Source organism: Diuraphis noxia, unplaced genomic scaffold (assembly GCF_037042655.1).
Source record: "Diuraphis noxia isolate RWA-SAM2 unplaced genomic scaffold, SU_Dnox_SAM2 contig0003, whole genome shotgun sequence".
In the NCBI taxonomy this organism is placed as follows: Eukaryota; Metazoa; Arthropoda; class Insecta; order Hemiptera; family Aphididae; genus Diuraphis; species Diuraphis noxia.
In genome coordinates, this window is record NW_028301713.1 from 53,693,393 (window position 1) to 53,765,481 (window position 72,089).

The 72,089-nt window shown below is 27.6% G+C and overlaps 4 protein-coding genes, 1 long non-coding RNA gene and 1 pseudogene across 5 annotated transcripts; 5 read left to right on the forward strand and 1 right to left on the reverse strand.

Moving 5' to 3' along the window:
* The first annotated feature begins 7,488 nt into the window (after positions 1-7,488).
* Positions 7,489-11,859, forward strand: LOC107173727 (uncharacterized). Its single transcript, XM_015524383.2, has 3 exons — positions 7,489-7,646; positions 8,213-8,406; positions 10,450-11,859. The coding sequence occupies exons 1-3, from the start codon at positions 7,608-7,610 to the stop codon at positions 11,546-11,548; spliced, it is 1,332 nt and encodes a 443-aa protein (XP_015379869.2). The 5' UTR covers positions 7,489-7,607; the 3' UTR covers positions 11,549-11,859.
* Positions 11,860-23,188: 11,329 nt separating this feature from the next.
* Positions 23,189-27,192, forward strand: LOC107173627 (uncharacterized). Its single transcript, XM_015524233.2, has 3 exons — positions 23,189-23,345; positions 25,097-26,271; positions 26,333-27,192. The coding sequence occupies exons 1-3, from the start codon at positions 23,337-23,339 to the stop codon at positions 27,090-27,092; spliced, it is 1,944 nt and encodes a 647-aa protein (XP_015379719.2). The 5' UTR covers positions 23,189-23,336; the 3' UTR covers positions 27,093-27,192.
* A 6,097-nt stretch (positions 27,193-33,289) lies between these two features.
* On the forward strand, positions 33,290-35,542 carry LOC107173237 (endocuticle structural glycoprotein SgAbd-4-like). The gene is made up of 3 exons (XM_015523694.2): positions 33,290-33,428; positions 33,526-33,656; positions 34,998-35,542. The coding sequence occupies exons 1-3, from the start codon at positions 33,423-33,425 to the stop codon at positions 35,260-35,262; spliced, it is 402 nt and encodes a 133-aa protein (XP_015379180.1). The 5' UTR covers positions 33,290-33,422; the 3' UTR covers positions 35,263-35,542.
* A 19,437-nt stretch (positions 35,543-54,979) lies between these two features.
* On the forward strand, positions 54,980-57,012 carry LOC107173103 (uncharacterized). Its single transcript, XM_089224040.1, has 4 exons — positions 54,980-55,135; positions 55,802-56,081; positions 56,168-56,351; positions 56,506-57,012. Exons 1-4 carry the CDS (start codon positions 55,124-55,126, stop codon positions 56,765-56,767), a joined length of 738 nt encoding a protein of 245 aa, XP_089080166.1. The 5' UTR covers positions 54,980-55,123; the 3' UTR covers positions 56,768-57,012.
* A 4,759-nt stretch (positions 57,013-61,771) lies between these two features.
* Positions 61,772-63,807, reverse strand: LOC149057533 (uncharacterized; annotated as a pseudogene).
* Positions 63,808-66,273: 2,466 nt separating this feature from the next.
* Positions 66,274-67,986, forward strand: LOC149057534 (uncharacterized). The gene is made up of 3 exons (XR_016191004.1): positions 66,274-66,316; positions 67,481-67,696; positions 67,763-67,986. It is a non-coding gene; the product is annotated as an uncharacterized LOC149057534 (long non-coding RNA).
* The last annotated feature ends 4,103 nt before the right edge of the window (positions 67,987-72,089 follow it).

Genomic DNA, 72,089 nt, shown 5'->3' on the forward strand with positions numbered 1-72,089 from the left:
ACAGTATGTACCTATATAGGTAGTAGGTAATAAAATTGTTCAGTTTTATAATTTTACTATTAATAGATAGGTCATTTACATACACAATTTACTATAAAATATTTGTTATACACGCATTAAACATTATTTTATATTTTAGACAGAATACAGGGTGATGGTTTTTTAGGGAAGTTCACTTTATACATGTTTTCAAATTATGATTTTTGGACTTTTTAAATACACTTGAACACCATATTTTTTTAATATTGAGATTTTTTATCACATATAGGTTCCTACCTAATAATAATTCTGTGAAAATACAAATTTCTGTTTTTCAAATAGCAACTCCCCTGTTTAATTTTTCATTATTTAAGCAGGTATTTTTTTTAATTTTTTTTTTTTGAGAATTTAAATACCTAAATCAAGACTGTTGTGAACAGATTTTTAGTTATATAACTTTGTGTACTATGGATAATAATGTGTCAATGGTAATAGTTTAAGTAGACCATGGGTGCTTAAATGATTTGATAAGTATTAGTAATTACAAATCAATATTGATTTATCAATGTAAATAATTTGGGAAAATGATTCAAATATAATAAATACTACAACTGACATTATATATAGTTTTTATTTTTATCAAACCATTTTTAACTTTGGGTAGTTTAAACATTTTAATAACTCAGAAACTACTCATAAAATTATTTGATTTAGAAAATCATCAGTTAAATAATTTTCCCTAAAAAAGGGGGGTTCTTATTTAAAAAAAAGTGGGTAAGTGGATGTCACTCTGCTGTACAGTGATATATACTATCATTGTATACGAAAAACGATTCTAAATGGAGACTGTCAGCCATGGATAAATTATACTATATTAAATATATTGTTATTATTAAAAAAAAAAAAAAAAAAAAAAAAATGTAAGTACCTACCTGTAAAATAAATTCCAAATTAATCAATTCATTATTTATCTGACTCACTCTAGTCATTCATAGAAGGTAAATACAATTTATAATAAATTATTAATATAAGTAACTAACGACATTTACAATTAATATTAGAATACAAATTATGCTCTAGAAATTTAAGTACCCACGAATAATATTTTTAAATTGCAACAATATAATTGAAGTTGTTATTCTTGATTATTTAATATGTAATTTCATTCAAATTTTGATAAAAAAATGACTATAATAAAAAAGTTTTTTAGATTTTTTTAACAGAATTAACTATTTACGTGGAACCTTGTTTAAGTCTTCAATCCTTAACTAAAAAATGTACAGTTTTATAAATTTTTAACAACTAAAGGATTTATAATTTTCAATTAAATACATTTATTTTTAAATTTGAACTTTAAATGCTTATAAAAAAAAACGTGCCTATGTATTTTTAATATTTTCCAACTGCTATTATATCAACTTGTAGGGAACCTTGTATTACATTTTCAAGTTTTTTGAAAGAATGAATAACATTTTATCGACATTTATAGAATCAAAAACTAAAAAAAAATTAAAAATTAAAAATGTCTACAAATAACTAAAAAAATTGTTAAAATATTTTGAAATTTTTATCAAGTATAGGAATTAATAAAATAAAAATATGGTGTAAATTTCAAGTTTCTACAATTATTCGTTTTTGAATAACAATAAAATAAGAATATCGGTACAAGTTCTCTGATTTAGCGAATATCCAATGTTGAAATCCAAATGCTCATAAAAATTTAATTTAACTTCCCGGTAGACATTTTTTATTTGATAAAAGTAGACAAACTTATGAAGAATCTCGTATTGAATTTTCAAATCTTAGATTTAAAAGATAAATTTTTATAAATTTCTAACTTAAAATAAATTGTAAATTTTCGGGATTTCTACGTATTTTGTCAAAATTCGAACTTTCAATATTTATTAAAAAAAATTGTGACAATGTATTTTTAATACTTTTTAACTACTATTGTGAAAATATATTAGGAGATTTGTATTAAATTTTGAAGCTTTTTCACCCAAGGAATAAAATTTATTGTAATTTATAATAAACAAAAACAAAATCTAAAAACATTGAAAATTTCAAATATCTGTAAATAACTTAAAAAGATTTGAAATATTTTGAAAATTTTATAAAATATAGAAAATGCTAGTATAAACATTCTGTGAAAATGTCATGCATCTACCGTGATTTGTTTTAGAGTTACATCGATTTCTAAAACCAGAAAAGCTACTGAAGTTGAACATCGAGGAATTATTTCTACAACTTATCGTGTACATATAGACACAATAAATAAATAAATAAATATAAAAACTCACATCATTGTAAAATCAATACATTCATCGCTCCACTCAGAATCTAAAATAGGGGTTAGTATTACAACGTGATATTCCTTAAATAGTCCCAAAAATATCAGAAATTTGAAAGTATGGTCTTTAGGTATACTTAAAAATTCTAAAGTAAGAGTTTGAATATATTTACTATTTGAATAGGAAATGCGGGAGGTGAGAATGCTTCAAAAATCACCCTATTTATGATAAATCTAACTTTTAATATGAATATTACCTATGATTTGACTTAAACTTTTTGCTCTGTACCTCTTATATTTATTGTTATAATTTTGTTTATAATTTCGAAACTTCTGATGATTGGTTTATGGGCGTGTTACGTATCGTTCTTATTATAATTTAAAGTGCATCCTTGTATCGTTATTAAAATTCGTATTTAGAACATCACGACCAGGATGGTTTAGATTTAATTATGTAGGTAGGTATAGTAAATCAAATATACTTTTTAACAAGTAGTTATATAGACATTAGAGTTAAGTGCGAAATGAAAAATTCGATACAGGTAATAAAATATAGTATATCGTGTGGTTAATATAGCTATATAGGTTGGTATTGGTACTGTTATACAGATTTTGACATCATCAAAAATAGTTATGATTCGAATACATGTTTGAACTCCCGCAAAATTAATTAAAGAAGCCACTCAAAATGCGTTTATTATATAACTTGTTATACTGTCAAAACAATAATGGATTCGAATAGGTACGAATAATATTATAATATACTATGTACGGTACCTAATGATATTATTGTCGATCTCGGCGAAAGATTAAATCTAGTTTTTTAATAGAATAATAGTATGGTATATAACATTTTATTTATGCAGTTTGCACAATATTTTCAATCTCACGAGAAACTCGCGGATGATGGATGTTTGGTGCGCCAGAATTTAACAGCTCGGCGGTCTGATTGTTCATTTGTACATCGGATGCATATTAATATTGCACTGTAGGATTGCAATTGCTGTAAAACCGACGACTACTGGACATGTTTCGACTAGTTTCAAGACTTCGAACACGTATATATAAAGTTTTATAGTGTCTATAGTTACCTATAAACAGTAATGATAATGCTGTAATAACCACGTAGGCAATACACCATGTATACAATATATGAGGTACTAGTTTATAGTGTATATAGGTAGGTAGGTACGTCATGTATTACGTGAAAAAAAAATAGAAGGTAATTAGTCGTACTTATTCAAAGTCTAAATTAATAATATTCGACGTGGTAAAATGCGTAAACATTCAAACAGTCGTGCACCCGTGTAACCCAAGTTGTTCTCCCCCGTCGACGCATTTACGTCATAAGGACAAGTGTGATGGCGGTGTATTCAGTGTTCGTCGATAATAATAATATAATAATAATGTTATGAACGCGCGTAGGCTGTCCAAACACTACTTGAAAGTACCTACATGAATAAAAGACACGGTCGTTGTTTGTGTATTATATATATTTATATATTACAGTTTTTCTCCATCCGATTATGTGATTTGATTATTATTATTATTATTTTACAGAAGATCTCAAGGACAACGGCAACGTTGATTTTAATTTTTAACTATAAATATATATTATATACGGACATATAGGTGCATAACGTCATAAAATTACCATTATACCATTATTAAAAATACGTGGATATGCATGGTCCTAAATTAGGGGGTTTATCGAATTTACACGTCAAGGGGGCAAACAATTGTTGTGCATACGTAATTTAGTGTTTTTAATATTCTTATTATATAACTCGCATTTGGCTCGAAACTATTTTCCTTAAAAAATATTATCTATGATGGCAATCGTTAGGTGTGGTATATAGTCCTGAGTATAAGTTTAATCTTTCGATCTCTCGAGTATAGCGTACAAAATATGTTTGTTTATAATATTTCTCATTACTTTTTAAGATGTTATTTCGGAGAAAAAAGTAAATTTCGTTTATAATTTGAATGTTATAGCTAAAGAATAGTAATATATACAATAGTAAATATATGTATATATTTTATATCAATATAAAATAGAATTTATTGCAAAAACATTTCGGCGGTAGCTGGTCAGAAAAATTGATACTTATAAATATGTTATGATTGGAAATTATATATCTAACATATTATTATATAATAGCTAGTCTAATACAATAAGCATTGATGGTGAGATAAAATGATTTGTAATAATTTAACAGTCGCAAATTAAATCTAAACATTCAAAACTTAATCAATATTTGATTTAAAACATTTTTTAATTATAGTCTCATGGTTCATATAATATAGATTTTTTAGAACATACATTATGTTTTATTACAATACTATTTTTTTAAAAAGGTTATTGTTTTATAAGAATCACACGATTTAGTTTATTTTTTGTTACTTACGAGTTACGATAAATACTACAGGCTGCAGGACAACTGTGTAAATAACTGTGATCCTACTGATTCTAGTTCCAACCTATAAAATATAAGTATATATTATTATAAACTTAAACAGACAAATAGTTATATCATGTTATATAATATATAGGTATAAATGTATAGATACTCCATGTTTGTTCAGTTATTAACACTGACTTAAGTATTACTCATGTCCCTATTGTCATGCACCTATATTGTTAAACTTCTCAGTTCTCAATATCAATAGTCAGACATTATGTATAGACATATAGTAATATAAAATAAGTACATTATGTAGTGGATTTGAAGAGGGCCGGCCACTCTCAATTGTACTACGAAACCATGTTTCATAATAATTATTATATTGTAACGAAAAGAAAAAATTAATTTTATAGATACCCAATATATGACGTCTAAAAAATCGTTTTGATTTATAGGTATAATAGGTATATATTCTATAGTTTAATATTTATTAGAAAATATGGATATTGGATTAGTTTAAATCGAACTTAGTGATATACCTAGTTAAAGATGTTGGTAAATTTCAATAATAATTTGTTATAACATTTAACAAATACCCAAAACAATCTATTTCAGTATAGGCAGCCCACAAAGGTTTGACCTGAGACCTGACTATACTATTATTTTTTTTTTTTATAAAAATAACAAGGTTGCGTAAAATATATGCTTACGTCTAGGAAACGGGTCCCTAAGTTCCTACACGACACATGCAAAACTCCTCCGTAAGTTATTATCAGAAAAAATATATCCTACGTGTAAGTTGTTACACACGTTATGTTACTTCTTAGGTCTAAAAATATATCCTTACACAGAAATGACAATATTTTGAAACTATAACTACAAATGTCTTTCCCACTTTATTCAGACTAAAAAATTAGGACTAAAAACTTAAATGTAATCGGCGAGGTTAAAATTTGTTTGTTTTTGTGTTGCATCAACAACATCTCAACAATTCAATTTTCGACAGTCAACGAGTACCTACTAGTACTCAACAAAATTGATTGTCCAGGCGATATTTTCGTATTGGTAAGCAATAAAAATGAGTCAAGATAGTTCAGATTGAATAATATGTTAGTTATATTGTTTTATGCATAACATGTTGTTATATTATACATACAATATGTACAATAGGTATTGCAGAAAATAATGCAAATTAAATTTTATCTACACATTGGAACTTGTGTATGGGTGTACGACGTACGTACCTAATGGGTTTTTTTTTATAGGACCTTACATATAATATTTTTAACTGCTATGTTTCATGTGGGAACTTACCAAACCCCATACGTCTGCCCTACCCAAAATACGCCTCTGTGCGGTATTTTGTTTTAAAGTAAAACGTGATTATTTTTACAATTCAGCACAATATTATACATACCTATGCGTATTTTAATTCACTTTTTTTAGTGTTTTATTGTGTTATGAATCTGAAAAGTTGGTCTATCATGATTTAGATTTTATGACGTTTGTTAAGTAACATCAATACATCATATAACATTTTATACATTTCAGAATAGATGGCATTTAAGAATTACAGTAGAAACAATGATTAATGAGTATTCTACATTTCTACGAAGATAACTAAACATTGTAGATTGATACTACGAGATAATTTCTATAGTAAATTAGTATCGTGGTAATTATTTATCATCAATAAGTAATAACTAATAAGTATGTTTAGCTAAATATAAAGGTAGTTGAAAAATCGTTATCCTCCAAATGGCTTCTGAGTATCAGAATGTCTTACGAAAAATTGTTTTTGAAAGTGCAAATTAAAAATAATAATAAATATATAATTGTATAATATACCATATTATAATGTGAGTATGTAACTATAAGAACGTTTTGAGACGTTTTCAATGTTAACGTATCAAATATAATATTAATAAAATATATGTGTAATAAATCTATTCGTTCTGCGTCGTCAATATATTAAGCAAATCAGGTCGTCACGTTATTTTAAATGTGCGGTACTTCTTCTAAGAACATAAACGAAGATGATTATGATAGGAGCAAGTTTCAACGCAACGTATGTGTTCGTGGTAATAAAAAAGAAAAAAAATGTTTTAATAAGTGGATATTACGATACGATTTCTATAATTGTAGATCGACGCTTGAGGCTATTAATCCTAAACGTTAAATTTTGTAAACAAACGATTTTATAATATTACACAAGATTAGGTAAAATGCACCTATATATATATATATATACATATTATTACCTCAGATTTCTAGAAGATTGTAGAAGAGTATAATATTATTGTTATCAGATGGTATAGGTATCGAAAATTGAGAACCATGTGCACTATTTACGAAACGTACAAAGTAAAAGTAATTGAATTCAATACTACTACAAAACATTGTGGATATATTTTAAATATTAATTAAAAAACTAAAACGCTTCGTGTACTGCAATAATAATTTATTGCAATGTAACTGTCTATACCCTATCTACCACGGTATATCATATATATCAAATAAAACACTAAAAATGGACGTGGAACATATACTGCGGATCATCGACGATTACCAGTTACTTCTTATAATAATCGCCGCAGGATTAAGATATACCTATGATTTCAGCGTGTTGTGGGCAACAATAATAATTGAGTGTCGTTAACCTCTGAGTTGGACGCGGCTGATGCATATACCTAGTTATTGCATAATACCCACACGTTTCTGTATTAATTTCCTACTTCTTTCGGCCAAAGAAATGCATCGCGACCATAGGCCTGAATATTCATTAAAGGAAGTGGTTCTACCCTACCCATTTTAGATAGGTACTCGGATGTAACATGAACTTGTAACCTGACCTTGGCCGTGAGTTTACATACATATAAATAGGCTCGACAAGAAGAAAGTAAGAGCAATACTCTCTCTCTAACAGTTCCAAAATGGTTCTAAAACATAATACGAAAACTATGGAGCTCCTGGTGAGTAATATTTTTAGCATTGATAATTTTATATTTATCAAAATTATATTTATGAGTAAAATGCGTTTTTTGATTTTCGTTTGGACATTTTACTAATCTTTACGTTAGAGTTAAATTACAAATAATTATTTTGTGTATTAAACAATAATTAAATGTATTGTTGTTTTTAATTAATGTTTTCGTCATTTAATATTACAATATTCTTGATTTTCATCACATACATTTTGATATCGATAAAGACGCATTAAGTAAAATATTATTATTATTATTTTTATTCATGTGTAATTTTCTTTAATTATATTTATGTTTAAAAATTATAATTTATATCATATCATAATTAATACTTCTATACATTTTACTGGATTTATTTTAAACTTAATGAAGTTTTAACGTTCATTATAATAATCATACTATTTTTAACAAGGTAATCATCGAATATCCGATACATTAACGTTTAAAACCATGTCATATGGGGGTGTAACTAATAAATAATAATAGTTGGTTCAAAGTCGCGCTGTATGACGTATATTGGATAACACTCATTTTAGAGTTTAATTTACTTTCAGAAATATACCTTGATGGGTTTGATCGTGACGTGTTTGACAGTGGCTGCTGATCCATTAAAACAAAAACCACAGACATTGAATTCTTCACCTGCAAAAAACTCCCAACAGAAAGTAGCTAATGAGTTAAAGCCAGATTTTGTACCCATCCATCTGTATGCTAGAGAAAATTCATTGGACGGTGATTATAACTTCAAGTGAGATTTCAAAATTAATTATATGATTTTATTTAATTACCTGCACATGGTTAATAAATTTAAAAGATACAATTTTCTTGGCCCTGTACCAGTTTAATTCTGTCTGTTTGGTTAACTGCTTGTTGCACATTATAAAAAAAAGTATTTATATGAATAGTGCACATGACTTATATGTGGTGCTATTATTTAAATGTTAACATTGTTTATTAATTAATTCATTATAAGAATAATGTGTTATTTAATATTTTAATATCATATAAGTACAGCAGTATGTGCATAGATCTTGAACTTTTTATATCATTTTTATATCAATAGAAAATTACGATGGTGTGGGAAGTTGGACATAATAACGTGTTGTACAATTTAGAGGTTACGGTTTGCTAGATGAAATAAGTATTAAAATATGAGTATTGAGGAATCACATTGCAAGATATGAATGAGGAATTATTTTTCCATCGTGGGATTTTATGTTTACGATTTTGGATAAATCAAATTAGCTAATATTAATTATTTACGAATTACCAAGGTATAATATAATTTTCATAATATTATGATAAAAGGAAAAATAATAGGTAACTGTATAGTAATTGTAAAACATATTTTTCAGAATAACAGTTTAATAACCTTGAAAACCCGTTATCATTATATTATATACCTATATTGTATTATACATTGTCATTTGTTGCAGAAAATATATTTTTAGCACAGTTTTGGTGTAGGAACATTTGTGTGAATTAAATTATTTCAAGTTTGAATTGAGTCATATTTTTCAAGTACCAATAAGTAATATAAATTATTTTCCATGTAATAGAGATATTTAACAATTATTTGTGCTGATAATATGGACATTTTGATGAAGTATGGATGTTAAACTTAATATAACTTCTCAGTTAAGTCCTATATTGGCTATATTATTCATAGGATACATATTATACAAATACATAAGAGCGAATATACTGAGGAGCGTGTTAGAAAAGTTTTAACCATTCCTAATTTGGCTTATTTGATTGATGTGAGTTATACCCGTCAATCGTTGCATCAAATTACAAAACATATCTAAGGTTAGCGCGTTAAAAGTAGGCAATGCAAAAAAGGTGGCGAATACATAATCTGATGATAAATTATTATTGATTGTCTATAAGTTATAACTTATAACTTATGACATACCAATTCCAAATATAACATATTTTTGCCCCTTCATAGTAATATACAAACGAGAAGTAGAATAATACCGGTTTCATTATTATATATATATATATATTTGTAATCTTTTTATAATAATTATTATAATTGCCCTCAAAATGTACGTACAAATAATATATTATTTAATTTGCATACCAAAAAATCATATAGAATTTATTATATTTTTGTGGGTCAATTAGTTTTATTTTTAATTTAATCCAATGTTTTATTCATATCCCTCATCTAAACTTATATTTTGGACCGCCATGTGTCCGTATTTTCGTAGGTATGTACTTATAATAATATATTAGCTATTCGGTCTAAATTTAATTTTACGTTCGGTTAAATTAATGTTAGTAAGTTAAATTTAAACGTTTAAAAGATATCGATTGTGTGGAGCGTATGATATAATACATAATATATACTCACTATCCTGACACTTTCTCAGTCATAGCTTATAAGTTTGATTGTTTACAATAAAATAAAACGTTTAGAAAAGTGATGAGACTTAATTATTAGAAACGATTTTTTATTGAGTGTTTATAAAGGCTGTATTTAATTTAAATTGTACCTATAATATAGTAGCAGGAATCAGAAGTTATCCACATTCATCTAAAAATAATAATTTTTTTCTGCGAGTCTGTGATTATCAATTTTATCACATACAATATACATGAACATACTTGTTGATTATTTTATTCTTACGTGCATGTCGTTGTAAGACATTCTAGTCGCATATTATTTGTGCAGTGTTTAATCCGGTTCATTTCATTCGTGTTGGTTAATTATTATACACACTTACATAATATATATATATACCTATTACCTATATATGATATGAATATTTTATATGCTGTGCAGATATGAAACCGGAAATGGCATTTTCGCGGAAGAACGTGGTGTCATGCTAAACAAGGGAACGGAAAACGAAGCAAACTCGGTGGTCGGCTCGTACAAGTACGTCTCGCCGGAAGGTGTACCGATAGAGGTGACGTACACCGCTGGTGTAGACGGGTTCCGAGCATACGGCGCTCATCTGCCCGTCGGCCCACCGGCGGCGTCCAATTTGCCCAAAAGTTTGGCGTACAAGAACGTCGCCCAGACAACCGCCTTCGCTCGGCCGCAGTTCAGGTCGGCCAACTCCGATTTGCCGGACGACGGCGGACAAGCGCGGTCTGAGCAGCAGCTTCAAACGGTTTCGGAACTGCCGCCACAAGTACGGTCATCGGAGCAGCCACAAGTTCGGTCATCAGACCAGCCACAAGTGCCGTCGGCGGCTGAACAAGTCGGCGGTGGTCAAGTGGCCAACGATGTTGCGGAACAGTCGCAAAATGTGTTATTTGTGGGCCAAGGGCCTACTGAAAAACCACTGGAAATGATCGTGCATGCATCGGTCGCGGCAGCCGACCAATCGCAGGGCCCGTCGGACGGTAATACCCAAAACTATTACCAACAATTGCGCGGTCAACCCATTCCAGAACAGCCGCGACCTATACTGCAGCAGCAACAGCAACAACAACAGCAACAACAACAGCAGCAGCAGCAGCAACAACAGCAGCAGCAGTTCGTTATGCAGAGGTTCGAACCTCCTAGATCAGGTGCACCATCCGTCGTGCCCGTTCTGCAGATGATACCCCAGGCAGTCCAAACCCAGCCAAAGGTCGTGCCAGTATTGCAAAGGCTGGTGCCAGGTGGATATCAACAGCAACAGCAACAGCAGCAGAAGCAGCTACAACTACAGCCTCAGTTCAACGCGAGGCCGGTACAGCAACCGCCATTCAACCAGCAGCAACCACCTTTCAACCAGCAACGACCGACTTTCAACCAGCAGCAACGTCCCGGAACAGTGCGTCAGTTCAGCATTGAGCCTCAGCAGATGTGGTACATGCCGAACAACCCGCAAGGTCGGTACTTCCAGTTGCCTCCTATGCAGCGTACATTTGGATCGCCAAAGTATTAGACTTCGTCGTCATCGGAAAGTTCATCACCATGTGGTCGAACTTACGTTTTATTCTATAACATCTTTTATTTCTGATTTTTCAATATAATATATTATACTTTAATAAGTACTTACCTACAATATATACACGGTATTTTATAATAGAAATAATATTATAAAAATTATCGTAAATATATTATTGATAAGTTATGTGTAGTATATATTGTGTATGCCTACGACTGTCGTATCATGTATTCGTGTGAAAATTGAAAATATTTAACATAAATCAATAAATTCGATCACTTCAAACGTGATCAACGGGTACTTGAATATTTGCACATAGTTCTTTTTTATATAATATTATATATGCTTACCTGCTACGCAACAATGTTGATGACGAGCACATAATAAATGCAGAAATCCGAGTGCGAAAAAAAATGTTCACACTTAATGGAGTGGGCATGATGCCTTTCTAGGATGATGTAGGTACCCTACTTTAGGCGTGCCCGCTAATTGTATAATAATAATATTTTATTATTGTATCCGTTTTGTTAATTATTTAACAGCATTAGTTTTGTAATATTATACAGTGGGTGAACTGTGCCAATATCGGGGCAGTATACGATACAAATAGGACCCCGGTTAACATGAAAATTAAGGTTTTTGAAAACAACTTTTTATTGCATATGACTTGAAATTATTACAAGAATAATTTTTAAAATAAGTATACATAATATATGTACTGTTATCATTAATTATTTAGTTAGGAAGAAATCATTTTTTCATCAAGGGTAGGTACCTCCAAAAAGTTGGTCTACCATTTCGTTCATCTTAACTTTAAATACGTCTTGTATAAGTCATGACAAGTTAATCACGCTTTCAAAATTTGATTTTTATTCAACGAATTCATCAAGTACGCTCATCCCCATATTTGCCATATAATAATGAATTTATTCAAATTCTGATTTTTGAAATTTTCATGTAGGTTTATCTTAGTATTCATTTCACAGTATAAGTTATGAAAGTATTTGTATTTATATCAAAAATTGAAAATTAAATATTTTAACACAAATAATCACAACAATGTATGCACTATATATTACAGTATTTAAGTACGGGCAATAAATAAATATCTTAATCGTAACTATGTATTGGTAACTAATGGACGGACTCAAATGGGATATAAATTGGTTTAAACTTATACTTCAACATTGAAAAAACTAAATTATCCATCATGGAACGGCTGATAGATGTGAATCGTCGAAATGGTTGGCTGATGGTTACTGAAAAAATGTATAATTTATCAAAGAAATCCAATGGATAAATTAATATGGAGTAAAATAAATAAAAACAGAGAATTTAAATACCTATATTTTTCTTACTATTATTTTTATTTCAATCTAAATAAATGCTCAGAAAAATATTCTACTTAGTTAAAGAAGTAAAAATTGTATGAATAATGTACCTAACTTGTAACGACTTTAAAGCATATTATAAAAAAAAATTTCAATAACGATAATAATTTTCGTGATATTGAGAATTTAAATTAAATAGAATCATCCAGTATATACATACATGTATATATGTGTGTATGTAATGAAATGACGCACAAGGTCAGAAGGGCCAGGGAAATAGCGAAATTTCTGACGTTTATGAACGGTGGTTCAAAAAAAACTTTTTTAACGACCATATCGAATCGCACCATCTGAACATAAATGCGTACTGCATAGTACACTATAGTACTCGTATGATTAAGGTCCGTGCCTTGAGATAGTTTGAATTTTGCACAATGTTAAACACTAATACAGTACCTACTTTACATCCAATCTTACTACATTACATAATATTATAGTATATAATATATAAATTTTATGTTTGTTTATTCGTCCTCTACAGACTCAAAAATTATTCGTCTAACTAGATTGTTTTCAATTAAAGTTATATCAATAGATTTTTGAAAACTCTGTTTAACTTCGTTTTTTATAAATCTAAATAAGCCATTATAGAGTGTGAGCTAACACGTGCGTTTTGTTTCGGCTCACCTTACAAAAATCGAATATTGTTTTGTATAAACATTATACTACAGGGTTGTCATTGGTTACAGACAATAAAAAAAAATTATTATTGTTTAAAATTTTCAGTATTTATTGTATTATGTGTTGGCATTTAGGCTTAAATGAATTTAAAATTAAGTTAGGTACAACTATTATACCATTTGTATTAGAGGTGAAGTGCGGGTACGTTGAGGTCTATGCACCAAAAACATTTTGCCAAAAGACAACATTGAGAATATTTAAACTGAAGCCAAATGAAATGAACATGCATGGTCGCCGGTCGGCTAATATATTATATTACATTATTAGTAAATAGTTGAATAGTTATTTAACTAACTAAATGACGCATATGTAAACTCTTATTTTTTTTATCAAAAGGCACCACATTGTCTACACATATTACTGAGGATTTTTAAACAGGCCGTATAAGAGTATTAGGGTAGAATTCACGGGGAGTAAAAGCTATACATCTATCACATATAAAAGGCAAAGTGTATACTGTATATTGCTAAGGCTTATAGAACAAAAAAGTGTTGCACTGGTTATAACGATTCAAGTGAAATTTGGACAATAAATCGAATCAGTTATCTTAAGGGCGGTTTACCCGCTGTTAACAATATTAAAATCATAACCACATATTCGTTTATTTATGCTTGTAATTGGTTCACGTAAGAAAAAAAAGTTACTTATAACACTATTCACCACTGGTGAATTGCACGACTCGAGGATTCATTTATCCCCTCGGGCAACTACGCTTACAGTTCGTATTATATAAAATATAAATAAATAAACCACAAGTGCATCGTCTACAACGACGTTAACTTTTACTATAAGAAATCGTAAATTATAACTAAATAACTTTTGATTTACCTACACTGGCCACTAGTCATTATATTATACACTATATGTTGTACATTATATTCTGTTGGGCCGATATTATTATATGAAGTACCTACTCAGTACATAAATCCCGTGCCGTACTGTCCGCACGACTTTAAATATTATTTTTTTTCAATTGGCGTTTATTATGCTTAGTATTATAAATTACGAAGTAGTCGAAGTACCATCATATACTATACGTATACAGGTATATATATGACTATAACGAAACCCAATTTAATATGCGCTCGGTATCAAGATGACTTATTTATAATATGATTACGTCATGCGCGTACGGGGCTCGTGCATTCGACACCTTCAAAATAATAATAATAATAATAGTATTAGTAAAAAGAAACCAGTTCTCTTGATATATTTATTATTACTACAATTATTATTGCTATTATTTTGCACCAAGTGTGATCACGTCTAGTATCTACCGAACGGAGTTTTGATTTTATTTTTCATAATATAGGTAGGTAGATATTAAAAGCAAGAGCATCGTACAAGAGCACGGTGGCATATCGATGTCACGCAACGTACCTACTGTGTTGCGCGCGCGTGCTTGTTCTGGATATCGAGTGGTGGTTGTTCGGCGTAGGTAGATTCGCTAATTTTATCTGGGCCGATTCGCGGAGCGCGTGATGATCGACAAGGTGTTTCACAAGACGAAGAGCACAATATTTATTATTAAAATGTACTCTGCTGAAGCATATATGTATGTCCGTTATACTCCTCCGCCGCGTACGCCATAATAATATAATACACAGAGCAATAATAATAATAATAATTGCATCGTAATGGTACGAGATTTATTTCTTTCTATTATCCGCCCCCTGCAGTCTCAATGACCGCGACGACGATGCGAACTGAAGCGAGACGACCGTGCATGTATCATTATCATGACGTTCCAAATATAAACGATGGTGATTGGTTGATTATGTGTTTTTTTGTATCGGTTAATATATAGGTATCATATTAGAATAAGCGCAAACAGGGAATCAAACCAAAATGAGCTCGAGCTTTCTCATTTTGTAAGGACTGATGTAATTGGTACGGTTCAAATTTGTTTGTTTTTGTGTTGCATAAAAAAAAGTCTAATCACATTTTGAATTGAATCCAATCAATTTAATAATATTCATTGTGACTTTAAGTGGTGCAGTGTCTGGCTACACTTACAAAACGTGATCTGAGCGCCAACACCGGTCGGTGCCACTATACTTTCCCCATGAGTTCTTGATGGTGAAAAATCCTTGTCACACATACTTTTGTTTCAAATTAACCATACCATCCCCCCCATTAAATTATTAATTTGGGAGGGAACTTATATAATATTACGTAAGTTACTTAATCATATTATTATTTTGTGCTTACTTGTAATGTTTTGTATGTCGACTTGCTAAGCTCCGGACCTTTGCCTCTCCACACATCGTCCACAGTAATTATGCTATATTCTAGAGTAACTAATATTTTCAAACAGTTAGTCTTATAACGAATTTTCTAGAAAACAGTACTTCGGTACATATTATAAATTTTATTATAATGGCTAATAATCGCAAATCACAAAATATGAAACTGATTCTCTTGTTAGATATCACGAGTCACGACAGTCGTTTGAAATAGTGCGATTATCGATTTATAATTACCCGCATCAGTATTGTTGATTCTTTTTTAATATTAAATATTTAAATATTCTTTCACTTGTACCTATTATTAAAACTTTATTTTTGTTAACAGCGCGTGTACAGCCGCAGGACCGTCGAGTAATTAATTAGATAATAATGCATCGATAGATTAGGGGGTGGATTGATAAAGTTCCCTCTTAGCATGGGTCAATTTGCATTAGTGAACAGATATACTTGATGTTATAATGGAATGCTATTGTCTATACACAGTATAGCAGACCGACGACGGTTGGCGATTATCCTGCCTTGGCGGTAGTCGTCTATTATAACAGTGACTATACTATCATCACGCTGCGGGGGATATAAGAGAGACGTCAAAGTCTTTAATGTTACCTATATCATGCTATAGTGTTTAGAATGGCGTAGGTAATGATACATATCGCGTGCTCGTACGTGACGATCACTGCGCACCGCAGGAAGCTCGTTCGGTATATCCAACGGCCGACTCCTGAGTGAAATAAATAATTTCAATAGCAATTAATAAATGGACTTCTGATGTCGTTATTATTATTTAGACACCTCTGACCGCTATGTTATTATAGATAGTACTTCTTATACACGTGTTTTTTGTATATACTTACGCGTATTATTCATCGAGTCGAAACGACTTATTATTTTCTAAGACGGCACATTATGCTCACAGTTTCTTTGATTTTAATATTGATGTACTTTCGGTGTACCAGATACCAGCTGAGTTATTCGCATAAAAACATTAAAAACAAATTCACAAGCGCACATTTAAATAAAACTCACACATAATATCGATTTTGAAAGTGGTCGTTGATCGCAATCGAGAGATGGTTCGTTAAACGTTAAATAAATAAGACGTTACGTCGTTGTGCCAATAAAATGAAAACTGTCGATTTAATGAACTGAATGTTGGTTAATGTTTAATTAAATATCGTATAATATATACAAATATTTTCTAATATATTACTTTATATTCCATATGGTTATATGACTTATGAACCATTTGTGAATATTATGATAATTTCTCACGGAACACAATATAAATACGTTTAACGATTAAATAAAATTATTCATTCATACGATACATAGATATATATCATTAAGTTTCTATCAAAAATACCTATTTATAAGCAATAAGTATATAGAATTGTACATTGTATAAAATAATTAATATATGTATTATGTATATACAATTAATATTTTTTGTAATCGTATATGTATACTTCATAAAGGTACCTAAATACAGTTGATTTGTATAGTTATACATAGTTTTGAATTTGAGAATTTCAATTATAAAATACTTATGGTATTGGTGAACTCGAAATTACAATGATAAAATTCTTATAATTTTCATTTCCAACAGGAGATTATAATTTATATTATAATTAATAAAGAAGTATAATATAAGTATTAAATTTGAACATTTTATGATCAGTATGGACTTAAGTTTAATTTAATTTTATACTAAAAATGTTAGTATTATTGAATTAATTCGTGAAAAAAGTAAAGAAATTGTATTAAGTAATAATCTATTTGAAAATTGTTTTCAAGGATTATTCATTTAACGTGCTTCATTAGTTGTTTGTTGATTTGAATGATTATATTTTAAATTATAATGCTAAAATGTGTTAACTCCAACTACAATGAATGGATTATTATTTTAACGTGTTATCGTAAAAAAATAAATTATTTGATAACTCATACTTAATATTTTATTGTTATCATATTATATTATTCTACTGAGAAAAAAGTACTTGATGACTATGAACTATCATAAAAATGTGTTTAGTTAAAATTGGCAGTGCAAATCAACTGGAGCAGCTGTTGATGAATATTCATAAAAATTAAAAACCATTTCATTCAACCAGCTAATACTTTGTATGAAGTAATTTTATAGTGTATACATATTTAAAGTTGTATTGTCGTTTACCTGGCTTTTCCAATGATACCAAAGTTTTTTATTCATTTAAAATTTTAAATGCATTGTGAAACACTATTTTAAACAATAGCTGGTTTAGTATGCCTGCAATAGTAATAGTTACATCATAATCATACGCAAATATAGCGATTGTGAATGAGTAATATACAAATAGTACGCATAATATTATATTGTATTGAAGTCGTAGTAAGTTGATGACGGGAAATGATTATCATTTCTCTGTTCTAAAAATGTAACTCAGTAAACTTATGTCACGTGTTTCGCATAATATGTAAGTATTATTAAGTATCTTAGAATTAACTAATGTCTGTAGGACGTAGGTAATAGGTAACTTGTTAATCAAGTTCTATATTTGAAATAATAAAATCAGTTCAATGATGTTCTTAATTTTTTAGTTTTGTTTTTTTATTTAACATAATATATTTATTATAATATCTCGTAATTAAATGACTCAACGCCATTAATAATTATAAGTTTATTTATGTTTCGAAATTAATGTGAAAGATTAACATTTAAATCATAAGAGATTATAAGTGGTAAATTATACATATATTCAAAAGTTTATTATTTAGGTATAACGTAAACACTAACCAAACAAATGTTTGAAAGGAATTAGAACTTAAAAAAACGTATTTAAATATTTATTTTAAATGTAGCTTAATAGACTTAAGTTTATAATTACAACAATTAAAAGCTGTAATATAAATGTAATCGAATTGATATAATTAAACAGAATTGTATTATAATTTAGTTGCCTTGTACATATTATATACTTTTTTATTATACATTTATTTTTCTTTAGTAATTAATAATTACTTTACTTAGCTTTTATGTTTGGAAGATTTAATGTGAAAACATGATCTTACTAAATAGATAACAATTCTCAATTTGGTAACATTATTCAAGGCCGATGTAAGTTTTAGGTAAATAATACTTAATAGCATAGTAAAAATTGTGTTATAGTATAACCTCTTGAACTTTCGACGTTTATGTAGAATAAATTATAGAGTGGATTGTTATGAATTTATCATCAATGTATTGTTTTATAATCATGAACCTATTAATACTGCTATACAAAAAAAAATACATCATTTTAAAATTTGCATGCATTAATTTTTTAAACTTTCGTAAAAACTCCACATCATAAAAATGCACTAAAGCAATTAGAAAAACGAGATAATACCAATTTCTTGAATTAATTAAATAAGAATTAAGTTCATTGACAGAATATAATATGACAAAAGATTTGTTAACATCCCTAAACATTCCGGATCATCTATATGGAGCACTTGGACCCAGTCTTGAAAGCTACAGCAACATAATAACATTTCTACAAAGAACTAAACTTTACAACCATATATAATGTATCAATATATCTTTATTAACGTTGATGCTAGCCAATAACCTTAATTGTTGAGGCTTAAATAAAAAAAAAGAAAAAAAGAAAAGATTTGTTATAATATAACATTGTGGTTAAGCTTATATATGTATATGTACCTATATACGAGTATATAATATGTATAATACATATGAATGTAAAGTGTATCGTTTGAATAATACGAAATGGTTGTATTTGATTTGTTGTGCGAAGTGTGTTTTAAGTTTTAACTATATCTGCTGTTATGATGTGTTTAGTTTTTAAAAGCATAACATGTTAAAAATTAAAACCTTCGATCTACAGAGAATGGTCGAGAAGGATATATCAAAAATAATTCTATAAGTGTTTATTAATGATTAATTTTTTTATGTCACGACTTTTCACGGTAAAATATCCATATCGAGTTGAGTAAATGATATTAAAAAAAAAAAAAAAAACACACATCATTGTAAAATCAATACATTCATCACTTCGTTCAGAATCTAAAAATTTGCACTGAAACTTTTAACCTTAAACCTATTATTGTATAATATTGTAGTAAATAATATATCCAAGATTGATACATTATTGATTAATTTACCACGTTATTTTGAAGGTAACTTTTGAACTGATTTATGTTTAATTTTTCTATGCTTTAATTATAAATTAGTAAAGAACATCTTTTTATATTGAAACATTTTAGATCTGTCACCATCTCGGTGTGTTTCCAACATCTGAATTTAATTTAATTTTAAACAGTAATTAAAACTATCTATAAATATATCTTATAAGTAATATTACGTCATCATCAATAATCAATACAATTTGAATACATTCCATTCCTGTAATATTTGTTCAATGCTATCCTTAAGCTTTTTATGTCAGTGATGATAACCATCGATGTAATTGCCATTGATCAATATTATTGTGCCGGAAGAATGAGTAATATTCTTGATTGATAATGATACATAGGAAACTACAATATGCGTATATCTATGTGAAGTTGTCGGTTATAGACGATTAAAAACAAATTGTATTAGTAAGTAATTTGTCTAAAATCTTCTAAGTAATTTTATATCTTACAATAAAAACACATTAAGCCATTTTTTTTTTTTTATATATCTGTATAAGATTGAAATTATTAAATTTGTAAATACGAGTATTTGTATATTAAGGTATATTAATAGTCTGTTCTCACTATACAACAATTATTTTAGATTTTAATGAAATAATTGTAATGTGGTTTTAAAATTGTGTTCCGAATCTTATCCCTTTAAAGTTATCAGTTTTCTTGCTTAGCGGAGCCCAAGAGTTAAATATTATATAATATATATATTATGTTATTTATATATATATATATTAAAGTAATGTAGGTATGCGTAATCTTACAATAATGTTTATTTTCGTTACACTTTTCAGTGATAATTTTTAGGTCAGAGGAGTGTTTCAAAAGTTGCATTAGAGTTTACAAATAAAAACCCTAATTAAGAAGTGATATTTTGAAAGTGTGATTTTCTCAATCTAGTATCTCTAAGCGTACCTAATAAAATCTGCAAATATCTATTTAAACTCCACTGAGGGTCGTTTTTCGAGTGCGATTCATTTTTATTTCAAATTCTATAGATAGCTATTACTTACCTATAAGTACAGATCAATACTACAATCCTTCGCCGATATAATATGAGCTAAGCGAGAAGAGGGATCAAATACATTTATTGAAGACCACGGCTATATTATATTCAAACTGATTTGAAAGAATATAATATCCATGATTTATCATTATATCGTCAATGTAAAAATATATGTTTTTTGGTAATTTGAAAAAAGACCGTATTATTTAGGTATTATTTCGATGTGAAACATGAATTATTGTTCGTGTTGTTCGGCTCAACGATTACAGTGTCTGTTAAAATAATTTGTTTTTGCCCGGTCGACAATAATAATAAAATTAGCCTATGACTTATGTAGTCTTCTTTTATTTACGATCTTAATATCTTAATTGAAAGACGTTAGTACTATTGTTGGTACTTCTATAGTTTTATACGCATGTGGTAGCAATCATTAGGATAATCACCAACTGCTAATATGGCATGTCTACAGCTATTACATATAAGCTGCTTCGAAGAAGTTATTATCAGTCATTATGTGTGTGATCAGTGCTCATGTTTATAATATCAATAATATTATTTTCTTACATAGTATGATATAATATAATATTATGTACCTTTAAATTAATTTATATTTTCCCAAAAATTTAAAGCTTAAATTTCATATATTTTAGTATTTCCACGAAAAAGTGTTTTTTATCTGTTTAATGGGTGGAAACTAATCTTTTTGATGTACACAAAACTCAAACAGATTCGTTTTTATGCTTTATAGTATGCACACGGGATTGATCAGCTTAAGAATTTCTATCAGGACAATGACTATTTAACCGGAAACTACCGATTTCATGCAATATTATAATATTATGGTATTAAATCATCGTTTTTATATATTACCGATTATCATACATTGACATATCTGATTTAATATTTTATTAATGTAACCGGTTTCTTAAACGCATTTATACGAAATCAGATTCATTCTAATGGAAATAAGTTTTAGAAAAGCCACCGGTGTGCAACAATATTGCATTTTTATTTTTCATTTCAATCATCCTTATTGTGCAACATTTTACCATTGATTATAAATACTACCTAGTAATAATAATCAATGATTTTACTTATATATCTTATATTGCATTTGTATTATGCCCTACTCCAAAAAAGAAAAATGGTTACAAAATCTTTTATAAATATCAAAACGTCAACATTTTAATTTCTCGTCAAATCAATAAATTATATTAAATTAAAATATTATTATTATACAATGTTGCCACTCGTTAAAAATTAAAAAACAGAAAATGATAAAATAATAAATAAATTAGCAATAGAGTAAATGTTATGATTTGTTTACCTCACGAAAAGTCGATAAATGGTCTGCAATTGGTACTTGAAATTAACTTTTTTTAATCGTTATAAATGATTTGGCTGGTTTTAATGTACGAATTAAAATAAAAATACAAACAAATATAATTTTTGCGTGTTCCGGTCGACAGGAGCCGTGGGCGAAATAATAATATTATGTGGGCCGCCAGATCATTATTAAGGCTGTTATTTTTGGTAACATATTTTGGCGATTCTGACTATCTGAGCCACGTTCTGAAACACCAAGCCATGACTGATATACGACTGAATACTTTATCGATCACCTCGGCGTTACCGGAATGCGTCGACGATCATATCATTATGATTATCCACGGCCGAGGCAATCCTTTAACACGCGTGCGGTGTATATAGTACCTACCTACTATATTATGGTGTACGTGTAAATCATAAAAAAATCGTCCAGGTGTCATCATCGTGAGCAGCATCGAACTGGGTCATATATGAGCTGTCGTCGTCAGGCATCATATACCCATTGATCAATCGGATGATCAAGGCAGAATATTATGCAGTATTGATACGCACATATATAATATTATTATATTATCGTCCTACACCTGTCACACACTCACACACACACGGCGGCCGTTCTAATTAGTCTTTGGCCGAAGTCGTCGTGTCGGCGGCACGTCATAAAATATAATCATAATAATAATCGTAATAAAAAAATTACATTACTCTCTTCGCATGTCAAAATCGGATTGGCCACAGGGCGTCACCGGGGTAGGGGCAGCGCCACTGCCGCCGCCGAACATCACCTCCTTCGCGCGCGTTAACCGTATACCTTAGCTGCTATTCGGCAATCGCCCCGACGCATCGTCATATATATAGACGTCGGTTACCGATCCATCGTCAGTTCAGTTATCGTCGTCTATTGGATTTCAAAGACTTGCGACTCCTAGTACAACACACCACACAGACTATTTCGCGCCGTCAACATGAAGATGGTAAGTTGTGTTTAATTTATTACAATAAGACGCGTATAGTAGGTAGGTAGAACCGCCAACACTGCACCTACGCGGAAGTTATTCCTCAGCATACGGCCACGTTACATATTTTCAAACACAATTTAATATTATAATCTTGACTGCAATATTGTGCTCGGTTTTCGTATCGCAACAGGAAATAAAAAAACGCAAAATATTTTTCGTCCTTCGTTTGTATATTCGTACGTCTCGCGAAACATTATTGCACCTACTTGGATCTTGGAGTGCCTATATACTTATATACTCGTGAGGATTCACGTTATGTTATAGTTTTCTGTTGAAATAGTATAGTTGAATTGAACGAATTGATTTTGCGTGATGATTTTAAACTTTTAAAGTCTTAAAGTTTAACTATTGTATAACATTGTTTTGTAACACGTGTATATAATTCGTTCAAAAGTAATCATTAAATGCATTTTATGAAGTTTAAGTTGCGTATCCAACAGCCATATACATTATACATATTTTAAAATATTTTTTTTAAAGTTAATCCACCTATTTTCATTAATGTATTTACAAATTTATTTAAATCGAAGATACATTTGGTTACGAGTTATTATGGCCAATAATAGAACAAAAATTAAATACATAATTTAATATTTTCAAAATATGTATTCCCCGTGATGAAAATAACATAGTACTATTTTTTCTATGTTGAAATTTGAAATCGACCTGTAGAGTAGGATTATAAAATATAATGGATTTTAAATTCATCGAATTTTTATATTTTGCATATTGTCTATTTCTATAATATATCTATTGAATTAAGTATTAAAATTTGGTATTCAAATTGCATATAAAAATAATTTATTCAAAACATAAACACGTTAAAATTTTTATAATACCTAAAACCCACTATTTAATAAAAATAATAAAAATAATAAATATTTTAATTCTATAAATAAACTTAATATATTGGCATTAGAAAAAAGAGTTTTTTTTATATATTTTTTTTATATGTGCATTTTTTTACCTATAACATTATTTAATTGGTACCTATAGATATTTCACGTCTATATTTATTTTTATTGTTAAATATTGGTATAATACTATAGTATATAGTATATATACTATAAACTATATTATATGAAATTATAATTATTTATGTTAGTAGATAAATTTTTAAGGTAAAAAGTGTTAAAATTTTTGTATGAATAAACATTTTAAGTGTATAATGGTTTTATTATACAGTTTTAATACTCATTCATTATTTATTAATACCACATTGTAAATATTTTAGAAAAATTAAGTTAAGAAATTAAGCTATTTAAACAAAGAAATAATCAGTAATATTATAATATTATTTATAAATTCTCCTTAAATTAAAAAAAAAAATTAATCTGTAAATAGCTTAACCATTACAATAATATTGAATGCATAAGAAAATTATAATATTTCAAAATACCAACTTACTTTATTCTTAACTTTTTGATTATCAAAAATAAATTTAAAAATTTAATATATCAATATTTTGGACTTGAATAATTTTTACTGAAAATGAAGTTAGATTTATTTATGTTTTTAACGAATGCAATTTTATTTTCTCATAGCTTATGATAAGTATTCATTTTGATTAGAGTATCAGGCAGTAAGATTTTTAAAACCAACTATAAATAAAACATACATGATATGTTTAGTTTTGTTATTGTAGGTACTAGATAAATTGTACTAAAATATATTTATATACGTATCAATAATTTATTGTTTTGCAGTTTTTATTTATTGCATTAGTCGCTTTTGCGGCGGCTCATCCACAAGGCTATGAATCTGAAGCATCTTCTGGTTATGGATCTCCGACTACACCATCTTCTCCTTCATCTTATCAAGGAAATTTTGGAAGTTACCAAAAATCCCCTGAAGTTTTAGCATACTCTTCTGGATCTCCGACTGGCTATCAAGGTTATCAAGGTAGTGGAGCTGCTGGATATCAATCTACTTCTGGATCGTATCAACAATCAACCTCAGCCCCCGCATACAAAACTAATGCATTCTCTGGTTACCAATCTGGCGCGGGATCCGGTGCACAGTCTGGTTATCAGTCTGGTGTCTCTTCTTATCAGTCTACTCCAGCAACTTTACAATACTCAAAAGTTGGACAGTCTGGTTACCAGTCTGGTGCTGGATCTTACCAGTCGGTCCCAGCTGTACCATCATATTCGCAAAATGCACAGTCTGGTTACCAATCTGGAGCTGGTTCCTACCAGTCGGCTCCAGCATCACCAGCGTTCTCTCAAGCCGCACAATCTATTTACCCATCTGGTTCTGGGTCTTACCAATCATCTGCTCTTAACTCACAGTTATACTCTCAAGCTGGACAATCTAACTATCAATCTGGTGTTGCATCTTACCAGTCTAGCGCTGCTGCTTCTTCTTATCAATCTACACCAGCTGCCCAATCATATTCCCAAAGTGCAAAATCAAGTTATCAACCTTCCCCTGCATCGTATGGTTCAAAATCGACTGCTGTACCGTCATACCAATCATCGGGATTGTCATCACAATATCAATCATCTGGACCGTCATCACAATACCAATCACAAGCCTCTCAATCGTCATACGGCCAACGTTCCCGCCCAAAGCCTGTTTCGTCGACATTATACCAAAAAGCTGGATCTGAATACGAAAGTGCTAAAGGACCAAGTGCATCGGTTGATTCTTACAAGCCAGGTAATAATGGATACAACGCTTTTGCACCGGGCAATATCGCTGGACCATCTGAAGTTAAAGGAACAAGTGCACCTGTTAATGCACAATTTGATGCTTACAAGCCAGGTAACAATGGGTTCAACGCTTTTGCACCAGGCAATATCGCTGGACCAGCTGAAGTTATCCCTATTCTATCTCAGTCTAACCAACCAAATCTTGGAGATGGCTCTTACTCATATAGGTAATAAATAAAAGATAATAATCAATAATAAATATTTGATAGCATAAATATTTTTTTTTAGTTACGAAACTGGCAATGGCATTTCAGTATCTGAGTATGGCCAACTTAAGCCAGGTGGCCCAGAAGGGATTCAATCTGTCTATGGATCTTTCAGCTATCCTGGAGAAGATGGACAACTCATTACAGTGACTTACACAGCTGATGAAAACGGATTTGTTCCTAAAGGCTCTCATTTACCTACACCACCACCAATACCAGCTGAAATTCTTCAATCATTGGAACAAAATGCCGCTGAGGAAGCTGCACAACAAGCATACCAACAACAGTCGAATCATGGACAAAATGGCGCTTCGTCTTCATATGGAAAAGAATCAGGAGCCTATGGCCAGACATCTGCACCTGGATCTTATGGACAAACATCTGCTCCTGGATCGTATGGACAAACATCCGTTTCTGGATCTTACGGACAAACTCCTGCTCCTGGATCTTACGGACAAACTCCTGCTCCTGGATCTTACGGACAGACATCTGCTCCTGGATCTTATGGACAAAAATCTGCTCCTGGATCGTATGGACAAACATCTGCTCCTGGATCTTACGGTCAGACTTCTGCCCCTAGCTCTTACGGACAATCACCAACTTCTGCACCAAAACAACCGAGCTATCAGAAACCACAGGGTTCATCTGGATATGGCACAGAAGCTAGTGAACAATCTTATGGACAATCTTCTTCCGCAAGTCAATTGTATAAGTCACCACAAGGTTACCAAAGCCCAAGTGCATCAGCTTACAAAAAGTCTCCCAGTGCATCGGCTTATTAAATTCAGTTATGATTCCAATAATTTAAATTCAAATAATTTATAGTATTTTCATACAATATTTATTTCTTTATTGAATAAAAATTTATTTTTGTATAAATAACGCCTTGTACATATGACACACAATATACACATCCCCCTTTCTTTTACATACATCATGTGAATCTTCACATCAACTAAACAGTAATCAGTATTGTTTGCTCATACTGATCTAGTAGTTGTAGCTTGACTTATGTAATCTTGTATAAATTAACTGAGTGTCAAATCGTCCATGGTCGTGGGCACACCTGTTGGATGAAAAAAAAGTGTCATCCGTGACAAGCCCAAGACATGATAATAATTGTTACCATTTCAGTCACACGTTTATATCGCCCAATTTAATATTATACTTTCGTAACACATATTATAATTATATGTAAATACATTACGATACTTATGAAGGTTTTGTTATGACTGTAAAAATGAAACTTGTACTTGTATGTGTTGTATTTATGTATGATATAATATGACAAAAATATATTATAGTTTAGGTATACATTAGAATTACATTTTATCTAGTTTCTAGTTGTACTGAATACACATTGACATATTATATTATATAGAATGGTAGATATCTATATTGTTTACTTGAATAAGCTATTTAATAAAATATGTTTTATCATTTGAATAAAAGTATGAATAATTAGTAATTATTAGTGAAAATAATAAATGCTTACTGATGAAAATAAAACATAGATAATATAAAAATAATATTTAATTTTTATTGCTTTTATAGTCATCGCAGTTTTGTCAGGAGTTAGGTGTGAACTATAACTTACAAAGTATGAGTAGACAATAAAATAAATACAAATTAATTTGAACATACAATATAGAATCATGGAATATAATATGTAATTGTTAATTGTTATGGATGAATAACTAGGGTATATATGAAGGAGTTTTTTTAAATTTGATTATATACTTTTAAAATATTTTAGTTATCATGTAAATATAAATTTACATTTAAATATGCAGTTATATTTAGTTATAGGAACAATTAGGATTCATAGGTATAAGGTATTATTATTTATCTATTAAACTGTAGAATTACAGTTTGATAAAAAAAACAAACAGTATAGTATCAATTTTAAAGTACATTAATTTATATTCAGTGCCATTTGGTATTCAAAATTAAAATGTTTCTCTGAATTATGACCTTTATATGTAATGCAACTGGGCGATTCTTTTGACACTAAATAGTCACTCATCAAATCAAATTTAAAAAGTTTCTTATTAAGTTATTTTTTAGATTCTGAGCGGAGCGATGAATGTATTGATTTTACCATGATGTGTTTTTTTTTTTTTTTTTGGTGTCTGTCATCACGTTTTGGGGCAGTAAAAATGCTTCGATTTTTGACTTCAGTACCTCGTTCGATCAGAAAGTGAATCTAGTTGGTACTTTGGGGGATCAAAAGTAAAATATTCTTAATACTTTTCTAAATAATTGAGAAAAACAAACTAAAAATTAAGGGAAAAACGAGAAATTTTACGCACACTCATTTTTCGACAAAATCGATTTTGGTTTTTGATGTAACTTTAAAACAAATGACCATAGATACATGAAATTTTCACCTAATGTTTATATAAGTATATTCTATCCACCATGCAATTTTCAAAAAATTTCGACTTAAGTTGAACTATTCATAGGCTTTTCAAATTTTCGATCATTATTAGTTTTTTTAAAATTAATATCGATAATAATTTATTTGTTTGGTTAGAAAAGCTTGAAAATTTAATACACGGCACCTAAACATATTGTTACAATAGTAGTTGAAAAATAAAATAAATTCATAGTCACAATTTTTTTTTATAAGCATTCAAAGTTTGAATTTTGACAAAATACGTAAAAATCACGAAAATTCACAAATTATTTTAAGCTAGAAATTCATAAAAAATTTTCTTTTTAAATCTAAGATTTAAAAATTTAATACAAAATTCCTTACAAGTTTTTCAATCTTTATCACAAATAAAAATTCCACCGGAAATTAAAATTAAATTTTTATGAGCATTTGAAATTTAAATTTTTACAACATTGGATTTTCACTTTTAGCGATTTCCTTATTTTGGTGTAACTCTAAAACAAATTACCGCAGATACTTGAAATTTTGACTGAATGTTTATATAGGCGTTTTATATATTTGATAAAATTTTCAAAATATTTAGATTTGTTTTGAGCTGTTTACTGACATTTTAATTTTTCAACTTTTTTAATTTTTTTTTCTATAAATATCGATAAAAATTTATTTGTTCGGTAGAAAAGCTTGAAAATTTAATACAAGGCTTCTAACACATTGTAACAATAGGAAGTTAAAAAATATTAAAAATTCGTAGGCACGATTTTTTTTTTATAAGCATTTAAAGTTCAAATTTTGACTAAATACGTAAAAATTACGGCAATATTCAAATTATCTTAGATAGAAATTCATAAAAGTTTTTCTTTTAAATTCTAAGATTTGAAAATTTAATACAAGGCTCCTAACATATTTTTACAATAGAATTTGAAAAATAAAATAAATATATAGTCACAATTTTTTTTTATAAGCATTTAAAGTTCAAATTTTGACTAAATACGTAAAAATTACGGCAATGTTCAAATTATCTTAGATAGAAATTCATAAAAGTTTTCCTTTTTAATTCTAAGATTTGAAAATTGAATACAAGGCTCATAATATATTTTTACAATGAAAATTGAAAAATAAAAGAAATGCGTAGTCACAATTTTTTTTTTACAAGCATTCAAAGTTTGAATTTTGACAACATATGTAAAAATCACGAAAATTCGCAAATTATTTCAAACTAGAAATTCATAAAAAATTTTCTTTTTAAATCTAAGATTTGAAAATTTTAAATAATCTATAATATATCCTAGACAGATAAACCGTCTTCGCTCAGAATCGTTTTTTGTATACAATGATATAATATCATTGGATTCAAATTTAATTCCATCCATTACAGTAACCCACTTGTAACCTACTGTACAGCAGAGCGACATACACGACTTACCCGCTTTTTTTTTTTTAAATTTATTTCAGAACAATATACAAAAAATCATATTATATTTAACACTTTTTATCAATATAAAGTTTTTACCTTTTTAATTGACGACATTTTTAATTTCATATCCAAAACAATAATATTGTTCTTAGAATTTAAAAATCAGAATAATCAAATGTCTCTTTTGGATGTCAAATTGAAAATGTTTGTACTGTAATTCAAAACAATACGAAAAATAATTTGAATGTCATTTACTCATTTGTAATGAATTAAAATTAAGTAGAAGAAAAAAATATTAACACAAACAGTAATATTATACAAAACAATGAGTGTCAATATTTAATACATTCACCTAACGTACTCAATTAAACAAATAAAATAAAATAATAAATATAATACTTTTATTACTATGTTGATGTCTATCATTTAATATAGGCTATATTAATTTATATCATATTTAATTTTCTGTAATTTTTACCTGATTTATGATGAAATTGGTTTTGAAATAGTTACCAATGGTGATTCGGGAAAAGTCTTGGTAGGAATATAATTTCTAAGGATGTAAGTTGTCTTACTATTTTAAAAATGATTTATAATTTAAAGCTTTTTATGAAACTATTAATTATTACATGAGATATATTTTTTTAATGACAGTGTATTTGACATGTCTATTATAATCAGAAAAATATTGCGTTAAAAATTATATAGGTATTTCATTGTTCTATAATCAATTAATATTGAATAGGTAATTCAATATTCTAATATAATACTGTGTATTATAGCAACTTGTAGTTATTAGTTAAATTATTAATTATTATGTACCTATTAGTCCTATTACATACATATAGTATCATAGTTTAAGTTTATAAGTTTATAATATGCCTTTGTATACATTCATAAACGTGTTAATTTAAAAACTAAGCTAATAGTAAAGTATACTCGATTTCGTCATGTCGATTGGAATTCAATAAGTTTTAATAAAACTAAAACGAGTTGAAGTGTCTGCTCTACATTAAAATAATGATTTTATTGAATGGTGGCCAATTCACCATAAATATCTTGTTTAATTTAGTTTCCTTTTTACGGTATTTATAAACTTTTAACTTTTAATAATGTTTGTTTTTAAATAATTTATTTTGGTTATGAATATATGTATACATATATATTTATTTGTAATTCAAGTTTAAAAAAATATCTAAAAACAATGTAGGGTCAAATGGGGTAATTGTAAGTAAATTTTGTTACTTTTTAATATTTTTTTTATTTTCTAAATTATAATTAACAATACATTTTCTTTCTCATCAAAACCATTCATAAACATATCCTTGGCTTACAAAATTTCCTACACAAGACCAGAATATTAAATCACTTAAGAAAAAAAAAAAATTTACATATGCCCCATTCATTTACATTTGCCCCATTTATTTGGGGTAAATGTAAACAATGATTTCACGTTATAAGAATGAAATAGAATCTGGATCTGGGGCATATGTAAACAACCTGTATTACCTTTTATTTAACGTATTATCACATAACCTCAAAATGTTATAAGTTTCATTGATTCACTACATCAATATACGTTCATACCTTCATGTTATTAATACGAAATACATTAAAAATGATTGGTTAATTTCTTATGATTATTATTTACAAATGCCCCGATTTATAATTACCCCATTTGACCCTATTATTATTCCTTTCTACTTGCTTACTGTATCCAACGTAATTATATTGTCAAATTCATAAATTGAGTATAATTTGCTTAAATTTAAATATATTGTATTAAACAATGAAACTTCCATGCTACAAAGTTTCACGAAAGCACAACATTTCGTTTTATAGAGAGATTCGTTAAATATAAGATTTAAAATAATTTGGTTCTCAAAAATATTTTGTGAAACAGAAAATGTTATTAGATGGAAAATTCATTATATATTTTAATGTCGTTATCATTATCATCGTTATATAAATTAGATATTTCATGAAATACAAAATTTGTCAAGTGGCATTATTATAATGATAAATAATAATTATAACAATATATTTAATCATCATATAATAAAAAAAACAATACAATAAAAATACAAATTAATTTTACATATGATTAAAGACCTTACAAAATGCGATTAGTAAATGAGTTCAAAACGATGAACAACAAAAGTAGTGTTAATGGTATACAATACAAATTACTATTAATACAATTATTATAGGTTATAAATTATAATAATACATAATAAAGATAATAATACATCAATAATAATAGTGATTTTAATATCAGTGCTACAACTTACATGAAATTGGATTTTTATAAAATCAATATTATTTTAATTGATTGAACTGATTGATTTTACAAGAAGATTTTTGTTTTTAAATTTACTTATATCTAAGTTAATTTTTTTTACGTAAGTCAATAATAACTTTTATTTTTCCAAATTACTTATTTACTCTTAAATTATTCAGGCTATTTAAAGTTTTTGACGAGTATTATTGTAACAATTTACCAAGCTATGGTTTATAAGATGACAGATCAACTGTTGACATAATATATAAAATTTGTATAACAAAGAGATTTTAAATTAAAAATATGAACATTATGAAACTCATTTCTGTGGAATAATAATTTAGCTTTTTCAACATTATTTGCATTGCAACCTCTAACATATTTAATTGCGTATTGTATGTTCCACCCCAGATTTTATAGTATAACTCAATAACTCATCAATGAGTATTATTATAGTGTTTGATTATAGCCTATTTTCAGGACTATCGCGTATTCGAAACATATTTTTTTTTAAATATAAAGTCGCAATTATTTTTCATGGACAATATTTTTTCTATACCTACGGAGAAGCAATAGAAGCATAGTAACATTTAATTCTAGGCAAATCCCTTATTAGTTATTCTATCCAACACTTGTATAATTTGAAGTATAGACGTGTGTGTGTGTGTGTAAGTGTGTAAGTGTGTAAGTGTTCGTGTGTATATTCATATTTCTTCGAAACGTGTTTATCACGATCTCCCATAGCGCGCCCGCGCTAAAATAAATGTCGTTGGACCGCTTTCATAACCCACTGACATAACGACCTTTCCATCTCGAAGGCAGGTACCGCCTCCATTATTATATGGTAAACATTAAACAGGTACCCCCGTCATTATTATCGTGTGTAGATTCATATGGGTTCATGTAATATATAAGACAGCTCCATATCATATTATATTCAATCATCAAGCACAGTGCCACAGTACTCAGTCGATCACTGTACAGTATACACACGGACGAACAGATCACGAACTTCTAAAATGCAGGTAAGAATTTTTTTTCTCTCGAGTCTCCTCGACGACTTCTCACCTAAACCTTATGTTTTGGATATCACGTTTGGCATATGTCATTTATTATTAACAGGTAACGTTAGTCCTCTCATCGTTGCTGTTGGCCGTTGCGGTCAACGCCTACCCCGCACAAAGTCCTGAATCTAAGGCTGCCATCCTGCACCAAGAACAAGAAGTCAACTTTGACGGAAACTTCAAGAACAAGTATGAAATAACAGTACAATTATCTTAGTAAACTACGTTTTTCGTTGTTGGTCTCTTGAAAATAATAATTGTTTTACGAGTTAGAATTTTGTCGGAGTGGTTTCAAAAATATTTTTTTTATCACATTATATTGACCATATCGTCCCAACTATATCATATAGGCTATAATATATATATTATCTCTTAGTTGCGTTTGTACATCACGTACGATAAATGAAACACAAACGATTCTTTGGCCAATAGGTGTTATTTCGATTTTTAGTTTTGTATTGAAAGCCAAAAAACTGCTCATAGATTATAATATTACCACTATTTTTTAAATAATTGGTCGACTATAGCAAAACAGTTTATATTTTCGTGGGCAACGTATTTAGTTGGCGCATTTAGATATCAAAAACCCGTGTACTTACAACATTTACACTGTGAAGTCAAAACGTCAGTAAGAAAGCGAGTATCCATGAATTTACACCATGTAAAAGTAGTATAAATTATTACTTCGCAATTACCCTGCGTACATGACTCCGAATAATATTATCTATGATGTTCTAATTTCGTTGGTACTTGCATCTTGTGACGTAACAACGTTACAGGTATTTTTACAGTAGTGACTCGGTGAACCGCCTTCGGTCTTCGATCTACATTGCATGAATTCGTTAAAACAAAAATTCGTTTACATAATATGTACGCCCAAAGTGTGTATACCTATATTTATATTTCGCTAGGAGACTGCGTACTCGAGAATGATCAAACATTTGTGCAGTTAATAGTTATAGGTATATAATAGTTATGCCGTCGTCATGTACCTAGTTAGCGAAACGAACGAATTTCGTAATTTTCACGGACGATCGTAGTAATTAAGGGCAAGTTTAAGCTCCCGGGTATCATATATCATTATACCTACATTTATTTATGAATTAATGGCAATAATATTATGTTTCGGCATGGTTATGATACAAAAGGCGTATTAATGTAAAAAGAGCGTCCAATGTAGGCAAAACAGGTGCTCGTTTCGCGGTCAGCCTTTCGTGCTTATTTAATATCAATATAAATTTTTAATACGGTCGTTTATTTTCTCGTTTCACAATATTCGATTTGCATGTGATTTATGTGCATACCGGGTCTTAAGTCACGGAGTACACTGCGCCTTTCACCAAAAACTATTATTATAACTATCGGTAATTTCCGACGATTCCGATCTGAAACTCGTGTGTGTTCGTGCAGTAATTGCGTAACGACACGTGTGCACGTGTAAGGTGTACAACGATTATAATTTATAAATCATAAAATATGATAATATTCACCGTATAATAATACATTGTGGTGAAATTTAAATTGTTGCAGATTCGACACCGAGAACGGCATCAAACAAGAAGAAGTCGGTTACGCTAAGGCCGGTCCCGAGGGCCCCGTCTCAGTTGTCCAGGGTGCAAGTTCCTACGTGGCCCCGGACGGTTCGGCCATTTCACTCAGTTACACCGCTGACGAGTTCGGTTACCATCCATATGGCTCCCATCTGCCCACTTCACCACCAATTCCAGCAGAGATCCAAGAATCTCTCAAATTATTGGCTTCTCTGCCCAGCACACCCGAACCTCAATACCAGTAAACCGCCTCCTAAGAACAGTTCCGCTCTTTTCATCCTATATTAATGTCATATAAACTTTTTAAATTATATTATCAATCTTCGTCTCACCTTTTCAATGTTATAAGTCACCCTGATCGGATCGTCATCGTATATTGTGCACTGTACCCACACCATTCGTTGTACATTTATTACTAGTATGTATTATATTGTTATGTATAATTATATAATATTACTACAAATTTACTATCGTATCTTTGCAGATATGAACGTATATAATACATAATGTGTTTTTAAAAACTAATCAATTGCGTTTTTATTTAATTTCTGTTCAAAAAGCAACCTCACGAAATTAACGAGAAAAAAATCAACAATACCTAACTATATAGAAATTACTAATTGCACACACTGCAGTGGCTCCATGCCAAGATAAACGAAGTAAAGCTATTATCGAATTATCCTATGACTTGTGTCATATTTGAGGTGTCTGGCCTTTTTAAATGTTAAATTTTAATTTAGAATACTTCTCAAAATATTAATCTTAAATTTTAAATAAATAATATCTCACAAACCGTGTAAAATTTTAGTAGAATCAAGGATCTAATAGTATTATATAATAGAAAAAATGTATAGGCTACTAAACTGTTTTCTGATTTATATAATATATGCAATGACTTTGTATAAACTCAAAAGACAAAATTTACTCGACCGATTTTGACGCAAATATCAGGTATTATTTTTAAAGATAACAAAAATATTTTAAGAATAGTTTGACCCATGTTTAATTGGTGGAACTATACAAATTTTTAAAAATATTTTTGTTGGTTTCATGTCATATGTATAAAGAATAAACTATACATTTTTATCTATAGGTTGATTAAGTTATTAACACGTGCAATATGCAATGTGCAAATGTTTTCTGTTAATATTGTGAGATTCAATTTGCTCTACATAAAAAATACAAGAAAAATATTTATTATTTTATATTTAATGAAAATGAATCAAATTATTTTACATAATAATATACCTATATATTAGCTATTAAGCGGATTATTGATCCCTGGTTACGAAGGTGGAGGCGTAGTTAAACGATAATTATACTGTGCATACTATGGTGAAGTGTAATGAATAATGATCAACGAGTTATATATTTTAATATTGATTACGTCCTTAAAAAATATCTAAAATTTCTTTACACTATATAGTTGAAAGTAGTAACCTTAATATATCTGTGCAAAGACACCTCGGGTCAGAAATTGAGAATTGTTAGATATATACTCAAATGATATAGAATTTTAATTTTTAATCATACATCGTTGTTCAGTTACAATTTTCGACTAAAATCTAAGCCTTATCAGCACAACCTTTCCCGAGTACATCCTAAAAAAGTCCGTTTGGTTGCCGTTAGGAATTACCCGACAAAAAGTCTATATTATTTTTACCTACTTCCCTTAAAAGCCAAATTTGTTTCTATTATTCTGTTATTCCTTATTTTGTATCATGATTCTGGATCTGCTATTGCCTAAGTTACTTATTGTGTAATAATGTAACTGTAAGAGAGTGTAATATTATATCCTACTTTTAATAATATCAAATATAGATCTGTACCCTATATGGTGGATGAGCACGATCGCGAGTGCATAGTAATTGTCATTTACATTTAAGACAAAAAAGGAGTACCGATCTCTTTAATACGAAAATGCTGCAATTTATCCGAATATTATTATTGTTATTTAATTTCTATATAATATCTGTAAATTCATTATATTGATGTAAAATCAATCATCTATGACAATTGCCAATTGTTGTAGACGACGGAGACAGCGTTAACGATCCTAAAATTTAAATAAGTAAAGTAAATATGAAAAAAAAATATAGCGTTCCTGTAAGTTTTATTTTTTATAAATTACAATATTTTCAGTTCAAAGCTGTTTTCACGTCGGCGCAGCGGTGGTGCACTGTGCATACTGATACGGCACGACATTCGCTGAAAAAATTGATATTTAGTTAGAGCCGAGTAAAGAGCGGAGGTCCGCAATTAGTTTCTGCAGAGGAATGTCTTTAAGAAAAAAATAACGAGGTCCTGAGACTTTTTTTTGCTCAATAAATTATTTTGGGATAGTATATTATATAAAATGCTCAAGTTGTTTACATTGACCGTATCATATACAAAATTAATTCATGAATGTAATTTATGAATTATTTTTTAAGGTTTCATAATAAAACATATTCCAGAAGAAACAACTCTTTTAATTTATAAAGGGGTTATAGGATGGTTTAAACATTCTGAAGACAGATATGAATGGTGATAATAAAAGCATAATTCAAATTATCATGAATAAAATGAAAATTCTTAGTTACTACCAGATTAACATTTTTCATTCAACATGTACAAATTATAAAGACACTAAAAAACAAAATAATAAATTCATAAAAGTAAATTTATTTTGTAATAATTGTTTGATATTAATATTTAACTATTTAGTAATAATTAATTATAATTTGAAAATTCCTAAAAAAATGTAACTGTAACGCAGGTTAATAACCTTGTTTGTTGATCCGTTAAACAATTAATAAAATTATATAATTTGAAAACTAAATTTATGTTATTTTGATTTATTTTACTTTTTAACGTTAAACTTTTCATGGAAATTTTAGTATTGGTATTATTATAATTCTATTATTAAAATTTAATTTAAAAACATATCACAATGTATATAATCATCATTTATAACTAAAAGGATAAATATAATTTGGTAATGAACCATTTTGGGCAGCAATAGGAACATAATACATAGGTCGCTTTTATAAACTCATTCAAGGTGAAGCTCGGTGAAAATAGGATATTATTGGGTCCTTATAGGACATAATAGGAAATTAAATTAGAAGTGTTCATTGTTTTGACCCTAATAGCCAATAGGTAGTGTAAATTTAGATGATCTTAAAATAGGCATGCCTATTTTATGCTACAATCCTTCCTATAAAACAGGAGTTTTTAGGATATTAAACAGGATATTATTGTTAAGGAATTCAACTCAAACTGCCAACTGGATGGTCAAATGATAGATAAAAAAAAAAATGGTAAATTTTTTATATAAAATAATTTCCATTTACTAACGTTGTATATCTATATATAATCTACTCATTATGATTATTTAAAATTTAAAAAAATCAGTATTGGATTTGGAGGTAAGAATTCTAATTTCTAAAGCATATTTTTTAAATAGTATTTAGTCTCGATTATAATGGTAAGATGGCGCTATTAGTATAAGTGAAAAATTTTATTTTACAAATTATGTCGAAATAGTACTTATAAAAGTAAACTATTATCATTTAGTAAAATAAATTATATTATGACTTATGAGTATTTTATTGTTGCAAACATTATCCTTACTATTATTAATTTAAAATAAATAAATTTTACTTTCAACTTGAACAAATACAAGTTATTATTTTTATCATACCTCTAAATAACAATACTCTGTATATCAGGTTCGAACCTATTATAGCCCAGTTGGTATACGTATCAACTATATTATTATTATATGGGATTATATTGAAATAAATAAATAATATACATTGTTACATCAAAAAATTATCATGCTTGATTTGCAATCAAATTTTAATTAGAATTATACCAATTATATAGGTATTTGCAAACAGTATTATGTACGTTTTGGTTCTAACTAAAAATTCGCAGTAAAAAGTTTTTTACAGCTTCTTCTTCGATTAGCTGATCATTATTACAGAACAGAAAGTGTCATCATTTATATTGCTTAAAGTTAATTTAATTATAGTTATGTGATAACTTAATAATCATTTTGTTTTTACACTAGCGGTGTATTTACCCCCCTCCCCTTATTGTGTAACAAACAAACCTTACCCCAATGATGATTTTTTTTTTGTTACTTCTATTACACGTCCCTGCATTTATTATCAAAACAACATAGTAAAATAGATAATTTTATTAGTTTTTAAGTTAATAATTTTTCGTAATACTGAATGAATTGACCTTCACGTGTCACACCGAAAATAATAAATAAGCGAAGATGAGATTATTGAATAAATTTGAATAAAAAAAAGATTACCTGTTTTTTAAGTTTTAAAAAAATATCTAATTTTGACATAATTTATTACGTTTTGTTATTATTATTTATAATGTGAAGTACCTTACTCCTTATTATCCCTACTCCAATACAAAATAAGGCATCCTCGTTTTTTTTTCATGTAATTATTATTATTATTATTATTTTGATCAACTCTATAACCGTTATTCTAATAAGGAAAAAACAAAAGTTTTTGTTATAATATTAAACAATGAGGGTCAACAAAAATTAAATTTTTTATCCCTTTGCGACAGTCCTAAATACACCTCTGGACTTTAAAACTTTAAGACCTTCAGATAAAATACGTTGTATATCAATCAATAGATACTAATATCAGTAAGCTGTACGAAAAAATCATTAGAACTTATAAAGTTAACAAGAACCAAATGATACAAGTAAGTAGAAAATACATTTTATTATATTCTGTATACATTACATTAATGTATACGACAAAAGATACCATTGCCGTCAACAGTCACTGTCTTTGACGACTGCCGAACATTGAATGCATTATTATGTAAATAAAGTATATTATACTGATAAAATAACAATACATATGGCGATATAAATATATCAATTTATTGTCAATTGTTATACAATATAATAATTGTCAAGGTTGAATATTTAATTTTAAATCATTTTCACACTTGTTTTTTTACCACTGTTTAGACAATGAAGGTACCCAATGTCGTATTTAAGATATATAATTAATCTCATAGGTACTTAATTTTACCTAATAATTAAAGTTATGAGTGTGTAGCTCTTTAACATGAAACAAATTAATATTTTGAGATAGGTATAACTTAATAACTTTGTTCAATTCTTTGAATTCAATATTTATTAGTACAGCTGTATATATCTATAATTATTAATTTACTATTATCTGCAGTCTATAGGTTATAGTTAGTTAAAATTTCTTGATTTTAAGATTCGTATATTTTGTTTAAAATCACTAGGTATAAACACTAAAAAACTTATAAAATTTACCAAAAACTCACGTTTCACTCTTACATAGATTTCGTCATGACAAAAATGTTCAAATCCCTACGCTTTTAATTCATATTTTTTTACAAAATTTTAACTTCAAATGATCATTAAAATTATTGTGCCCTTGCAAATTATTTATTTGTTTAAATTTTAGAATAAAAACCTAAGATGAATCTTGTGTTAAATGTTCAAGATTAGTTAGATTTATAATTTAAAAATATTTTTTTTTTTCAAATTAACTACCGAATAATTTTTTCATTTTTGTGATATATAGTCGAATTTTGTCAGCATTTGAACTTAAAACGCTTACTTTCTTCTAAAAATATTCAAAAATTCATATTTATTATTATTAAATAAATTATAAAAAAAACTTTCAAGGAACCTTAAATTTTTAAGTTTTTAGATTAGATAAATTAGACTTTTAGAGTTAATGAATTTAAAACGATTTGAAAATTTAAATATAAAAGGCCTATAAAAAACTCAAAATATATTAAAAATTAAAAACTTTGTAGGTAGAAAATAAAAATGAAAATAAATATTTTATGAAAAAGTCAATAAAATTACAAATTTACAACAAATATATTATAATGAAATAGATATGTTGAAAACTGGTTACGCGAAAATATCCTTATATTTTTAATTACTTGTACAGATTATTTTTAAAAGTACTGAGAAAGAATCATATAGTGAAGTAGATTAAATTTGCTATAAAATATTAACTTTAGAGTTGACGATTGAAGTGTTTTTACTGCACTAAAAGGCGAAGACAGAAAAAAATAATATCTTTGTAAAACCAATATAATAGCTATAACTAATACGTTCATCACTCCTCTTGGAATAATAAAAAAACAATAATAAAATATAAAACTATATTTCTATTTTTTAATTTAAATTTATAGTATGAATTTTTCTTTTAAATTGACATGCGTAAAATTAAAATTATTACACGGTAAGTATAGTACAGTATCTACACAGTGTAAATACGGCTAATAATACCATACATAAAGTTTGAAATATGATTTAATTAATTAATTCGCGTGTTTCAATAAGTGCCTATAAAAGAGCTGAAAAACTGGATTTTCTGGTTTAATATAAACATTTGGAAAACAATTTATGTTTTATTAAATTATGCTAATATACAATGCATACGATAGTTTTATTAACAAGTAACAACTGTATCTACTAGAAATTACTTAATAGCTACTAATAATTTTGATTAATTACCTAATAAAATAATTATAAATAACGATAAAATATGTTCGAAATATTATGATGTTTAGTATCTATAATTTGAACACGGAATAGTATTTTAATTTGTTGTAATAAGACAGATTATGTGTTATACATTCATGTACGAGTCAAATAATTTATAATTAATAACTGATACATATTCAGTTATATCATAAAAAGGTACATTTGATGCAAATATATGATTAATATGGAAATCCTACAAGAAGAATCAAGCACCAGTAGATAAGAGATTTTATCAATTAAAATAAAAGTGCTGATATATAATATATTATATAATATAAAATATGAATAATATTACAAACACCTTTCGAAGTGCAGTTGATTTGTGGTTCCGTCAAAAATTAATGAACAAAGTATTTTTATTATCCTATTAGTATTCATGTCTAATGTACAACGGTCTTCAAATTTTTTAATACGACCATTTTTGTTATTTTGGTATAGTAAAATGAACATTAGACGTAGAAACATTAAACATTAAATTATAATTTTCTATATACAACGAAATTTTCAAAATATTCAAACCAATTTTACGCTATCTATAGGCATGTTCATTTTTTGAGATCGAATTATGTCAAAATAACATACAATTGGAAATTATTTTGTAAATGTATATGATTTAAAATTTTAATGGCTATAAGATTTTCAAATTGAATTCATGGTTTATCATTAAGTTTTCTTGCAAAATTTAAAAACAAATGTACATTATGTACATTTTTTTTGTAGACATTTAAAGTTAAAATTTTAATCAAATCGAAACTTGAAACATTGACCAGTATAGGTACTATTATCATGTAATATATTGTATACAATATAATTTTGTGATATTTTCTGTTAAAATTTGTCATATGTATTATGCATATAATATGTTAGTAACAGAAAAATAATAGTTATATTATAAATACATTTAAAAATATCATTAGGTTAGAAGATAACACTCGGTATCTAATCAGAATATTTTTTTACGTGCAATGATTTATTATTGAATTCAAATTTTACAGATATACTACAGCTAGCTTACTCATTGATGAAACCTACAATAAGTACTATACAACTGAGAGCAGCTGAGTGACTTTTCAGATTTTATATGATAAATGGGACTGTATCTAACTATAATTAATTTTGCTATAAAAACTTTCACATAAAATGATTTATTGTACTTCATTTTTAATTTAATTAACTGATCAACAAACGAGTCTTATAATGATAATTTTTTATTGCTAATTCTGTACAATATATGTACATACTATATGTATACTATTTATAGATACTAAAAAATTAACTCAAGTACAGATGGTATCTATCAATATTTCAATATTGTTTTGCATGATTGTAACAAAAAGTATAATTTAATTAATTTTAGTAATTTTGGTAATGACGGAGGTGTCTGAAAAATGACAAAGACAATCACCATATTAAATACAACAACAAATAATTTTGTATATTGTAATACATAATAAAAATGTTTTGATAATTATAATATTATATAATTGTATTGAATACTTAATGTTAATAACAAATAAAAAAAAAATGGCTTTATACCTATTTAGAATGAGATATTAGCGTGCAATTAATAGGTACGTTTGTGTATTATTTACTAGATAACATTTAAATATATACGAGTATATTGTTTAAGAGGACGTGATACCCGCACGTGTTGTCTGCTTCTTACAAGTGCATTATATAATAAATTTTACGTTAAGCAGAACACGTGTAGCCAGTGGCGAACCCAGGGTTTTATAGTACTGTGGGTCTGCCTCACTTACAAGAGGCCAGTGTGTAGAAGAGATAAAACACAAGTTATAACTATTTTTTTAATACAATTTAAAACATACTAACAAACTTTGATATTATTAATTAATTCAAATTTAATGTTTTTTTTATTTGTTACATTAAAATTGAAATTCATTTAACAAACTTACCTGGAATATTTAAATAATTTTGAGTACCTATGTATTTTAGATTTTGAGAAGAGATTATACATATTTATTATTATATTTGTATCCATATAGTTGCAGTATATTTATTTTATCTTAATGTCCAATAACTGCATAACTGCTTTCAATTTCACAGTAATATGTAGTTAAAATCCAATACAAAAATAATCCATGTACAAAATTATGTTTTTATTATAACATATAAAAAATAAGTATAGTATTACAATAATTTTCTATATTAATAATTCCTCTTTTACGAAAGAAGCTGGAGGTAGAATGTCATCTTCTGTTATAATATTTATAAAATATAGATTGTATAATCAAGACTTACTTTATTAAATATAATTATATAATAATTGGAGAAAAGTGAAACTAACAATTTTATAATGACACACAAAACTTTTGTATTTCAATTCATTTTTTTGAAATAGAAAATATAAATTTAAATAATGCATTTATAAATATAATATTATATTGCATTTTAAAATTCGTAGTTTATCTTATTACCTACCTATAAGATAATTTTTCTTTTTAATAATTGATAAATCTTTCTTTTATAATATAATTTTTTTTAAATATTAAATACCTGATTCATATTAAATAATAATTTAAAGGTATGATTGTTATCTAGACAACCTCATATGCTTTTTATTATATTTAAATTTTAAAGGAAGTTATGAGTATTTTAAGATACACAAAAAATTTACAATTTTAATATACTCATTACTTGCATTAAATTGAATATATAATAAAAAACATATGAGGTTAAAGATAATATTTTTACCTTTAAATTATATAAGAAGTCAATTCACTCTAATTTTTAAGCAAACGGAGCTAACGTGTTCTGTTAAACGTAAAATTTACTACATGATGCACTTTTAAGACGCAGACAACACATGCGGGTATCACGTCATCTTAATGTACATATTTATATTATAATTTTATATTTAGGTATGTATTTACTATTTATTGATATTTCACTAAAATTCAAAAAAACTTATGACAGATCGCTTATGATGAATAGTAATACCATACCTAATTTTACTTAAACCATTGGTGTAGACTGTTGAATGTTAAATATTAAGGTTGGGATTATAATATGTTAGTAAATAAGAATGTTATTTTAGGAAAGTGACACCTATTATATGCTTCAATTTAAAACATTTCAGAGGATTGGAATAGAATGAAGATGCAAATTCTAAAATTCGAATCCATGGTTACAAAAATTACAGATTCTAATTACAAAGTACTAATTTTTAATATATTTTTAAGTAAATTCCAAAGTTATAATGCAGGGTAAGTGACCTATATTGTATACAATATTTTAGGTGATATTTAATCATGAATTAAATAAGAAAATCACCGATAGTAATTGAATGGGTAAGCAACTAAACTGAGCATCTCACTTACTTTATAGTCAGTGACTTACTTAGGTACCCAGATTTGACCTAATAAAAAAAAAACTTTTCTTATCTTTATTTATTCAATTATTATGATTAATTCCATGAGACTAAGATTAGTAAAATAATGTTATTTATTAAGCCACATAACTACTGTGACTTAGCTCGATTATTAACAAAATAATTCCATTGATTTAAATTTTGTTCAAAAACGATGTCTTATTTAATGAAATGGTTCTACGATTTTTCATCGAATTGGAGAAAATATGAAAATAATAGCACTTGTCGAGGTGATTGAGTTATGCTCCTAATTTTGAACATAACTCAGAAATTCGAATATTCTTGAAATTGAAACCTTCGCTGATGAATTCCTAAGACCCCTAGAGAACCCCCAAGTATGAAATCTGACGAAATTCTTGGAGCCGTTCCTGAGAAAAAAAATATAGACACATACACAATATTACTCGTCTATAAATCTATAGCAGGATAATACTAAATATGAATTATATGTATGAATAATACTGAATATAGTACCTACCTATTTTATTTCAAATTTATTTTGAAGACAGGTTTCTATACAATTTTTACGTCTACTGAACCAACACTAAGTAGTCGGAAAATATTGTTTTAAATTAAATGTGAATGTTTAATAATGTATTTTTAAACATACAACATTTCAGTTATTTCTTTTAATGCATTTTTAATAGTTAATAGGTACTATACTTTTTATGGCAATATAGTATTAGGGACGCCAATTTAAGATATTGTATTCATTATATGTAGGTACCTTGTGAGTATCTACTTCATCTATATATATATTTAATATATTTATAGTATACTTAAAACTCGTTTCCATGAAATATGGTGAAACTCAATTATGAATGTTATTTAAGTATTATATATATTATATAAAAATATACAGATTATTACATTTCAATGAATAATAAAAATACATAGGTAATGATTTCTACAATGTTTTATTCTTTTAACTGTTGTATAAAATTGTTTAATACTACAGTACCTAATATATTATAATTATAAACAGATATTATCTTTTGTTTTCACTTTGAATGTTTAACTTACAATTTAGCTTACCACAGAAATAGTATAACGTTAACTATTATTGCAATGACAAAAATACAGGGTGAGACTGATGATTTTTGAAGGGTCATAAATAACGACCAGTTAAACTTAGATGAAAACGGTTTGTATTTTTAAAATCAGTAAGAAACCCCACTTTTAAAATTATGTCTCGTCAATAATATCTTTAAGATGACGGCCGTCAGCATTAATGCACTGTTCTAAACGTTCTTTGAAGTTCACGTATAATTTTCGGCACGTTGCGATGGGTATGGTCTAATGTTTTTCTTTTAGGTTTTTCTGGTTAGGGATGAAGTCTGAAAACCTTATCCTTAAGGTAGACCCATAGGAAAAGGTCAGGAGGAGCGTGCTGGCCAGCCTGTGTCACCCTTCAGGAGAAACTTATCACCCAGAAAACATTTATTGAAAAACAGCAAGTGAAATTCGAGCGGTGTGCGTTGTGGCCCTGTTTTGTTGAAACCATACATCTCTCAAATCATGTTCATCAGCTATTTCTTTCAACCTTTGATGCAGATAAGTTTCTAACATCACAACATAACGAGTGAAAGTGACAGTGACAATTCTGTCAACCTTCTCAAAAAAGTACGAGCCGATCACTTCAAATTGGGACACAGCGCACCACAGTGTCACTTTAGGAGAGTGGAGTGATATTTCGTGGAGCCGTTGTGGGTAATTTTCAGCCCAATTTCGAAAATTTTTGCTTATTTACAGTTCCAGCAAGATGAAAATGGGTCTCGTTGCTACAGAAAAAAGTTGTTGTCGGAGATTTTTGCGGTTGTCATAGTCAGTAGCATTTAACTTTTGAACAAGCATTAATTTATAGGAATGGAATGTTAATTCTTTATGAAGAATTCTCCTCAAAGAACGGTCAGAGATTGCCAAAACAACCATGTGTTTCCGGTCAGAGCGTCTTAGTGATCGTTGTTATTACAAGTTAAAATATGAAAGTAAATAATTTTGTTTTGTAATGTTTAATGAAAAACATCATTTTATAATTTTTACAATTACCTACCTAATATAGGTATATAACGATAGGGTTTTTATTTTGTACATATAATAGCTTGTAATAGCTTATACTCGTATAATAGTAGGTATATCGAAATTCCATAAATTAATGTCGTCCGATTAAAGAGTGATTTATAGAATAAATGTTTTGTATAATAATAATATACATTTAAGTTTTAGATAATATTTACCGTAGGTCATATTGTGGACATATTATTTTCCACACGTGAGTCGATAGTATATAGATGTATTAGCATTTCAACGATGAATGATAGTTTAAAATAATTTGAATTTGATTATTACTCGTATAATATATATGTATAAAACATGTATATTCCAAGGACTTGATGATTTGTTACCATGAACGATTTACTTCAAACACTTAAGTTAAAGTGCTTTCTGGTTTTAATAGTAACAAAAAAATCGCAATTAGTGTTATAAAACCAGGAAATAGAAAATGAAACTCTCAAAATATTAAACTAAATAATTTTAACCGAGCGTATAAACACTTACAATTATTTCATATTGGATATACCAATATTTATATAATTATACAACTTTAATAAATAGGCATTATTTTGTCTCATACTTATATATTGTATACAATAGAATGCGTTTTAGGAAATAGCAGTATCATAGATTTACGTTGCATTAGATTAGATATATTCCCATAACACATAGGTACATTTATGAACTTAAATATTTATTACTTCTTTGCAGAATGAAAACAAATAATATTATAGATAAGCATTATAGTTTATAGATACTTAAACCGATTTAAATTATCGAAGGTGTATAAACTACAATTATGGAAATTCTTAAATAATTTCTCCGTTAAACCTTTAAAAACGAAGCGAATCTCCTAAAACCATTTTAAATAATATGGCTATAATAGACAATAGTAATCATATATACAGCTAGATTTCAACACCAAAAAGGGTGATTGACGACTTTATGGACATATTTAGTCTGTAATTGTCATAATAAAACTGTTTAACGATTGTTTATTTTGACTTTTGAGACAAAGTTGATTGAGACAGCAAAGTTTTTTCTCTTTGTCTTAAGTATATTTAAATATACCTACGTATTTTTATTTTGCATAAAGTGTTTAAATTGTTTAAATATATATTTTAAAATTTGTAAAATGCAGTCATAAATAACATAAATTGAAACCACAAACACATTTTCAAAATTGTTGAAAGAGATAATTCGTTTATAATTTAAATTTATGAATACGATTTTGGTTTTCATTATTATAATAAAATACGAATACATTTTATTAGAATCAGTAATAACTGGTCTACAAACCATAAACTAGGTTTAATAAATTATAAAATGTATTAATTTTTACATGCAGGATAATATTAAATGTAATATATTTTGTTTTATGTTTAAATTTTAATGATTGAAAATAATATTATGATAACAAATTAACAAATTGATAATATATGTCAATAAAATAATATATTTAAGAGTTAAAATTAAATTTGATGTCTGTATAAAATGTCATAGACTTATTTTAAAAAATTCACAAAATAATGTTTAATACATTAACCATAAGTAGGTACCTCACTATTATAAAATTATATACATTATAATAATTTATAATGATTATTTATAAATTATAAATATAATTAATAAAAAATAAGGTTTTTTTTCTTAAAGCAGAAAAGTTTGACCTCTGTAATTTCTATTGTTATGAAATCATCATTCATACTCGTTATAAATTATGCATAACTAATTTTAGAATGTGGCGATGCAACAATAAGCTTTTTTTTAATTATTGTTTTCTCTTGCTGTTAAAAAATACTTCTGGTACAAGAACTTTACAAGTTTTGTGTAAATATTTTAACAGGAATTTACTAAAAAATGTTTATAATGTGAAAATGAATTTAAAAAAATAAGTTTATTCATTGGATTAATATGCTATATTTAGTGATTATTAATTGAAAATTATAGGATAATGTTACATTTAACCGTTATTGTGAGGGTAAGCGATAAAATAAGGTACCCAACTAATATTTTAGATATAGGCTTCTGTTCACCAAATTGAGATTAATATAGTAATTCTCCTTGTATGCGGTGATGTAACATTACGCGAATCTATTTTGAATATTTGAATACTGAAAAAAAAATACAAAATACAAGTTTCATCATTGGATCCTTTGATGATGTATGAAATTAATTTATGGCATAGAAAGTGATATTTTTGCACTAAAAACTCTTTTTGCATTTAAATCGCCCTAAATCACTATACTTACTTTCGAATTTAGGATAAAAAACACAAGCAGCAGTAGTACTATCCTGTGCATCAATAAGTACGTGGTGGGATACCAACATCCGGTATTTATTATCCTGTTCAGATTTAAGTATATATCAACTAAATTTTAAATTTAAATCCACAAACATTTCAAAATATTGTAGGTTTTTATACTTATAGGTTGTTATAGGTCAACAGTAATAAGTATAGTATGATATTAATACTTTTATAATTATGAGATATTTCATCCAATATTTTTAAGATTAATTAACCTTAAAAATGACTACATAATTCAATATATTTGTCTTTCATCAAATGTACTTTTAGGATGCCAATAGATATACATACTATTATTATTGCAATGAATACATTTTACTCAACAACATTACAAATATTTAAAATATTTGAAGTTTAAATTGAAAGAGTAAAGTAATATAAATATCCAAATTTAATTTTTAAAAGGCTACTTTAATATACTACTAATTGTAGTATACACTTCATACATTTTCTAGTTTTTTGATTGTGTTCACGATACTGTATAGTGTATGTTGTTAATGATCCATAATTTATATATGTTTTAAAAATAATATTCTATAAGGAACACTACATTTATCAATATGTATAAATATTAAATTCTAATTTAATATTTAATATACTAAAAAATGTTTGATAAAACATATATTATAAAAATATATAATTATGGATTTTCATTTCATATACGTTTAATTTTCTTGAGGGCTTGGGCAATATTAAATTGTTTAATTTAAAAGTACTCAAATTTTATAACTAAAGTAAATAGTATCAAGGTTTGAAAAAAATATTTAAACATAAACTTAAAAAAAAAAAAACACAGATATCATATAAATGTACAAGGAATCTATAATATATGAATAATTATTTATAGTCGTAATAGCCAGTAGGTTTATATAACGTTATAACTCTTATAAATGCGACTATTTTCGCAATTTGTCTTATTTATTATTCTGTATTAGTCTATAATTTTTAGTATGTCAAATTGAATTATTAGTGTAGATAGGTATAGTAGGTACCTAAAGAATTGAATTTATATAAAAAAAAAATGGTATAAAAATATATTTTTTCCTCCTTACTACATGGTATGAATATTTTTAATGAACCGTGTGAATCTTATTCATAGTTTAAAATGTATTTTTAATGTAATACATAAACTGATATACCTACCCAGTATGTGCATACTGTGTATGTGACATGTGACATGTCTTTACGCGCCTACCTTCAGGGTTATAATTCGATTTTCATGTCGCTCTTAAGTATTAACAGTCTTAACGAGTAATCACATCATGTTGCTTTTGTATCTAATCAGGATTCCGCTATGTCACATGACCTTGATTAAGGGTATTTTTATCATTTTCTAAACTGGTTTTATTGAAGTGTTAAAATAAAAAACCTTTATACTCGGACACTTGATGCAAACAATAATAAACCCAAACAAATTACTAAAGATTTTTATAGTAAATAAATATCGTACTCAATGAAATACAATTATTATTTGCAACTGGCATGCCAAACTCAAGGTATCGATTGGACAAAATATATTGAAAAGTTTGGCTATGCGGACCGCACAAACAAATTTAACAAAAAGAAATATTTAAAAAAATTCTTATATGATATTTTGATTACAGTTTATCAGAAGATAAGACAGTATCAATTTGTATCATTATGTATACCAAATAAACCATTCTTACGAAACTTATTTATATTTATTATTAGATTTTGGGGACTTCTAGTTTTTTAATATTTGTCCAGAAGATCGAAAAACAATGTGAGTGATATAAAAAAAAATATATATGTTCCATAATAGGTAGGTAGTAGGTACTAAATGAAGCTATATTTCGAATTTAGTTTTGCATATTCTGTAACTTTGTCATTACTGAATATAAATGCATATTTGATTATTAAATACTTATATTTGGAAATTGAGAACTTTTATTTTTGGATTTAGTATAGAAAATTTAGTATCGAATGAGTTTTATTAAATAAAATCATGCTTGAAAAATTGTCGGTATAAAAATAAAAATTTCACAATTTGATACTGTATCCATAGGGCCGAAATGATTTTGCCAGTGATTTTTCCGAGCCACATATTGAAATTATATGCAATGCGAGTAACAAGTAAGAAATTATTTTTGGTTGAATACCATAACAATTTATCAAACAATTATCATGTCATGCATACATACCTGGTAAGTAAATTCATTAAATTTATAACGATTTACGATTCATCGATAATGAAGAAATAAATTTGTTTTTCCAATTTGTTATTTGATTATTTAAAAAATATATAATTTTCCATGTTTTAAATTCAGATAATGACATTTTATGTGCATATTTTATGTTTTTTAAGTTCACACATATTAAGGGATTTTTAAGTCCTATTATTGACAACGTATTGACCAACGTTTATTATTATTATAAAATAAATATACGTATTTATGATAAAAAAAAAATAATAATAACATTTTATGTAAAATATTATTATATAGGTAGATTAGTGTTTTAAATATAGTAGTAAAATTGGGTAGAGTTATGGAACAAATTACTTGAACAGAAATTGATAACCAGTTCCAAGCTTATGATTTTTTTTTCATTCGTATTTTTCAGTTTTAATTGCACGAAACGAGTATTTTTGTTTAAAATTAAAATAAATTATTTTTATATAGAATAAATATTAATTATGTAATTGTAAATCACTATCAGTATATTAAATAGTATTTTGAAAATGTTTAAATTGAAAACCTTTGTTAAAATCTTGAATGTTAAAAATAAAGCAGTTTGAGTAAAATATTAATGTAATACACATTGACATTTTGTATGGCATAAACTAATAACAAAATATGTAAACAATAATAGTGCTCTCACAATAACAATATAATAAAAAGTTTTATAAATGTAATTATTTATTCTAATTTATGCTTATTATAATGATACATGATAAAAACTTTTTATTGCTTTATCATTATATATATTATATACCTATCGGTAAAGCACAGTTGAGCATAAAACGATTGAGCATAGACCTTTTTAGTAACACGATTGAGCATAGAATATTTTATGCGATGTTGCCAACATTTTGAAATTTATTATTTTCACTTGTTATTACACCAATTATTATGATATATGACGCGAACCGTGAACCGAGCTCCTCGGCTTTATCGACAATGTTATCGATTAATAAATTAGTTCCGGAGCAAAACGACGTTTTAGACATTTAGCATCGGTGGAAAATATAAGATTATTAAGATACAATTCCAAAATTATTAAAGAAATAATATCAGTGTTCGTGTATAGTGCGTTTGGTATAAGTGCTTTTATAGTTTCTATTTTTTTTAATATGGATATAAGTGATATAACAATTATTTTATCAGAAGAGACAAAGAATTGGCCTTAGTGAATTTATACAAATATAAATTAATTGGAAAGCGCAAAAAAGATAATCTTTTAAGATGGAGGTGTATGAATAATAAATGTTCAGCAATAATGTTCTCTGCAGGTTTAGATAAACGAAAAGTGATTGAAACTGCTGGAAAACATAAACACAATCAAAATTCTATTGAAAAAATAGAAACACAAGTTTTGAGAGAAAATTGCAAGAGAAAAGCTGAAGAATCAATTTTCACCCGGCCACTTAAAATTATTCGCACCGAACTTATTTAAATAAATATTTTTGTACCTATAATACAGTTCAAAATTGAAAATGGTAACGTTGCAGAGTTTTTTATGCTCAATCGAGTTGGTTTTCTTTTGTATTTCAATTTCCTTTGATACGCCGACAATTTATGTTCAATCGTGTTGCGAAAAAAGTGTTTTATGCTCAATCGTGTCGCAGCCATACCTATGATAATTGTAAGCCAGTGGTTCCAAATGCCGGACTTTAATAATAAAAAAAAAATGTACGTTATGGTTTTACAATTTGAAATATCATATACCTACTCATGATATAATATAATACATTTTATGTATTATGTTGTGTGAATAAAAATGTTAAGTAAAAGTGCTCACAATACTTAGTTGAATAATATACGAAGTACAAGTATTTATAAGTATTATACATTTTGACATTTAGTATCTTGAAAACATATCCTTACAAAGTTATACGAATAAAACTTGCACCCACTCATCAGTAGGTAGTCGACAACTAACAACCCTCGACAGACTGCTGTAGCACATATATGTGTTTTATCAACTGGTTTTCGATGCTGTAATAATATATTATTAAAGATTCATAAGATCCGGTGTAAGCATCGCAAGGATTTATCATTTTTAGATTCATTTTTTTTTTTTTTTTATAGAATTTCTATTTATTAATAATTCACTATTGCTAAGTTGCATAAACATTTAAACAATCATTAAAGTTTAATAAATCAATGATGGTTAGATACTGGCCTTATAAATATGTTTTAGAGGCCCATGATTATAGTCCATTAGATTTAGTGATCTATAAAATTAATACATTTTATATGCAACTTTATATATATATTTTTAATGTTTTATAAGGTAAAATGTTAAATGTGTTATTTTTCAATGGCGTCTTATATGTATTTTTATTAAAATACCTATCATGAATTTTATTAAATATTTAAACTCGTGTACTGAAACGGAGTGGCTTTTGGGTTAAATATAGATTTAAATTGGTATCTGCAGCGTCTAACAGGTATAGCAAAGTATATACTATAGTAAGATATGTTTGAAGTTCTTAAAAATTATAATACACTTATATGAATATTCGTTCTGTGTTAAATGTCCATATTAGACTAGAGACGTTAATTACTAATTAAAATGCAAACTTTTCGAATTTTTACCTATGATTTATGACTAATAAAGTTTTAAGTTATTTAAAACAGATATTTATTTTATAAAATATATTTCAACAATACGTTACCTATAGGTACAATAATTAGGTAAACAGTGCAGAATTTAAACATAATATGCATGTATTATTTTTGATTGTTTTCAGAAAAAAATATAAAAACAATTATATCAACATACACGTATTATTGTCCGTCTAAATGATTTAATATGATTATGAATATAATATGACATTATACATAGAAACACCGTAAACCATATATAGTTTTAACGGTAATACATTATAATTATACGTTAGCCCATATGAAATGTGTATTTTTGAGTAAAACATATTGTTAAATTGAGTATGGACATCCATATCAAATTTCTCTCAAATCAGACAAAAAAATTGAATTGGAGTCCGTCCAGATTCCATCGTATTACCTAAGTATATAACGATATTTGAGCATCGTTAGGATTCATAATATTTGTCATCGTGGTACCAACCATAATATAATACTATGTGTGCAGAATAGACTAAAATTTAAGAAGGCTGTTATTTGAAAATAAAACATTTTTCATATTCTTCATTATATCAATTGAGGTTTTAAATTGTCTGTAGTGTAACATCGAAAATAGTAATCGATTTTAAATTCTAATAATAATAATGAAAAAAAAATTGTAAATACCAGTTCCACTTTTCTGTCTGGAGCGTAGTTGCGTATAAAAAAAAATCGCAAACCGGTCTTCTTCATCCAATAATCTACAAATCTACATATATATGTGCATATACATTGGACAAGACGTGTATAAAAAATCGAATAATTTATCTGCAGAAAAAAGGGAGGCACTTTATTTTTTTTTAAATGTCAAGTTCAAGGTATTTTGCATGAACCTGCGCCAAAATTTTGGTATATATACCTCATCGGGATGTTCATTTTGCATCAGTTGTGTCATTTGTCCACATCCCAACATACGGCAATTTTCTGATCACGGTATACGTCCAAAAAAATCACCATGAACACTTTGGTGAGTTAAATAATATTTCTTTAAATCTTCTTAAAAAAGACATAGCAATATTATCATTTTATTTTTTAATTTAGTTATACAACGCATTGTATAATAGTTTCAATTTATAAACAGTTTAATTTAAAGAAAAAATAGTATAATTACTGAAATTATTTATTATTTTCGTACTTTATCATACACTTATGAATTTTTAGTATTTTTGGTATACGAGAATATCTTATTATTTTATAAATATCTTATAAAATAAATGCTCATATTATGTTATACTTATTTTTTAAATTAATGAAACTACGAAAAAATTAATTTTAACTCAAATTTTCAAATTTTTTAAGTTCAAATAAGTACCTCAATTTATATTATGAACAGTGTAAAAGTATAATATTTACGTTTACTGCAACCATTATTATATTAGAATCAGTCTTATTATTTTTGTACTTCATAAAAAAATGCCTGAAAATTAAAATTTAAAAGATATCTCTACAATTTAACGCATAGGTAATCTTATTAATCGTAATCATATTTTAACCAAATCCATATTTTTAGTTTCAATTTAAAATTGACATTACACCTGTAAAAGTTTTCACAGTATATCTTCACAGCAAAAAATATGCATAAAATTATTTCTTTCCTCAGCACTTTATACAATTTTCGTGCCTTCGTTTTTAGGTAGTGTTAGTAGCTGTCATCGCAGCGGTGTCTGCTGCGGCCCCACCTCAGGAAGCTGCCAAAGCTTTTACTTTCAGTGGATTCCCATCCAACCAAGCCTACTACCCAGGCCAACAAGGGTACTACCCAGGATACATTGGTTACCAGGGTTATCAAGGTTACAGCGGATTCCGTAATGGATACTACCCGGGACAACAAGGATACTACCCAGGATACCAAGGTTACCAGGGATACTACCCAGGATACCAAGGTTACCAGGGATACTACCCAGGATATCAAGGTTTAATTTCGTTAATTATACGTCTAAAACACTGCAGAGTCACATGATGTGTTATAAGTTTCTTATAATTTACTATTTTCACATAGGTTACAACCGCGGTTACTACCCAGGTGCCCCAGCCGTCTACCCCACCGTCACCCCCGCCCCAATCATCGCACCAGTGCCAGTCGCGCCCAAGGCTGTTTCTCCAGTGTACAAACCCGTAGACAACAAAGTGCCAGCTATCCTTAAACAATCGCAAGAAGCTGACTTGAACGGATTCAAATACGGGTTAGTATTATAATTGGTACATTATTATTCGATCGGTTTTCTGCATCACAGCGAATGGCGGATTAAAATTGAGAAATAGAGACCCGCGCCAAATGGCATGTCCACAAAAAATACATTGTTTGTAAATAACGGATATATTTGTGTGCATTTTCAGATACGAAACCGAAAACGGCATCGTCGCCCAGGCTGCTGGATACGTTAAGAACGCCGGTTCCGAAAACGCCGTCCAAGTGATCGAAGGCTCGTATGCCTACATCGGTGACGATGGTGCTCCAGTCGAAGTCAAGTACTACGCTGACGAGACCGGTTACCACGCAGCCGGAAACGTCGTCCCGACCACTCCCCCAGAGATCGCCAAGTCTTTGGAATTAATCGCCTCCCAACCACAGAAACCAGAAGACTCCAAAAAGAAGTAAACCCAGCTCGCATGTAACCATCGTGTACGCTGAAACGGCCCAAACACTCGTATACCATTAGCTATTAGATACCGCATGTGAAATCATGCACATTTTTATCATTGCAAATATTGTGTACCTATGCAGTGATTTTCGTTATTCGTATCTGAACGACGAATATCGACACATTTACTGTACATAGTAATTCAGTTATAATATGTTGGATGTAACAAAAAAAGATGAAAATATAAAAACTTGAAGTTAAATATCGTACAATGTTTTCTTATTCCACTCGTTAGTCGGTCTTTAAGTCCATGCGTCATGCATCTATGTTATCTTCTAGCAAAAATATATTCTACAAGTTACAAACTATGTAGATAACATTATAGGTATTATGTGTTATGTTTAGTAACAGTTCGATTTCGGCACCATCTGCCCGTTTGAATGTGTGATTGTCCGAAACGTCATGTTACTTGCAAGTAAGTAATAAGCCATGGCTTATTTTTGTGTTTTATCTAATTTGAGGTATATCAGGATACAATGCTAAAAACTGCATTGAAATCAAAAAATAAAGAATAATATCGATATAATGCAAGATACACTCACGATACTATACTATTTACTAACACAATAACATATTTGACATTTGTAATTATAATTACTTCAAAGAAAAAAAACGGTAATGGTAAATTGTAGTTGACGTTGAAAAATAAATAGATAGATTTTTATAAAAATAAGTAAGACTGATATTTTGTTATTTGCATGAATAATTGTATTATGGATCGGCGTATTTGAATTGGCTAACCGCTAACAAATACAGGTTATTGTCAATATTTTATCCTCAATTATTACCTTTGATAATTGGCTACCAAGAATTTACCGTTGAATTGGCTCCCTAATTTTTTTTTCAAAAATATATTGATTACCAAAATGTTGTTAATAATTTTAAGTTGAGGTTATTTCCTAGAATAGTTGACATCGGCAACACTAAAGATCACCAAATAAATTTAGTATGATTCTTAATTTTAACACATGGTTTACAATATCGCATTCGTCATTCGTATATTTTATTATTTCATTACATTGAAAGCTTTGTATCTATTTTAGATTATTTAGTAAATATAATACGAAGATTTCACAAGAAAATAAAAATAAGAAAAGATCAACAATAATTAAAAAATTTAAACACAAAAGATATTATAATACCTGAGCACGTCATAATAAAACATAATATGTACATATATTATAGCAAAAAATTGAAAGACAGATAATATAAACTCTGTTCTTCTTTTTTATTTTTCATTAATAAGTTAAATAAAAATATTATATTAAACTATTTTTTGAGGTCTATACTTATTGGCTAATATATAGATCATATAATATAAAAGATCAATACTTATGTATATATAGTAGTATAGAATATAGATATATCCAGCGTTAGACTATATTTGAGTGCAAACTGCTAGGCTAGGTTAGGTTGAAGTTCTAAAAGTAAACGCGTATAATATGAGAACCCGAAGTTAAATAATAATATTTTACAGTTTTGGGAGCCAATTCAAATTTAAATTTTTCAGGAGCCAATTTAAGGGTCTACTTCAAATTTACCCAAGATTGGGATCCAATTTAATAGTGCCTAATAAAAATTATAAAAACAAAAATAAATTACTTTTTACAATCGATCGTAATAATTGTTTATTTATTTTGTTTACTTAAACTGGCACTTTGACCAAAAATATAAAACCTGTTTGTTAAATACATGTTATTTTGGTACCATCAAATGAAAAAAACTTGCGTGTTTAGTAAATTTATTTCATAGATCACTCTAATATTATTTATGAGTTATGTAAAATACGTGATGCAATATCAAATGATTTTTTTTTTTTTATATTAAGCCTCGGCGTCAAAGGCCATTGGCGTTGGTTTACAATAGGTTACATAATATATATACAATTATTTACAGGTTATATACAATTTATAAGCTTGGACTTAATTATAAATGTTATCAAATTATTAATATTGTTTGGGTGTAGGGCTTCTGATAAAATGTTGGATACACCTGCTTCCCGTTTGTCCGTTTCGTATCAAATGATTTGTAAGTAGGTATATCATGCATTTTAGAGTTTATTCGATACATTGTATTTCATTAAATTCATATTGAAACAATAAATTAGAGGTAAAACATATTTTATTATACATTTAATTTTAGTTGTATTGTTACCAATTTTACCATAAATCATAATAGCCAATTATAAATTATAATGACCACATATAAAATGAATTAGGTATTTAAATTTGAATGAGGTTCCAGTTATAACCAAAAAAAAAAAAATCACGCAACAGCCGACAAGTAAGTTATCGTGTATGAATATTAAACAAGTAAGTAATTTGTAATTTATATAATTTTATATACATAGTTGCATTTTGTAAAAACGTTTAAATACATAATTGTATAAACGAGTATTATATAGGAAGGTGTATATTATACGATATTTTACAAACATCTTTTATAGTCGATATAATATAATAGTAGTATTATGATTTTATAATTTTAAATTCACTTCCACAGAAGTAAAAACTGCTATATTAAGATTTATCAATAAATAATGATACAGTTCAATTAAATTATGTATATTGTAATAAGTATTTTGTTTTCATTTTGAAAGGCTTTTAATATATATATATATATGTATAAATATTTTTTTTTTGTGATTATGTAGTTAGCTGCGACCATCATAATATTTATGTCATATATGACTTATAAGTCATAATTCTATAATTATTAGGTATTAATTTTTGTAAATTTGAAGAAAAAGTCCAACTACTTAGTTTATAAAAATTAATAAGTAATTAATAATTAATAACAAATAAAAATAATTTAAAAAATTAATATATTCTTAATATTTTTTTCAAAGGAGCTTCTCATTTATTAATTTTAATTATTTTTTTTACATAAGTGTTTTCGGGCTTCAGGCCCACAAATTTTTTTTCCTGATAAATGTCGAGTATGACAATGATAGACAATAGACTATGTTATTATTATATTATGAATAGTGATTTCTGTCATACTATTTTGCAACTTAAATATCTTAATAATGTAGAATGCTACTCGATGTTATTTATCTACAAGAAAAATTGTTTCATTTATATAATATTGATTAAAAAAAATCTATGATTCTTCAAATTTCCTTGCAGAGGAAAAATATTGGTTATCATGTGATATTTTTTTTTTTTACTCCAGCAACATACAATTGTGCATTTAATTGATTTATTTTTATTTATTTAAGACTTCAAATACAAAGGTTTATTAGCCTACAGTGGTTTACATGTCTAGTGGTAACAGTTAGTCAAAAGAAATTTGATTTTTTTACATTGAAAATTTATAATTATAATTTACATATATAATTGTTATAATGTGGCGTCGTTGATCCGTTGTCTTATATGTTCGTTGTGAGATTGGCCATCTTGATGAAATTTGTTATGGTTTTTTCTTGTCCTGGTCCGAGTGCATCTTTGAGTGTTAATTTTTTTTTTTTATAAACACAAAATGTATATGTATTATAATATGTACAATACGATTTATACATTATGTATTATCCTGATGATTTAAAACACTATACATTTTCATTCATGATTTCATTTAGTTTAACTTTGATTTTCTTGATTTTCAATCAAGTAAGTATAGTAATTGGAATGAAAAAACCAAATTTTGAATACCTCAAGGGTTTATATTAAATAGGAAAGTAATAAGACTAGATGGATGATTAAGTTAGCTTTGTCATAAGATGTTAACTCTTTGAGGGGTGGTGGTTAGCTAACTAACCACATACTTCATGGCACTTAAGGGGCAGTGGTTAGTAGAACTAACCACTTCTATAAGTATTTTTATTATTTTTTTGGCGGTGGTTAGCAACTATGACCACATAAACACATTTGTTGTATGAATAAAACACTAGATGGTGCTGTTGTTCAATTTTTTTTTTCGTTTGTTGGTGAACAGTATTATTATTCTGAATGTAGTGATAAACGTATTTATTTTTACACTTCTATAAATTATTGTAAATATGGTTTTTCTATTATTTTTTTTTTCGTTTCTTCCATTATTATTGTTTATTCATATTAATTATTAAATATTATACTTGTTATCATAACCAATTTTAATATCAATTCATATAATAAGAATTAATATTATCGTTTTGTAAGTGGTCAACAACAGTAACCACCGCGCATCTCAAAACAATTTTATTTTATTTTATACCTATAAAGTATTTATTGATTATTCCTATAATATAGTCTCTTGTACTCTTCTTTAAGTCTAATTTATCATGTCTAAGTTAACTGATGATGACATACAGTTAGTTTTATTACAAGACATACCAAGTGGTAGTGAAAGTGAGGATATAATATGATGTTTGTAAACATTTTTATGTAAATCAGAAAGTTTAAAACATATTGTATTATCAAGTAAGTAAATGTAGGTAAAATTCTAGTTATGATAAAAGAAATATTTTGTTATACTTGATTAATATTATGATATATAAATCTGTGATATAAAATATGTGTTATTAATAATACTTAAAATTATCTAATATGAAAGAATTTATTAGTTTTTAGAGTATAATATTATGATATATGTTATACAAATTCGTTGAACATTTTTGGCGGTGGTTAGTACAGGTAACCACCTTTTTCCAGGCTTTTCCTGAAAAATTTGTTAACTTAAAATTATTTTTATAGTAGTTTTGACTTTAGGTAGTTAATAAGAAACAGTTTTTACAAAAAAAAACTTTAAAATATTATGATATCATTTACTGCCCCTGAAGGGTTTTATTTCATGGGTAGTGCCTGCCCCTCAAAGAGTTAATGACTTGAATCTGATATTATGGGCCATTAGCGTTGGATTAATTTATCTAATTCGAAAGGAAGAGAAAAAAAATTTTGTTAATTTTAATATACAAAATAAATATGTAAATTTTTGGAAATGTTGTGTCTTATAATTATGTACATGTCAAAATTGTTGTTGTTAACTCATAATAATTTTAATATTTGTGATTGTTTGAAGAAATGTATTGTTTTTGTTTCGTTTTCAGGATTTGGACCTAGACTTTCTCCAATGTCGTGGCTTATGTTTAGTTCTTCTCTGGTTTTTTAGTATTTTCTACATTCTTCGAATATGTGTTTGATGGATAGTGAGGTGCCACATACTTGGCGTATAGGTGGGTCGTCTTTTGCCATCAAGTATCCGTGTGTCATTTTTGTGTGACCAATTCTGGCTCGATTTAGTTTTTTTTCATTTGTAATAGCCAATAGGTACTTATGTTTGGGTTTCTTTTCCATCTTTTCACTGTTTGTTTAATTTGGTTTAGTTTGTTTGTTTGGGTGTTCCATGTTCCATATGTTTTGCCAAAGGGAGATTGTGATTTCTTTAATTTGTTTTCTAACATCTGAGTACTGAGCAAAGTTAATGTATTGAGCGTCATTTGAGCGGGAAGCTAGTTTAGCTTGTTTGTCTGCCTTTTCATTGCCATCAATTCCTATGTGTCCAGGTATCCATATGAGGATTATGATATTGTTCTTTATTTTTGTTTCTTCAAGTCTGTTTTGGATTTGTATTGTTATATCACTAGGATTAAATTTGTTTTTTATACCAATGATGGAGCTTAACAAATCACTTAAAATAATATATTTTTCGTTTTCATTTTTGTTTTTTGTTTATATATTCGATTGCCAGTAGTATAGCCACTGCTTCGACTGTATATATGGAACATGTTGGTGGTAGGTTAAACGAAGTCTGTAGATTGTTTTTTACCAAGGCTATTCCGACCCCTTCATTATTTCTGGATGCATCAGTATATATTTCTTGAAAATCGATAAGATGATCAATATTGCTTTTTAGAACAGTTTTATATATGTTTGGGGGGGGGGGGTGTTTTCCTTGTGTAATGTGTTTAGTTCAATGTTAATGTTGTATGTGCTTGTCTAAGATGGGCTTATTATTTTTTATTTTTTTATTATTTGTGGTATTTTAGAATAGTCATTATGGTTATTGTATAGTTCTAGTGTTCTTTTGTTCTCTGATGTTGGTTTGTTTGCTAAAATGCATTTCTGTCCATTTCGAACATACCATAAGTACAATGTGGTGTAATTCTGCTATTTAATAAAATGTTATATGCATATAATTATTGGTTTTCTTAAAACTAAAAATCAAGATAGTGTATAATATGCTGATTTAGTGGTGTAGACAGGACTATGAAATGGAGGGGGGTTGGGTTGAGTATAAATTAAGCTAAGTATTTACAGTTTTTATATATAAATATATAAACAGCACATTTATTTTGGAAAAATATCAATAGGAGAGTATTTAACACCTAATACTTTTCTGGCTGCGCCACTGTTCCGATCCCGAATTAGCAAGTGCTGTTAACATTTTTTTATTAGAATTAATCCTTGACACGAAATATATATAAGTATATCAGAAAATCATATTATGCTCGTCGTATCATTCTGTTCACTAAAATAAATCTATAAACATTTGCATCTATGGGACACTATCTACTTTTTACATTTTAATATTCCACGTCTACTTCAGAAATGTTAACTGAAACTTTAGTCAAAAACTTACCAAACTAAAAATTCTTAAAAAAACACTACCTTATAAATATTTAGTATAATAACATATATGACTTTCCGATCTCCGAATATTAGACAGAGTTTAGATTCTTAAAATGTATTTATTGATGTAAAAAAAAAAAAACAGATTTTCTTTTTTTATAATACAGACTCTATATAGCGTTCGATAGTTCTAAAGTTATTTGCTTCTTTCCAGTATAATAATCGTGGTATAGTATACGAGTATACTGAAATGCTTAAAAATCGTGTAGAAAGCGATTGCTTATATTTTAGACCACACAAGACATAATATGGGAATCAGCACGATACCACAGGAGTATAGCAAAAATCTAGAATGGATAACAAAGTAAATTAGGATCGCACCGGCAAGGCAGAGTATCAGATGTCTGAGCATTATTGTCTTCTCGACAATAAACTACTTTACCAGATAACATCTTCACCGATACCAGTTTTCATTCTCAAGGTATACTTGGTCAGCACCTCACTTTAAGAATGAATTTTCTGAACTCGTTTACAGAAGAAAAAAATCGTATTAATATATTCTACAAGTTTATAATATTAAAATTGATATATCAACAAAATTAGCATAATATTAAATGTACCGTGACTGGCGTGACTTAACACTGAATGATATCATTTTATATTATAATTTTTACACAGATTTTATTCACGCATCGAAGCATTACGACGTGTAAGTGTTTAAACTTTCCGGACCGGTACCTGTATTCAAATTGTATAACGTGTCAATGAACTATCAATAATATTAATAGTAAATGTAAATGACGAGGTTTTTGTTAAATTATAATATACCAGTAAGTAATAACCGATAGTGGCGATATGATAGCGAACAGTGATACTAATAATAATATGAATATATAATGCAACTCGTGTTTCGTGCCTTATGTAGATAGTCTGGATAGTTATAGGTACGTATACTTATATGCAATATGCATATTATATTATGTACCTACCATTGCACCAATCACCGTATGTGTCCTATATATATATATATTTATTAAATAACTTTTCGATAAACTGATTATGTATTGTTACCACATTTTTCAGCATATATAATTACATAATATTACAAAAATATATCCTGGCACCCAATTGTATATTATACTCAGTACTGAATGCAACCATCTTGTAGTTTTTAAATGATCTGAGCTAAGTAACATATAACTAGAATAAGTAAAGATTTATGTGCAATTTCAACTAAGTTTTGTAAAATTTGCAAATAGTTTTATTGAAATGTGATGTGTACTACGTAATTGTCTACTAAATGCAATTCAAATATTTTTATCTATAAATAAGATAACTTTTATTCTGATTTTAACTAACATATTGATTTATTGATCTATATTCTTTTAAAATTAAAAAAATTACTAAAACTAACACGGCGTAAGGCGAGAAACCACAATTATATAATATTCCTTTATTAAATAGACGCATATATGTATAATATGATTATAGTACATGTTTAAATTAATTTCATCTTCAGCGGAATTAGATGATTTTTCATATAGTTGACTAAACCATCATTCATTATCACACTAAAATGTGTCAGAAACACATAATGGGAGTACCTATTTAATATTTATCCAGCATAATTTATTTTGATGTTTAACTTGTAACTTCAAATTATAAAAATAATATAGTTTTACTCTAGGTATTAATTTATATGTATGAAGCACTATGCAAAAATATTTTTTTTAGATTATACCCCATTAATTACAGAATTATGATATTTATTCATATTTCATACTTGATTATAGTAGAATTATAAGTAGGTATATAACTTGAAACAAATCACATTTCGATAATATAATAATACGCTATAATAAATAATAACCTTATTACTTTCTAATATAATAACTAATATCTAATATAATCTTCTAATTATAAAATGTATCACATGGTATTTTTCACTAATATTATATTACGTTAGATGTAGTATTTATTATCAGCTATTAGTCAACAGTTTGTTTTATAAATTAACATTAATTTTAGGTGACAATTTCAAAGAAATTAAAAAAAAAAAAGTTTATACTTTATTAAAGCTAGAACAAGTGTATAATGTTATTCTAAAATATATATTTAATTATTTGATATTCTTGTTTTATTCTCATAAAAAAATTAACATTGCGTGCTTTGGAATAATAAATCTAAATAATTAAAAAATAACCATAAATTATGTTGAAACATGTGAATAATTTTATAGGCACTAATCAACAGAAAATATATGTTAAGTTAATGCATACATAGTACATACCTACCTATAGATTATAAGATATTCAAATATATATTTTTTTTTGGTTTGTTTTTATGTTTAAAATTTAACTATTAAAATACTTCATAAAATTAATGAATTATGTCGTTTGTGTGTGTGTCTCTACGATTTCTTTCAAATAGATATACCTACACATTACATCATCGTTGCTCAATAAAAAAAATTATCCTAATCGGTGATTCTATATTATATTATTTTAATAAAAAGTTTAAAATATATACAAAGGACCATTGAGTATTTTTTTAAGTTAAATATTTTTTATTCATAATTCTATTAAAATTAAAATTAATTTGAATTATATTATTGCATGTAGGCAAGTATATGGTTCAACGAGTGAGATTAATATTTTAAAGTAGCTGTGGATAACACTACGGCGAATCAACCTCAAATTTCATTTTAATCTAGGTACTTACTTACCTATATGGTATATATATATAAGGACATAATATTGTGTGCATTTATTATATTATATTTAAGTGTAATATATTATAACATATTATTTTATAACTATAAAGCCTAATTATGAAAATGAAAAAAATAAGAATGTAAAACTTCAGCGATATATGTATTTACTATTTATTAGGTACCTCTTTGCCTAATACCTAGGTACTTATTATAGTGAGGTCACGGAATACAAACACGAAGCTACAAAAGTATGTACCTTTTATATTATACATAAACACAAGTATATATGAATTTAATAATACGATTTCATTGAAGGGTAAAGTTGATTTTGTTCAACTAAATATTTAGCCATTAAAATCATACTAGAAGTATTTAAATAAATATAACATAAAATATATATTTGAATTATAAGTAGGGCTTGGATTTAAATGCCCTAAAAATATCAAAAAAATGCCCTTTCAAAAAATGCATTTATGACCTAAAAACTCTAAAAAATGCCCTAAAAATATAAAAAAAATGCATTATTTATTAAATGCACACCACCGATATAATATTATCGCTCGATAAGAAAATAATCCGATAAAAGTTTAGTTGTGTGCAATAATATCGGCTAATTGGATGGTGTGACATAAAGGTTGTAAAAACCGGAAAACCTGATGTTAAATTAGTTCAAATAGTTCAAAATGAAAATAATTTTTATTACGTAGTACTATATTACTATGTAGTACTTATATTTCAATGAGGTCAATTTTTTTAGTCATAATACGACAAATAGGTCAAAAATGTACTAAAAAATGCATTAAAACCGTCAAAAAATGCCCCAAAAAATTATTGTGGTTAGATTTCGAAGTACTTGAAACATATTTGTAGCTTGGAAAGCATCGCGTAAGATATCTCAAAAAAAAGATGCAAATGCATTGAAATCCGAGCCCTAATTATAAGCATAAGATTATTAAATTAGAGTAATAATAATAATCGTGATAACTATTTGTACAAATAATCAAGATATGAAAATTATACTTCACATTAAAAATTACTAAAATTATTTATGCTAATAAACTATAGGTAGTAGTATATGACATACCATTGAAATATTATGTATATGTTACCGGCAAAGACGTAAATTAAGGAATTAATGTTAATGACTAGTCAATAACGATATTTCCGATCAAATTAGGCAGTACACGATATTAACTAGTAAATATCATTAATGTCTATTATAATCAGTCAATGATGCAATTAGAAATATCTCCTAGGTAATGACAATAACTCCGGGATTTTTCAGGCATAATTGACAAAAATATAAAATATTCTTGCGTTGTAAAATCGATTTATCTAGATATAATAAGTACGTACGATAAAGCTGATAAATCTAATCCTTTTTACATTTTTGGATTTTTGTAATATCTTAGATTCGAACAAAGATCAAATTAATAATCATAGACAAAGGGCCATAACTAACCTTTAAAAGCAAGCACAAAAAATGATGAAGTATTCTAATACTAAGTCAGAACTTCAAGTAGGAATTACTGTAAGAGTACTTATACCTGACGTGGATAGAGCACGTAGCTCACCCCTTAATCTTTTGGCGGTCATTGTTTCATATGAAGCTGATATGTATAAATTATGTAAGTACAATAAAAATTAATTGTTAAAATAAATTAATAACAATATTAAAATAAATTACTATGTAGGTACGGAGTATGGCATGCTAAAAAATAGGTTCACTAGAGCACAACTCGTTCCGTGTCCTGAAAATATATTGAATTATGAAAAAACAATCGCGACTGCCGGAGTAAAAGAAATTACGGTTCGTGAGGCTGCTGGAGATTGTGAAAATAAATAATTATTAATTATGTATAATTTATCTTGTATTTTTACATTTCTGACCTAATTAAAATATTTCGTTAAACATAATTATCAACATTGCCTATCAGTATTAGACATTAAAGTAAGTTCCTAGTCATAGTTCTAAATGTGTTAACAAAATATTTAAATTTTACAACCTTGCCTATGTTGTCAGTTAATTCCTAGGCATTGACAATATCGACTACTAATGTTAGGAATTTATAATATTGGCTAGGCATTTACGTTATTAACTAATTTACATCATTGACGGTAACATATACATTAGGTATTATTCCAATACCTTCCTGTATGGATATGCATATTTTTTTTAATAAATTGGTACCTATTATGTACTCATATAATATTTGCTTTCTAATTCTCCACTGATATAAGTAAATCACAGTAGGTGGATCTATAATGCTTTATTATATTTATGTGTTATTGATTTACTGAAATAATAACCTATGAATGTAATTTGGCTAAAAGATACTCGGCACGTTTTTTCAATAAAAAAAAAAAAATAAAAAAATAATTCCCGAAATTAAAATGTTGTGATCGTTTGAGATAATCATTGATCGTTGTTCCAAGTAAAAAAGTTTATTACTTATTATTTATCACTTAGCTATACTTATATTTAATCAAATATGGCCAAGCCATTACTTAACATGATAATTCGGGTTAGCAGGTCATTATATTGTAATTTTATTGTATAAGTATCGTAAGATATTTCAATATTTGAGTTGAGAACGGAGATACTCATTAAAATAATGTATATAGTATTAAAATACTTATTTAAGTTACATAAAAAGGAATTGAAATTATATTTTATCAACAACAAGCAATTTTTATTAATTTTTTAGTGCATACTGCATATCAAATTATGTGTCTATCATCCCATTATAAATTTGCATACTATACTAAAATCAAATAATATGTACAATTTAATATTATCCAAAAATAATTTTATGCATCTATTAATTATGGTTTATAACATAGTTAATAACAATATTTATAAACATATATTAACCGATCGTGTGTAAACAACTATTTGTACTTTATTGAAGAAGAGATGTCCTTTAAGATATTAATCATTTTAAATAAAAAAATTAGTTGCCTATACATTTATATTTATACCCAATACTGATTGGAATTATTGATAATAAATTATTATTATTTCATGTTGAATATGGCTTATAAATTTACTCATTATATATTATATAAATAAAGGATTATAATCATTTTCTTATTAAAAATATTAAACACTAAATGGCAATAAATAAATATTTCGCATCAAGTAGAAGCTAAGCGTATTAACAGGAAAAAAAATGTGTAAAAACATCTTATTTAGTAATAACTAATAATTAATTACTATAAATTAATAAGATAATGTATTATTATATAAAACAAAATGTATATTGAAGAAGTGTATTTATTTCATTATCACCACATTTTCAGTCATCAAGTATATTGATTTTAATGCAAAATTATAAAGGTATTTAAGTATGTGATATGTATAAATAATGATTATAAAAGTATATCGTTGATTAAATCATTAAAAAATTAATATTGTTTCTTGTAGTTACTCAATTGAATGTGGGTATATTATAAAGAGTAAATTAATGTATCTTTGAGTGATAAGAATAATAAGTAAATGAAGGTTAAACGTTATTGGATACGTTCCTGCCGACGAAGTCCTTGTTGCAAAAATTATGTAGCTCTATTATACGGGCGTTGTATTTAAGGTATTCAGATTATTCGATATTTTTTTACAACATAAATGTAAAAAAGTAGTATTTGTTTAAAAATATGTATATACATCAGGATGATTTTAATAATACAACAGCGATTGACCAATAACGATTTCGAGGATGATCCTCGGTGACCAAACCGGACTTGGCCAATACCCGTCGAACAACATGGTTGCATAACATTTAGATTTTGAAGCTAAGCTAAATAGTCTAACTACTATGCAGTATATTAATTCATATATATATATGTTATTAAATTGTGATCTTCAGCTGCACAAAGATTCAATGTTAAAAATGATAAAATTGTAATACGGATCGACAATTTATGGTAATCTATTTCGGTGGATCTAACAAACTGAGCTGGACGACGTCGTCCTTGGATGCGCTTAAAAGACTATATGTCCCTACATATTATGTATGTATATTGTGTGTGAAATATTGTGGTTAGGGAAAATACAACACTATTATAGAACATATATGATTTATACGTGTATAGTTTAGTTATATCCATAATACGAACGCCATTAACCAACGTTCTATACTCATAACAATGATCTGATGGTTAACAATAATTTAACGCTTCGATCACGATGGGCATTTTGGAAAAAAAGACAGATAGGAAAACATTTTTTAATACATTAAATTACATTTAATTACATTAAGTAACGGCGTTCGAGTATAATAATATAAATATAAATATCATAAGAGCCCCATTGTGAAAATAATAATATACTTACATTTACCTATATAAAGATAAAAACCGTAATGATGAAAGTAATATATTAACAACAGCTGAACTGAGTATAAGTAAATCTACTATTTTCTACATAAAACATTCGATATACATATACTTAAAAGAGAAAAATAATTATATGGGCTACGGGTAAGATATACATCCAACATTATAAATATATATACTTGAATAAATAGACAGTCTTTGAAGAGTGGATTTATTTTATTTTATTTACACCTATTACATTATATTTTTTAATATTATTATAGTATTATTAATCTAGCGTATCACGATACAATTTACGTTTGAGACATCCTGAAGGATATTAATAAAAATTGTGGGAAAACTGCGAGATACAGTCTATTCTGCAGTGGTTGTACCTATATAGAAGCGTAAAATAATTTATGGCTTCTTTATAAATGGTATTCAGTTAAGGTCGTATAACGATTTGTGATGGTTAGAGATGTACATGAAAGGACATTGATATACCTATCTAATACGATAAATATTGAATAATATTTATTAAAAATACGTCTTTCGTTAATATCATATTGTAAATCCCTACTATGCTATGTTTTGATTAATCTGACGTGTAGCTCGTCACGAGATGAACCGGTCGGGATTACTGCAGATATTACATATAGTCCGTAAATCCGTGACAGATTTTTTTTATGAACATCGCCAAATGAAGTTAACGCGCGGGCACCACAGCCGCCTTAGTTGTACAGTATCGAATTATGTGCTTACGGCAATAATTATCTCACATAATATTATGTTATTATTACTATTATTATTATTATATCAATCGTTTAGCACGAGGCTCGTAGGCGAATGACAAAACGAGAGGTGCGGGCGACCTGAATGCATATGATGAGTTATGTATAATATTTAAGCATTCAACTCTTTATGTTAACGCTGTTTCGGCCTTGTGCCATCTTCACTGAAAAAAAAAAATCACGCTATTAATAATGAATAAATTATTATTATTGGTATTCAAATTGTAGTTATAATACTCGCTATACAATATTACAGCCTACCAAATCGTATAATTAAAACCCCACAGATAAGAAAAATGGTACAGATCGGTCAGATCTAGTTAGTGCGTATTGTACACACAATTTTTTTTCAACATGGTTTCCAAATCACGCCGACAACAGCATTTTTTTAGCTCTTCAATAGTATAATTTGTATTTAATGCGCTGTAGACTGTATAGTTTGAACGAATATGAAATAACTGAACAAGTATTTTAACAATTTAGTTATGATACACAATTGTATTTGTACAATTACGTGTCCCTAATTAACTTTAGATCAATTTTGGTTATCAAAATAATATTAAAACTTCTCTTTTGATACGGTACCTACGAAGTATTGTGAATGTGTTTTTATCTTTAATAGTTTTATGACGACTTTTTTTTGAAATAAAAGAGATCCAAAAATTAAAAATTACACAGACCTATTTCAACAGAAATGCAATACTCGAGATTAGATAAATAATGAAAATGTAGTATTATACAAACGAAGACAATTGACAACAATACCATGTTTAACCTAGTGTATACTGAAGAATGTATAATGATGAACTTTGAACTTCGTGTGTTTCGATTATCTAATAAATTAAATATATTTTTGCATCCGTTTTTAATTCAAATGAAATAAATCTTATATTTTAATGATGACTTATATAAGTTA

Bases quoted from the DNA above. Each gene is read 5' to 3' on its own strand.
- LOC107173627 (XM_015524233.2), top strand. The intron at 26,272-26,332 runs GTAATAAATAAA...ATTTTTTTTTAG, and splicing joins GATGGCTCTTACTCATATAG to TTACGAAACTGGCAATGGCA.
- LOC107173237 (XM_015523694.2), top strand. The intron at 33,657-34,997 runs GTATGAAATAAC...AAATTGTTGCAG, and splicing joins GACGGAAACTTCAAGAACAA to ATTCGACACCGAGAACGGCA.
- LOC107173103 (XM_089224040.1), top strand. The intron at 56,082-56,167 runs GTTTAATTTCGT...ATTTTCACATAG, and splicing joins ATACTACCCAGGATATCAAG to GTTACAACCGCGGTTACTAC. The intron at 56,352-56,505 runs GTTAGTATTATA...GTGCATTTTCAG, and splicing joins TTGAACGGATTCAAATACGG to ATACGAAACCGAAAACGGCA.
- LOC107173727 (XM_015524383.2), top strand. From the start codon at position 7,608: ATGGTTCTAAAACATAATACGAAAACTATGGAGCTCCTG. The intron at 7,647-8,212 runs GTGAGTAATATT...ATTTACTTTCAG, and splicing joins CGAAAACTATGGAGCTCCTG to AAATATACCTTGATGGGTTT. The intron at 8,407-10,449 runs GTGAGATTTCAA...TATGCTGTGCAG, and splicing joins GACGGTGATTATAACTTCAA to ATATGAAACCGGAAATGGCA.